Source organism: Cavia porcellus, unplaced genomic scaffold (genome assembly GCF_034190915.1).
Source record: "Cavia porcellus strain 051 isolate PalLab524CR breed Dunkin Hartley unplaced genomic scaffold, mCavPor4.1 scaffold_23, whole genome shotgun sequence".
In the NCBI taxonomy this organism is placed as follows: Eukaryota; Metazoa; Chordata; class Mammalia; order Rodentia; family Caviidae; genus Cavia; species Cavia porcellus.
In genome coordinates, this window is record NW_026947506.1 from 14789244 (window position 1) to 14861332 (window position 72089).

General features: G+C 36.1%; 1 protein-coding gene and 1 pseudogene across 1 annotated transcript; one reads left to right on the forward strand and one right to left on the reverse strand.

The window, feature by feature from the left end:
• The first annotated feature begins 3148 nt into the window (after positions 1 to 3148).
• LOC134472446 (transmembrane gamma-carboxyglutamic acid protein 4-like) lies at positions 3149 to 4234 on the forward strand (annotated as a pseudogene).
• A 7748-nt stretch (positions 4235 to 11982) lies between these two features.
• LOC100732245 (zinc finger protein 14-like) lies at positions 11983 to 57049 on the reverse strand. Its single transcript, XM_023561396.2, has 4 exons — positions 56904 to 57049; positions 19299 to 19425; positions 19039 to 19099; positions 11983 to 18410 (listed from the first exon to the last, which is right to left on the reverse strand). The coding sequence occupies exons 1-4, from the start codon at positions 56904 to 56906 to the stop codon at positions 15686 to 15688; spliced, it is 2916 nt and encodes a 971-aa protein (XP_023417164.2). The 5' UTR covers positions 56907 to 57049; the 3' UTR covers positions 11983 to 15685.
• Between the last annotated feature and the right edge of the window lie 15040 nt (positions 57050 to 72089).

Below are 72089 nucleotides of genomic sequence, written 5' to 3' on the forward strand. Positions count from 1 at the left end.
TAGCTCTATTTTCTATAGATAAAATATCAGGGTTTTAACTTGCATCTGTTTAATGATCAGACACATTCAACAATTTTTCACATTAGTTTGTATTTTTGTTTCCACAACTCTGTACTCATTGCAGATACCCATTTAGTTTGAGAGCATCTGATTTCTATCTATTCTTTATGTGTGTTATGTATTACTTCTTCAGCTGCATCTCAACTGGCTATAGATTTTTCCCACTCTGGGATGTCTTTTCACTCTGTGACTTTTTTGCTGTGTAGAAGATTTTAATTAAGGAAGATGGCAACTGTTAATTTTTGTATTTTTCATTTAGTCAGGGATATTTTTCTTGAAGCGTTTGTCTACAAATATATTTTCAATGGTTCCACCTATTTTCTCCTGCAACAGATTGGGTATTTTTGCCATAACATTTAGATCACTGCCCCATTATAACTTCGGTTCAGTCCATAGTAATCAACATGAGTTTGGTTTCCACCTTTGAATTGTGGAAAGCCAGGTTTTACTGATCTATTTATTACAGAGCATATTTTTCTTCCAGTAAATATTATTAGTTGCTTTCTCAAAGAAAAAAAGATTCCAATAGATTTAGTGTATCTGTTTTAATATTCAGATCTTTGATCCATTTAAATTTTAATTTGGTACATGGTGATAGGTATGGGTCTAGTTTTAGATTTTGGCTATCATTCTTCCTGTGAACCTGTTTGGCCCCTTTTTCAAAGATAAGGTGGTTTAACGTGTTTGTAGTTGTGATTGTATCTTCTAATCTATTCCACTGATCTTTGGCTCTGTTTTGATTCCAGGTTGCTTTGTAGTATAACTTCAAGTCAGGGATTGTGATGCCTCCTGCCTTGCCTTTGTTGCTTAGAACTGTCTTTGCTATTCTAGGACTCTTCTTGCTCCAGATGAATTTTAGGATTGATTTCTCGAGATCTATGAGGTATGTTGATGGCAATTTTATTGGGATTGCATGGAATCTCTATAAGAGTTTGGGAGAATGGCCATATTCACAATACTTTTTCTTCCTATCATTGAGTGAGGGATGTAGTATACAAAGTTATACTTAGATATTTCAAGGAAAGAGACACTATGGTAACTACTATTAAGTCGGATTATCTTGTGGTGAAACACTATGTTGCTTAAATTATTCTGTTCCGACATGTAGTGTTAGGTTGCTATGTCCTCTTTTATCTCATTCTCCCCCCTTTTAAAAAATTTATTTATTTATTTATGATTTTTTTAATTAAGGGAAAAACATTTAAAAATTAACAGGATTTATTATAGCAACTTTTTGATTTCCTATTAACTTGACTTGAAGACTGTATTGCTCTTACCATCTTGTTTTGATTGATTTTACTCTATTCTGTTCTGTTTGATAGCATCAAGTTTGAGGGTATAGGAAATTACTTTGAAGTCAATAAGATTCTCTATGACACCCATTCTGGTTTCATTAATATCTTCTTTTGAAGTTAAGTAATGTCTCCAATTGATTTTTTTCTGCACTGCTTTGTTTGGTTTTATTATGCCTGATGACATTGGCAATTCTTTTTAAGGTAGCAAGAGGCATTATGGTAACCATTGTTGATTACCTTGTATTCTGTTTTTACATCATGTATTATGTCCATTCTTTGTTTTGACTGACTGCTATGTTTTGTCACATTTGGTTTTATTCTCTTCCAAAAAGTAATAAGAATTGTGGGAGTAATAAAACACAAAATGTGTAAATTTTATCGTACAAAAAAGAGGGAAAGAAAGTGCTCTCAGTGACACAACTGCAAGTGTGCTTAGGTGTGTAAAATAGATGACCACATTACTAAGTTTTTGTTGGATCATTGAACACAACTGTTTGCAATCTCACTGTTTGAATGTTCACTTTGTATGCTTTAATTTTGTAACTTGAACAACTATTTCTAAGATGACAATATGTAATCTATTAACTCGTGATTTCTTCTGTTTTTTTTTTTTTTTTTTTTTTTTTTTTTGGAAATTCTGAATTACTTGTACCCTTTTTCTAGTTAGGCTAAAAAGAGGAAAAGCTAATCACCTTAAATTTATATGCACCAAATTTCGGAGCAGCCAGCTATACAAAACAAATATTAACAGAAATGAAAAATCAAATAAGCAAAAGCACAATTTAACAGATTTTATGATGCCATTAACACAAAGAGACAGATCAACTAGACATAAAATCAGCAAAGGAATAACAGAGCTGAATCATACCTGAAAACAAATGGACTTAATAGAGGTATAGAGAGTGTTTCACCCAATAACATCAGAATATACATTCTTCTCAGCAGCACATGGAATGTTCTCTAAAATAGACCATATACTAGCCCACAAAACATGGCTAAGTAAATGCGAAAGAAGTGAAATGATCGCATGGATATTATGGGCACAGCAACATAAAACTAGAAATTAATGTGAAAAGAAACTGCAAAAATCCCACAAGCACATGGAAACTGAGCAATGAGTGGGTCACAGAGGAAATTAAAGAAGAAATTAAACAATATTTGCATGTAAACAGAAATACAAATACATCTTATTGGAACCTGTAGGACACAATGAAAGCAGTCCTTGGAGGAAAATTTATTGTGGTGAACTCCCAAAATAGGAATACAACAAAAACCCAAATAAACAAGCTGATGCTACACCTCACATATCTAGAAAAAGAAGAGCAAGTCAAGCACAAAGACAAAAGAAGGGAGGAAATTATAAAGGTCAGAGCAGAAATCAATGCAATAGAGACTAAGAAAACAACACAAAGAATCAAAGAAACAAAAAGTTGGTTCTTTGAAAGAATAAATGACAGGTCTCTAGCCAACCTTGCTAAAAGTAGTAACTCTCTCTCTCTCTCTCTCTCTCTCTCTCTCTCTCTCTCTCTCTCTCTCTCTCTCTCCAGTCTCATTACTTATCTCACCCTCACCTTGAACTCAGTGTGTAACCCTGGCTGACCTCAAGCTCCTGACAAACCTCTTGTCTCAGCCAGTTGAGATTACAAGTGAGCACGCCTCACCGGGCCTGGAAATAGTTTTAAGCTCGGAGATACCTTGAAAAGACTTTGGAGACATCCATCGGACCAAGTGAACACCCATTTGGGAACTAATCCAAGCAATTTGTTCTCAGTTTGTCTAACAGCTGCCAGACTATGTTTACACTTCTGAATCTGCTCAGCTAACTGCCCATAGTTACCTTAGCGCTTCCTCGTTACACAAAAGCTGCAAAGGATTCCAGGCATGCCCCAGAAGAAATCTTTGCATCAAAGGAAGAAGCAAACTTTTTCATACATCGTCGCCTCCTGTACAATAGATTTGATTTGGAGCTTTTCCTTCCCAGTAAACTATAAAGAGAATGCATAGGGGGCTGGGGATTTAGCTCAGCGGCATAAGCGCCTGTCTTGCAAGCAGGCAGTCGTGAGTTTGATCCCCGGTACCGATAAAAAAAAAAAAAAAAAAAAAAAAAAAGAGAGAGAGAGAGAGAATGCATGGAAGAGTTTTGCAGTTATGAGGAAGCCAGAGAGATCTTCCTGGATGAAGATAAAACGATGCAATTTTGGAAGGAATATTCAGTTAAAGGACCAACCCCAAAGTCAGATGGCAGGAGAGAGAAAATTGATGTTATTCACATTCTGATTGGAATAATTGCTGGAGGAACACTTTGGTTACCCTTGGACTGTGTTTGTATTATGTGTGCATAACCAAGTGTAAGAGACAACCACATGCAGGGTGTTCAGTCTTCTATGTAAGACATGGCAGCTTTTCCATCAATCTCAGAAGACCTGAGGAAGGTACCGCGGCCCCATTGTAGCCATCTTTGGAGGACGCCGGATTAACTTCTTATGAACAGGCAATGGAACTGAGCAGAAAACGCAGCATTTCACCACCACCACCTTATCCTGGGCTGGCAAAAGGGTTTAGGATATTTAAAAAGTCCATGTCACTCCCATCTCACTAAGCTCACCCGGTCATCTCAATGTAAGATATTTATGTTATTCAAATGGTTTATTTCTAAACCAAAAGAGACACTGGCTATTCAGCTCTTAGGGACAAACTTCAAGGAATAAAGGAAGAATAAGCATATGAATGGTATCATAGTTTCATTTACATCTTGGACCAAACTTCATCCTTATATCTTAATAAGAAACCTTGGCTCTAGCCATACAGTGAGGGAAGAACTTACTTTTTTTGTATTGTATATTCTACTGGTTCAAGAATCTTTGCTGTCAATCACTAGAGCCAGGGAACTATTTGTATCCTTTATACAGAAAAAGGTTATAGATTTCTTGTGTTGAATATTTTAACAGTAAGAATTTCTAATCTTTCACAATATCTCAAATTTTGATATTGGGTCCACTTTTTATTGAATTTGAGGGTTTGGAAACACTTCACAGAATTTCACATTTCAATATAAATCTGGGGCCATTAAGAATCATTTGGTTTTATATTTCAAATTAGTATGTAGCATGTATTGTATTTTGCAGGTTTTAGTTCTTAACTGTTGTCAGACCTGTTTCATTATAACAAGCAGAGGGCTGGGGATTTAGCTCAAGCAGGTGATTGTGAGTACAATCCCTGGTACTGATAAAAATGAAAAAGACAAAATAAACAAACAAAAAAAGCATTATAACAAGCAAGATCAGTAGTTTTTTTTTTTCTAAAAAAATATTTACTGGGGCTGGGGATTTAGCTCAGCGGCATAAGTGCAAGTGTGTGGTTGTGAGTTCGATCCCCCGTACCAATAAAAAGCAAAAGACAAATAAAAAAAAAACATTATTTACTATGAAGTTAGTTTTTCAGATGCTACTAGGTTGAAATGGCAAGGATTTGTAAAGATTATATTACCAATAAGCAGGCCTCTCACATATGAATTACTAGAACTGATTGTTACCTATGTCTGATGAGAACATACCCCACTGAAATCACTAAATTATCTATATCTATGCCTATATCTTTTTATATCTGTATATAAGTATGGTATGTTTATGTGTTATTTTAAGGAGATAAAAAATAACGTAGTCCTAAAATATAGAATAGGAAATTCTGTTCTGCATGATTTTGCCAGGTACTATGCTTTTCCTGTTATTTAAGGTCATTTAGAAAATGTTTTGGTTTATAAGTTTTACAGGGGTATGATTGTAAACTATAATTCCTATTAAATTGTTTACAAAATATACATCACACTGAGGTGCATGTGTGAACAGATGAGTCTCCCCTCTCTTATCTCTCTTCTCTCTTGTCTCTCTTTTTCCCTTGTGTATTGGGGATTGAACCAAGGGCCTTTTACACTGAGCCATGTGCCCATCCTTTTTTGTGTGTTTTGAGAAAGAGTCTCACCAAGTTGTTGAGTTGCCCATCCTGGGCTCAAATCCTCCTACCTCAGCCTTGTAGAGTGCTGGTATTACAGGTATGTGCCTGTAATTTAGGTAAGGGGCTCTCTTTTAAGGCAGTGTGATCTTCATTAAGGCAGATAAAAGCAAAGCCTTAATCATTAAATATTGCTAAAGACTTTTAGGTTCTCAGAGTCTCTGCTGGCTTGTCAAAAATAAATCATCTAAAAACATGTAGGTTTGATTAGTAAAAGTGGGTTTTTCTTTTCATACTGGCAATGAAACTCATGACCTTGTGCTTGCCAGGCAGGTGCAGTGCCACTGAGCTATATCCCCAGCCCTAGGGAAGGTGACTTGTTTTTAAAACTACCCACATTACTTATACAAGTTGCTATTAGTTAACTCTTGACTTTCCATAAGCATTTGTTCTCTTATAACTATGCACTTTATACTTATTTTAATCCTCTTTAAAATGTTACAGTGACCTTACTCAGATTAAGGCATAACTGGAAGCTAACAAATTGGTAAGGACTGAACAAACACACCTTTCTTGTCCCTTCTCATACCTACAGAATTATACTGCTCTAATTGTAACCCAGGGATCTTGTTTCTTAATTCTAAATCCATGATGGAAATTCTCGTGTGTGTGTGTGTGTGTGTGTGTGTGTGTGTGTGTGTGTGTGTATTCCCATGCATATGTGAGAAATATTTAGGCAAACAAAAATAAAATATACATGTGTATTTTTTAGTAAATCATAACTTGAAATATTCCATGAACTCCTTCACTTCTGTTGATTCCCAGAAGTCTAACTATAAAAATGGCTTCAGAATCTGTGACAACTGCACCCAACCAAACAGCAGCCTAGTCTGTTGTGTCTGCTATCATTTAGCGCAAAACAGAAGCAATAATTTGAATGAATTTGGAATTTATCTTTGGGACTGTGAAATCATTGGTATTTATAGAGCATTTAGTGTGGAGATTGTGATACTTTAAATATAAAAAGTAAAAATGTGATAGAACCATTGTTGAAGAAGCTTATAATTTTCTAACAATATAATCCTGTACAAATTAATATCAACCCTTTCATTATCTACAAAGAGCAATACATTTTAATGCATTTTAAAAAATCTAATTGTCTTTGTATTTTAATGAGTGTCCTGTTACATATATCTTTTATACATGTAAATAAATATTATACTAAGTATATAAAATTTTTTTAAAAAAAGTAGTGAAGAAAAATCTCAAATTCATGCAACAAGTAATAAAAAGGGGGAAATCACTACAGACACTGTGGAAATACAGAAGATCATCAATACCTCTTTTGAAAACCTCTACTCTCATAGGCTTGAGAAATAGACACAGAAGAAATGGACAGATTCCTAGAAACAGGAATTACCAACGCTGACTCAAGATGATGGAAAACTGCTGAACAACCAAAATTCAATTAATAATATTGAAAATGTAATTACATTTCTAACAACAAAGAAAAGCCTAGATCTAGAGATTCTTTGTGGAATTCTACAAGAAATTCAAAGGATATTTAATGCTGACCATCATCAGACTCTTCTTTTTTTTTGTCTTTTTCATTTTTATCGGTACCGGGGATTGAACTCATGACCTCCTGCTTGCAAGGTAGGTACTTATGCCGCTGAGCTAAATCCCCAGCCCCAGACTCTTCAATGAAACTGAAAGGGAAGCAATTCTCACTAACTCATTCCTGGAACAAGATATTACTCTAATACCACAACCTGCCAAAGATCCAAGCAAACAAGAGAACTACAGGCCAATCTCCCTAATGAACATAGATGCAAAAATTCTCTATAAAATTTTAGCAAACAGAATGCAACAAATCATCAAGAAGATTATACACCATGATCAAGTGAGATTCATCCCAGAAACGCAGGGATGGTTCAAAGTATTCAAATCAATAAATGTATTCCACCATGTCATCAAACCAAAATTAATAACTACATGATGATTTCTACAGATATGGAAAAAGCTTTGGAAAAGGTCCAATACTTATTCATGATAAAAAAAACCTTATAGAAATATGGAACAGATGATCTTTACCTCAGTATGATAAAAGCTATCTACGACAACCCAACAGGCAGCATAATATTAAATGGCCATAAACTGAAGCTTTTACCCTAAAGTCAGAACCAAGACAAGGATGTAAATTAACACCACTCTAATCAATACAGTGTTGGAAATACTAAACAGAGCAACTAGACAAGAGAAAGAAATAAAAGGATTAAGAATAGGAAAAGAAGAATTTAAATTATCATTATTTGTAGATGACATGATACTCTATATAGAAGACCACCAAATTTCCATTGAAAGACTCCTAGGTATAATAAATAAATTCAGTAATGTAGCTGGATACAAAGTTAACACTTAAAAATCAATAGCATTCCTATACACTAACAAAACCACAGAGAAAGTAATAATAGAAGCTACACTCTTTACAATAGCAGTCAACGAAATGAAATACTTAGGAATTAATATAACAAAAGAAGCAAACAATCTATTCAGGAAAATTACAATACTCTGAAAAAAGAAACCAAAGTGGATCTCAGAAAGTGGAAAGACATTCCTTGTTCTTGGATAGGAAGAACAAACATTGTGAAAATATCCATTCCCCCAAAATTATACAGAATTAATGCAATTCCAATCAAAATACCACTAGCATATCTCACAGATCTAGAGAAATTACACCTAAAATTCATCTGCATGGGGAAGAGACCTAGATTAGAAAGGCAATTCTAAGCAACAAAGACAAGGCAAGTGGCATCACAATCCCTGACTTTAAGTTATACTATAAAGCTACTGTAATAAAATTAGTATGGTACTGGAATAAAAAGAAACCTGAAGATTAATGGAGTAGATTAGAAGATACAACTACATTGATAAACACACTCAGCCATCTTATCTTTGATAAAGGGGCCAAACACATCCTATGGAAGATAGTCCCTTCAATAAGTGGTGCTGGAAAATTTTGCTGTCTGTATGCTGAAAGCTAAAACTAGACCCATGCCTACCCATACCGTGTATTAAACTAATATCAAAATGTATCAAAGATCTGAATATTAAACAGAAACACTACCTTTGTTGGAAGACAAACTAGGTAAAAATCTTGAGACAGGAGTATATAGTAAATTCCTGAACAAGATCAATCTGCATGAAAAATACTTTAGAGAATCATGAACTGGGATTGGGCCCTATTAAACTGTGATTGCATGTTGAAAGAAATCTTCAGCATAGCCAAAAGAAAATCCACAAATTGGGAAAAACTTAGTGAATGGTCCCTCAGAAAAAGGAGTTCTGTCTAGAATATATAAAGATTTTAAAAAATCAGATCCCCAAAATTGAGACCCATTCCAAAAATGGGCATCTGAGACGAATACACACTTCTCAAATGAAATACATATGGCAAATAAATATATGAAAAATGTTCATCATCAGTGGTCAACAGAGAAATGGAAATTAATACAACACAAAGTTCCATCTCACTCCAGAAAGAATGGCCAGGATTATAAAAACTAGCAACAACAATTTCTGGAGAACGTGTGTGGAGAAAGGAAGTCTTCTGCACTGTTGATGGGAGTGTAGAGTGGTGCAACTACTGTCGAGGTCATCCTGGAGGTTCCTCCAAAACTGGGCTGGGAAGTCCTCTTTGATCCAGCTATCCCACTTCTTGGCATATTCCCAGAAGAACTGAAAATACCATGCCACAGTGGTATATGTGCATGCATGTTTATAGCAGCAAAATTTATAATAGCCAGATCTTGGAAACAACCTAAGTGCCCATCAACTGAGGAATGGATAAAATGTTGTGGTATTTTTATACAATGGAGTACTACTCTGCTATAAAGAATGATCTCATTGAGAGATTTACAATTAAATGTGTGCAACTAGAAACCATACTTATAACTGAAATAAATCAAACACACATGTTTAAATACCTTATAGTTTCCTTAGTGTCAAAAATGATGAGTACATAAAAATGCAATAATTATAGTGAACAGATAAGAACTTGCTTACAAGGAAAAAACAACATCTCAGGGAAAAGCAGGAAAAAGAAAAAGGAAGGGAAAAGAAAAATGTCTAAGATTATATACTCACACTTAGGATAGCTAAGATGATTTTGCTACAAATTCATAAGTTCTTGGAACAAAATATTTAACATTCATTTGATTCATATGATTGGAACAGTTGTGCATGTTATTGTATAGTGATGTGAGGAACTCGTGAAGATCATTATGTGAAATAGAAACCCCAGTTATGCCTTGTTTTTAAGGCCTGAACTGTCATCATTTTGGATGCTTTGTTATTGTTCTTTACATCTTTGATTCATATTTCTCTAGGAATTTGTTTTGTTGTGTCTTGGTTTGTTTTGTTTTTCCCTCTACTACAGAAAGGATAGGTATACCTTTATACCTATGTATCCCTAGAACTTCTAAAATGCTTGAGAAGTGATAATATAATGCATGATGAAATGAACAGCTACTTTGAAGAAAAAGAGACACTAAGGTATCCAGTGCAGGTTCCAGTGTCATAATGTGAAATCCAATGATACTATTATGCTGTTTTCAGAGATTTTAGTCTGCTTTGTTTTGTTTAATTTCAATATATATGAAAGTATGTACAGCTATTTTAAAAAGAATGAGAGACATTAGGGCAGCTATTGTTGACTTCTTTATTATCTGGTCTTGAAAAACTAAAATGCCTTCATCATCCAGTTCTGATCAGTTCTATACTATTGTGCTTTGTATGAATTCATTATATATGAAGATATGGACAACTATTTGGAAGAAAAAAAGAGACATAATGATAGACAGTGAAGATCTCCAGTTTTCTTGCTTTAAAATCTGTGTCTTTTACATTGTTATCTTACAATGTGCTTTGTTATGTTTAATTTTACCCTCTGTAAAAATATTAGAAAAACACTAGAGGAGTGACCTTATCATTAATAAAAAATACTGTCATAGAAATGTATCCAAAAATAGACAAGAACACAGTATAAATAACGATTTCAGATATTTGTATTTTTAATGAGTTGATTGATATATGTGAGGACTTTGGTCCTCATTTCAATATTCCTTCATGTCAATATTATAGCTTCCTACTTAAAAACAATTATTCCCAAAGATATTATGTCATCAAAGCATCATAGAATAGAACAAAGGCATGATTGGGGCTGTGGATTTAGCTCAGCGGCACTAGCACCTGCCTTGCATGCGCATGGTCGTGAGTTCTATCCCAGGTACCAGAAAAAAAAAGAGAACAAAGACATTATCTCATAACATTCAGAAGCAACCATAATCCAGAGAAAAGTTCCAAGATGAATTCTGCATTGAAAGTGTTGTTATGGGTCTTATACCATAATTTATATATTCTAGAAAGATTACTGTAAATAATGATTTCCTGTAAAGACAACTTATGGTCATGTGTTGTTGAAATGGGACTTAGAGCTGAATCTCCCCCAAAGTTCCTCTCTTTAACTAAATCTATGTGTTACTGCTCTGCTAGAGGCAAGATTGAAAGCTATGTACTGTGAAGAGTTTATGTCATCTTGCTCTTACAGGATTCCTAAATTCTGTCTTCTTTCAAGATGGTTATAAATTGCTGATTGTTTCCATTCCCTGGATTGCCCCCAGCCAGGTTCTAAGGAACAATCCCTGAGATCTGATATCTTGAATTCTACAACAGTGGGATCTTGGCAATGGAAAACAGAGCAATATAGTCTATGTTTGGTATCTGTGTTTAAAAAATACCAGTAAAGCAAATTAAGCCATTGCAATATAAACATAAAAAATTTTATGTGAAAAAATAAAACTTTATGGAAATGAATATATTGAAAGAAAAAGATGCAACATATGTACATGACACACTATACATCACTGTTGGTATAAAAGCAGGAATCGTATCAGGTCATATGAAAAACAAAATTTGCTAATATACAAGTTGTGTGAACAGACTTCAACTTTGTCAAAAACTCATGATGGCATGTCTTTGAAAATAGGTATCATTAGAAAATATAGCATCAAATAAAAAATGTTCCTTGCTACACAGAATACAGAAACCCCAAAACTTAAAAAAACAATGGTGTAAAATTCTAATGGTAAAAATTACAAAAATAAGATTTTTAATGGCCTATTTCTCCCAATATTAAGGATAAAATAAAAACAGCATGAAGTGTAAATGGTACTTGAAAGTAAAAAGTACATTTGGATCAACTATGTTTCATTAAGACATTACAGACTAAGCTCATACACTCAGGGAACTCAATATTTTTAAATACTGCACATAGATAATCTATATTTGTGATATATTAAGAACCACACAATGTATGTAGTTTCTCATATCTTCATCTGGGATGTTTTCTTTGGAACATTTGTGAGGAAACACTGACATAAAATGCTTTGTATTATTTCTACAGAATTTCACTAAATGAAACAACTTTATGGCATTTTCCAAATTGGCTTAGATATATAGTTTCTTCCCATGATGCTTTTTGATTTGAAATAAATATATATAGTCATGTACTTGTGTGCACAGAATCTTCTTTCACATTGTTTATGGAAATAGGGCTTCTCCTCAATTACCTTCATAATGTGTATGTAATTAAGACTTAGAAAAACCCTTTCTACATTGCTTGCATATATAGGGTTTGTTTTAATTTTTTATTTAAAAAAAGATTAAGATAAAAGAGGACATAACAAAACAGGTCAGAACAGAACAATTTAAGCAACATAGTGTTTCAATACAAGAAAACCCAACATAACAGTAGCTACCATAATGTCTCTTTCCTTGAAACCTTTGAGTATACCATCATATACTATAGTATCAAATATAAAAAGACAGTGTAAAATGATTCAAAAGAATCAAAGTATTACAGGGTATTAAGAACCAACTAACAGAAAATGAACAATGGTTTCTACATTATCTTCTTGCCTATAAAAACTTTTGTTTATACTATCACATAAAATAAAATCCAATAACATACAACATGAAAAAACTGATGGAGACAGAAGAACAAAAGCTTGGTGAGACTTCAAAACAAGATGGTATTAAATCAGCACTAGCTATTATAATGTCTTGTTTTCTTTAAAATAACTGTTCATACCATCACAGAAAATAAAATAAATAAAATGCTGAATGAAACCATTCCAATTAATGAATGAAAACATTATAAAGCTTCAAAACAATATTATGGGGAATCATGATTACCACATACTTTTATATATTCTTTTCTTACACTAGGGAAACTATTAGATATCTATAAATTTGAGTTTGATTTATTTCCCTTATGAGTATGGTCTTAAGGTATGTCCATTTTTTTATAAATATCTCAGTGTGATCATAGCGGAGAAGTAATCCATTGTATAAAAATACCACAACCTTTTTATCCATTCCTCAGTTGATGGACACTTAGGTTGTTTCCAAGATCTGGCTAGTACAAAATGTGCTACTATAAACATGGGTGCACATACATCACTGTGGTATGATGTTTTCATTTCTTCTGGGAATATGTGTAGAAGAGGAATAGCTGGAACAAAGGGGACCTCCAATTCAAGCTTTCTGAAAAATCTGCAGACTGACCTCCACAATGGTTGTACAAGTCTACACTTCAAACAACACTGCAGGAGAGTTCCTTTTTCCACACTACCTCTCCAGCATTTGTTGTTGATAGTTTTCTTGATCCTGGCCATTCTTTCAGGAGACGGAATCTCAATGTGGTTTTAATTTCATTTCTCTAATGGTGATGAACATTTTTTTCACATATTTATTTGCCATTTGTTTCTGCATCTGAGAATTGTGTATTCATCTCAGATGACCATTTTTGGATTGGATCTTCAAATTTTGGATGCCTCATTTTTTTTACTTTATTTATTAATATTAAGAAGAAAAGGTAAAACAAATTTTTACAACAAAATAATGAAAAAGTAACAATTGTTGATAAATTACACATTATCTTTAGTCACTCAAGTACAAAATATGGGCATAAAAATTACTTCAATCAATATTAGCACAACCTTTCCTGTTCAGTGAACTAAGTGACACTAATGGTATAACTAACTTGCATTTTTTTTCTTTTCCCTTCTATCCTTTCTCTTTTCCCCTATCTTAGCTTCTTCTTTTTATTGAAGTTTCCTTCCATTTCACAGTGACTATTGTATATTTTGAACCTTATGGCTTCACATATGTCACTGTGGTGTGATGTTTTTCAATCCCTCTGGGAAGATACACAGAAGGGGACTACCTGGGATGAATGGGACCTTTAATCTTAATTTTTTGAGGAATCTCCACACTGATTTCCACAGTGTTTGTACTAATCTACTCTCTAACCAACAGTTGTAAAGGGTTTCTTTTTCCCTACAGAACCAGGAGCATTTTTTTATTGGTTGATATATTTTTTTTTAAATTAAATGATTTTTTAATGAATAAGGGAGAGGATTAAAGGGGGCATAACAACATAATACAGGTTAAAGCATGACACTTTCAGCAACCTAGTGCTTCACCACCAAATAACCCGACTTAATAGTAGTTACCATAGTGTCTTTTTCTTTGAAATATCTGAATATAACTTCTTATGCTGTAGCATCAAATATATCAAGACTGTGTAACACCATTCAAGTGGATGAAAGCATTGTACAGTATTTAGAACCAGCTAACAGAAAAAAATGATCAATGGTTTCAATATTATCTCTTTGCCTGTAACAATTTTTGGTTATACTACCACATACGATAAAGTCCAGCAAGTTACAACATAATAAAATCAATGGAGACAAAAGAACCATAGTTTGGTACATCTTTAAGACAAGATGTTATTAAATCAGCACTAGCTGTTATTATGTCTTATTTTCTTCAAAGTGGCTGTTCATTGCATCACCGACCATGATATCAAACAGCCCAGAATAAATCCATTCCAAGTAATTAGTGACAATTTTATAAGGCTTCAAGACCATATAATGGGGAATCATGGTTATCACGTACATTTATATATTTGATTCATTTCCTACACTAGGGAAACTATTTGGAGTTCACAGATGCAAGCTTGATTTAGTTCACTTATGAGTATGGTTTCAAGCTGTGCCCATTTATTGATAAATAGCTCAATGTGATCCTTCTTTATAGCTGAGTAGTACTCCATTACATAGAAGTACCACAGCTTTTTTATCCATTCCTCGGTTGACGGACATTTGGGTTGTTTCCATGATCTAGCAATTACAAATTGCACTGCTATAAGCATAGGTGCACATATGTCACTTTGGTATGCCTCATTTCTTTCAATTCATTATATGTTTTAGACAGAAGCCCTCTGCCTGAAAGACAGTTCCCTAAGATTGATTCCAAGTTGGTAGGTTTTCTTTTAACTATGCTAGAGATTTCTATTGATGTGCAGAAACTTTTTCATAAAAAGAAATACCAGTTATTGACCCTGGAAAGTACTTCTCAGGCAGTTCGATTCCTGTTCATGAATTCTCTATCTACCTCTATGTCTTCAACGTTTTTACTCAATTTGTCTTCCAATAGATTTCATGTTTCTTTTTTTATATTCAGATCTTTGAAGAACTTAGATTTTAATTTAGTACATGGAGATACGCATGAATCTAGCTTTAGTTTTTGGCATACGGAGAGCAAGTTTTTCAAACACCATTTAATAAAGAGACTATCATTCTTCCAGTGAACATGTTTGACCTCTTTATCAAAGATAAGATGGTTTAGTGTGTTTACAGTTGTGGTTGTATCTTCTAATCTATTCATTCAGCTCTGTTTTGATTCCAGTACCACATTGATTTTACTACAGTTGCTTTGTAGTATAACTTTAAGTCAGGGATTGTGATGACTCCTGCCTTGCCTTTGCTGCTTAAAATTGTCTTTGCTATTCTAGCTCTCTTCGGGTTCCAGATGAATTTTAAGTGTGATTTGTCTAGATCTATGAGGTGTTTTCATGGTATTTTTACTGAGATTGGATTGAATCTGTGTAAGAGTTTTGGGAGAATGGCCACTTTCACAATACTTACTCTTCTTATCCATAAGCAAGGTGTGTATTTCCAATTCTGAGATTCTCTTCAATATCTTTTTTCAGTGTATTATAATTTTCCCTATATAAATGTTTCACTTTTTTAGTGAGAATTATTCCTAAATATTTATTTTTTGGTTGCTAATGTGAAGGGTGTGGCTTCTCTTATTTTTCTCTCTGTCATTTTGTTGTTAGTATACAGAAATGCTAGTGGTTTTGAGTATTTATTTTGTTTCCAGCTACATTGCTGAATTTAGTTATTATACATATGGTTTTTACACTGTGGATTCTTTCATGTATTTGACAATAATTATGTGTACTGAAAGCTTTATCAACTTTCACACATGTGTATAGTTTCTCCTGGATTCTGGATTCTGCTGAACCTTTCCCCATATTGCTTATATTTATAAGACTTCTCATGAGTGTGAGATCTTTCATGGAGTTCACAATAGTCCTGTGTACTAAAAGTTTTCCCACATTGCTTACATACATATGGTTTCTCACCAGTGTGAGATCTTTCATGTACTTTACAATAACTCTGTGTGCTGAAAGCTTTCCCACATTGCTTACACACATAAGGTTTCTCACCAGTGTGAGATCTTTCGTGTACTTTACAATTCGTCTTGGTACTGAAAGCTTTCCCACATTGCATACATACAAAAGGTTTTTCACCAGTGTGAGTTCTTTCATGCCTTTTACAATTCCTCTGTATACTGAAAGCTTTCCCACACTGCTTACATACATAAGGTTTCTCACCAGTGTGAGATCTTTCATGTCTTTTAGAACACACCTGTGTACTAAAAGCTTTTCCACATTGCTTACATACATAAGGTTTCTCACCAGTGTGAGATCTTTCATGTACTTTACAATAACTCTGTGTGCTGAAAGCTTTACCACATTGCTTACATACATAAGGTTTCTCACCAGTGTGAGACCTTTCATGTACTTTACAATATCTCTGTTTGATGAAAGCTTTCCCACATTGCTTGCATACATAAGTTTTCTCACCAGTGTGAGAATTTTCATGTAATTTACAATCACTCTTTGTGCTTAAATCTTTCCCACATTCCTTATATACATAAGATTTTTCACCAGTGTGAGATTTTTCATGTAGCTTACAATAACTCTTTGTACTGAAAGCTTTCCCACATTGCTTACATAAATAAGGTTTCTCAAGAGTATGAGATCTTTCATGTAGTTTACAGTAACTCTGTGTGCTGAAAGCTTTCCCACATTGTTTACATACATAAGGTTTCTCACCAGTGTGAGATTTTTCATGAAGTTTTCCATAACTTTGTGTGCTGAAAGCTTTCCCACAATGCTTACATACATAATGTTTCTTGCCAGTGTGAGACGTTTCATGTAATTTACAATTTATCTTTGTACTGAAAGCTTTCCCACATTGTTTACATACATAAGGTTTCTCACCAGTGTGAGTTCTTTCATGTACTTTACAATAACTCTGTGTACTGAAAGCTTTCCCACATTGCTTACATACATAAGGTTTCTCACCAGTGTGAATTCTTTCATGTCTTTTACAATGCTCCTGTTTACTGAAAGCTTTTCCACATTGCTTACATACATAAGGTTTTTCACCAGTGTGAGTCCTTTCATGTAGTTTGCAGTCACTCAGTGTGCTAAAAGCTTTCCCACATTGCTTACATACATAAGGTTTTTCACCAGTGTGAGATCTTTCATGTACTTTACAATAACTTTGTGAGCTGAAAGCTTTCCCACATTGCTTACATGCAAAAGGTTTCTCACCAGTGTGAGATCTTTCATGTAGTTTACCATAACTTTGTGTGCTGAAAGCTTTCCCACATTGTTTACATACATAAGGTTTCTCACCAGTGTGAGACCTTTCATGTACTTTACAATAACTCTGTGTGCTGAAAGCTTTCCCACATTGCTTACATACATAAGGTTTCTCACCAGTGTGAGTTCTTTCATGTCTTTTACAATGTTCCTGTTTACTGAAAGCTTTCCCACATTGCTTACATACATAAGGTTTCTCACCAGTGTGAGCCCTTTCATGTAGCTTACAATAACTCTGTGTGCTGAAAGCTTTCCCACATTGCTTACATACATAAGGTTTCTCACCAGTGTGAGATCTTTCATGTAGTTTACAATTCCTCTGTGTGCTGAAAGCTTTCCCACATTGCTTACATATGTAAGGTTTTTCACCAGTGTGAGATTTTTCATGTAGTTTACAAGAACTCTGTGTGCTGAAAGCTTTCCCACATCGCTTACATACATAAGGTGTCTCACCAATGTGAGATCTTTCATGTACTTTACAATAACTCTGTGTGCTGAAAGCTTTCCCACATAGTTTACATATATAAGGTTTCTCACCAGTGTGAGTTCTTTCATGTCTTTTACAGTGATCCTGTTTACTGAAAGCTTTCCCACATTGCTTACATACATAAGGTTTCTCACCAGTGTGAGCTCTTTCATGTCTTTTACAATTCCTCTGTATACTAAACGCTTTCCCACATTGCTTACAAACATACTTTTTCTCCTCCATCTGAATTGTTTCTTTTTGTTGAGAAATAGTATCTGTGCTGAAAAATTTCCCACACTGGTTACTTGCAGAGGTTATATCCCCCTTGTGGTTTGTCTGATAGATCTGAACATCCCTGGGTTTGCTGGAGACATTAAACTTTTTTGGACATACAAATATCTTGTCTCTAAGATGAGTTCTTTCACTAAGACCAGAGCAGGATTTCTCACACTGATCATGTTCACATTGTTTCTTGCCAGCCTCTGTCCTTGCATGATTCTGAAAGGATTGCAAATCATCACAGTTGTTTCTATTTTCATTACATTTAAACAGCTTCCCTTTAGGTTCAAAATACTCATCTGTTTTTACTCCACAGTGAGCTCTAATGGACATGTTTAGTGCAAAAGGCCCAATCTGAAGCTTTGTACAAGAAAGCCTTTCAATTGGTTTTAAACCACATGATTTCATATAGACATTAGCATCTTGATTACAGAGGAAGCATTCTTTATGCTGATTCCAACCTTTACACTGCTGGCATTTCTCAGTGTCTTCATTCCTGTAAAAGATAAAGATGACAATATAAAATGGCTCTCCACATCAATGATTTAATAGAGCACGTGCTTTTTTAATGCATGCTAAGAAATTTGATTATAAATTAAAAGAATACAACATGGATTCTTTGGAGAAAGCTTTTCCTTAAAAAGTGGTATTTTTCAAAAATTTTCAGTTGGTACATTTTATAATACACTAATTTTAGTTTTGTTTTCAATAACATATGTAACACATATTGATTAATTTTAATACCATTTCCTATTCACTCTTCATGTTCTACTCTTATCCCATTTTTCTTCCCCATCTCTAAAATATTAATTTCCTTTCGTATGTTCTCTTAACTACAGCTATACAAAACACCTAAAGAAAATGTCATACATATTCATGACGTTGATGATAAAGCAACATTTTTTATATTACAAATTTGATAGTGTTATTTGTATGATTTCACTTGTAATTGCATTTCTTATTTTGGAATATTTTTGTGTTTGGTTTTCAAACTGTACAATTCAGGTTGCATATAGTTTTCGAGAGTACTGATGAAATTAAATTTAAAGATAGTGTTGTTTTCTTGATTTTCATGTTTCTCCTTCTGTGTTGTGTTAAGGAGTATACATTTTTCTACAAATTACCTTATATTTCTGCAATAGTTATTGCAGTCTTCTTCCACTTTCTGGTTATCCAAGAGTCTCTCTGCATTATAGACACATAAATAAAAGTAATCACTACATTATTACATTAAAAATTAACACAAACCAATTAAATTCATGATAGAATATAAGCAGGCCAGATTAATTCTAATTGTTTTCACATTCTGTTTAATTACACTGCACTGAAGAGTACAAAACAATCTCTTCTGAATGTATCAATACGAAAGAGATTTCATTCTTACCTAGAGTCACAATGTTCTGAAAAGTTTCCTCCAACACATCTCTGTAGAGCTTCTTTTGGGATGCACTCAGCAAAGTCCACTCCTCACTGGTGAAGTTCACAGTCACATCCTCAAAGGTCACTGACCCCTAGAGGATCATACACATATTTCTTGAAGAAAAATTGAGATTAACAGCCTGGACTATGTGAACCTGTCTCATAAAAATTTTAACTGAGAATGAAGTGTGGTGGTACATGTCTGTAATCCCAGCACTCAGGAGGCTGGGGCAAGAAGATCATCATGACTTCAAGATCATTATGAGCTATAGAACAAGTTCACAATCAGCTTGATCTACATCATGAGACTCTGGCTTAAAAAATGAAGCATAATAACAAAAAAAGCTGCTTCGTGGTGGCTTATGACAAAAAGGACTGGACATAACTACAGCTTGAAAAATTATCGTAGTGTTACAATCTGCACTCCAATAAAAGTTATACAACACACCTAAATCTCTAATTCAGAAACTTATGGAGAGAAAGAAGCCACCAAGAATGCCTTTCAAAATGGTCACTGCATATTCCCAACAACAAAAATTACAACATTTTGGACACAAAAATTATAATATATGCTGAATTTAACTGTGCACTATTATAATAATATATTTTTACACACAACTGTGATCATATTATTCTGCAAAGCTGTGACAGGAGTAAAAGGACTTCAAGCTCAGCCTGGTCTATATACTGAGAATAAGTGACAAAATTCCAAATAATGACAAGTCAAGATGTAAAGGCTCAGGTTATTCTCTAGAAGAAGTTCCTGAGCTCAATTCCTACCAACAAAACAAATACCTTTTAATTTTGCCTATTTTTGTGAAAAACTATCTCCATTACAGAGATAATGTTGCTCAAGGAATTTTAAGCTAAAAAAAATTTACTATTAACTTATCATTGATTAGTTGAATGTAGTAGCAACAAGAGAATTGCATATATAATGATTTAAAGTTATAACTTTCTTTCAGCCTATATATGTGAATCACTTTCCAAGTTCCCTAGCACAGAGCTCATAGTTCAGTTCCACACTAGGCAGTTTTCAGAGGGAAATTCCTTCTTCAGGAGCTGATTTTGCCTGCCACCACCATCCACTGCTTTCCCATGTTGTATGTACTTTCATGTGCCCTTCCTAGGCAGAATACCATTCTCCATTTAACTACTGACATGTCTGCAGACCTACAATTGGCACTTTTCACCTGCTGTAATACTGCTTCTACATTTTGTCCTACCTCCTTCAGTATATCAGGTTTTTGTTTTTGAGACAGGTTATTCCCCTGTATGTAAGACTTGCCTTGAAATTATTCTGTAGCTGAGGGTGAAATTGAACACCTAAAAATCCTCCTACATCAGCCTCCTGAATACTAGGATGACACTCATGTGGCACCAGACCAAGCTAGAATTTTCATTTTTTGAAATAATATCTACAACCTACTCATGCACCATAGCAATTGTGTGAAAAACTTGTTTTTCCTACTTTTACAAGGCATACACAAGGCATATGTAGAATGCCCTACCTCAAGAGATTCAGTTTGTGTTTATTACTCAAACCCTTATGAAAGTTGTTCTTTAGACATTATTTTCATCCTTCATTTTTCCAGTGAAAATTTGTTGTCCAAATTGATGTTAGATCCCAGGGTAAAAATATGAATCTATGAGATTCAAAAAGAATTATAGATTTGTGGCAGTAAAAGTGCCAGCCTTTCCCACATCAAGTTGTCTCTTGCACCACTAATTGGGGAGCCTGTTGCCTGGTAAAAGACTGCTTTGCTTCCATAATACAAGCCATGCCTGTAAAGGTTTCCTTCCATGCACTATGCTATAACCCATGCCTACTTCCCAATCAGTACTCATAAAAGTCTTGGGCACTCTGATTCATGGTCCCTTTCCCAGTAAGAACAACTGGTAATCCCAGATCCTTGGGAACTTCCAATCTTTCTTTCTTTTGTTTTTTGTTCTTAATATCTGGGCCACATTGCTGGATAGGGGAGAGAACACTATTCACAGTTTTCATTTGGAACCTGTATCTAAACTTTTAACAAATTCAGCATACTCTAATTAGTTATCACAGTTCCTATTCTTTTACTGAGACAAAGTATAAAATACACTCAGAGGAATTTATATTGCTCTACAAGTTCAAAAACTTGTCTATTGGATCCAAAGCCCAAAGTAGTTGATAAAATGCAAAGGTGAAGGAAGGATGTTTAAGTCAAGGCAGTATGGATGGGGGCAGAGGTGGAAGGATCTGCAAACAAGAATACACTTTTCCAGGTCCTGCCCTGAGTGATATGCCTCCAAAAATTCCCTTTCTCCTAACCTCACATTCTGATACTGAAATCAACAGTGAATGAAATCACTGAAGAAGAGAGGGCTCATTGAATCCAATCAGTTTGCAAGGTTGTGTGACATTTAGAAGATATTGCAGATATAAAACAAAATAGCTATCTGATGCTGGTAGAAAAATCAGCACAAAACACAGCAGTCTCACCCTCACTGAAACCTCACACATCTGTCATGAGTCTCTCATCAAACCTCCCACTCACTGCATGGTGAGGAATGGAATTTTACATGCACATCTCATGTTTATTGTGTCCCATTTGCTTGCACTATCTGTCCCTTATAGAACTCTCACATGCATTTACAGTGTGTTTGAGACCTAAATCTTTTTTGCTCTGCAGAGACAAAGGCTAAGAGCCTGACTGGCCTGGACGTGCATCAACCAGCAAATGTTATTTTTTTAAACTAGATTACTCAAATGAATATATCAGAAACCAACTTGGCAATGAGACAAACATCCTTTTTACAGTCCAGTCTGTAGCTAACACAGCAATTTTTCTGCATTTGCCACACAATGAATAAACCTTGACACTCATTACATCAATCCTAACTTTCTGATTTTCTACCAGACACACTGGTTTTGAGACAAGGGCAGTGCTTTTGCCTCATTTCCTCATTTCTTCACTGTAGACAGAACAAAGAACCCAGAGAAAAGCTTGAGAAGCAACAATAGTACAGCAAAATGAAATAGTTTCTGTGTCCCTTGGATTACTACCTGAGTTAGAAGGAAAATCTGAATGGGCCTAATTCATGCAGCAATAATCTTCTCTCTCATATCAGACTATTGGTGCTGCATAGTTAATTATAGCCTTTTCATCAGAGAAGGCCTCATAACTCTTCTGCACTTGGCCACTTAATTCCTCCTTAACCTTCCTAATCAGAAAGTACACCACAAATGATTTATTACCAGCAATGGTTTAAGCAGGTTTTTCAAATACACATGAAAATGTGTGTCACCATGTCCACTTTACGGTCAATATTTTAGAATCTATGCCTCAGCCTGCTCACTGGTTCCAATGATAGAGATTTTTTGGTGAAGATCTCTCAGTTCAGGGGATAAGGGACATATCATATCATGGATACTTTAACTTCTATTTACCAATTGCAGGTCTTAAAAATCTCTATTTGTGTGTCTGGGGATTATCTATTAATTTCTGAATTTGGTACTGTCACTAACTTACCTCATTATTTACTCCCATGACATTCACTCTAAAATTAACGTATTTATTGGAGTCTCAGGACACCCCTTAGAAGATTTCTGTAAGGCTATGGCCTATTTCTTGTGTTGAAGTACATTTCAGCCACACATTTTTTAGAATTCCAGACACCCCTACTGTACTTCTGTGTAGACAATTCTTGGGCAAGCCATGGAGAACTCTTGTTCTCACTAGGATAGAGGCTATCTAATGTTTCCCTTGCTAGGATTATGAATGGCCCTTCCATGTGGAGAGAGAATGAGAACAGGACTGTCTTTCCTATTTGGATTTATTGAAAGATCCTTCCTAATTGTTATCATCAAGAGCTTCAGGAGGCCTAAGAAATGTTTCCTAGTGACCTGTAATACAGAGGCCCCTTAAAGAAAAAAAAAAAAAAAAAACAAAACAGCTTTTATAACAGTCATATTATTGGGGTAAAAAAAAATGTTCAGCCTAAGGAGATTGGTACAGGACTTCCATCTCATTAATGTAATGTTATAACTTATTCACCCTAATCCCAGCTTCATGCAAATGGCTCTCTGTCATAGATATTAAAGATGTCTTCTTTATATCCCTTTGGAACCAAGGACACAAAATTTATTTGTCTGTGAAAACTTCCTTACTGACTTTGGACAACAAATTTCAGCAGTCCTCCCCTGTTATCATAAGAGCTCACACCAGTTTGGGTTGAAGTACAAGAAATATCAAAGACCCAAAGTTGTTTTAAGTTCAGCAAAGGTATATTGTACTCTCGGAGGATATCTGCTGTCCTTCAGCAGTTGACTCTTCAGACAAGGGCCAAAATAAAGACACAGGAAAACACAAGGACAACTAAAGAGTGAGGAAATCTGATACAAAGTGTGAAATATTTCTTTTCATTGCAATTCAACCTTAATTCCAAAATGTGGCAGAGACACAATTTTCAGCTGCATGTAAACTCACCTAAGTCCAGAAGAACAATGGCCAGTGTCATCAAGATGCTATAACTGAAAGAATGGGTCTTAGTAACAGTTGTTAGCCATATCTAAAGCTGGCTTCATTCAACAACTCCTAACTATGAGCAGATTGGTAGAAATTGCTTGGAATGAATCCTGCCCCTGTACACAATTGGCACCAAGCAATTGGTAGACAATTCACAATATCCACAATTTAAAAGGTATTAATGTGTTTGCTCCAAATTTTGTAGAATTTTCATTTGAGAGGATCTGGGAAGATTGATTAACAGTAAGCAGCAGAGTAAACACCCTCTCTGAGAGAAACAGAACATATGTCTGAATATAGCATTATTGGGGAAGACAAGAAAGAAGGAATTGGATCTCCATGACCCTAGATGACTGTAAAGTTAAAATTGAAGCCCACAGCTGGCAGCAAACTCACCTGGAGCTAGAATCACCATGTTAGAAAAGCTGCTGAAACCAGGGGATACACAGTCACAGTGAATGTGATGGCTGGCAAGTCCAAATGCCTCTACAGGGAGATGTGACTGCAGAGGGGAACAGCAGCCTGAAGAACTCCACAGGCTGGCTTTTAGTGTGGGGGCCTCAGTTCTCTGGCAGGAGTGGACAATTTGCCAGGGACCATTTTGGAGTTGGGCAGGGAAAGCCTGGAGCCAGAACTGCAGCTGGCTTCATTTGGCCACTCCCAGCTCTGAGCAGACTGGTAGAAATTTCTTGGAAAGAGTCCTGCTCCTGTACACATTCCAACAGCCATCACCGAGATTTCCCTAAAGCTATCCCCAACCAGCTTCTGCCCCCTATGTGTACTATTTGTAGTGAGTGCTTCCAGCTTGTTAACCAGCCTTGGAGGGAGGCAGGAGGCTGCCCCACCTTGTTTTCACTCCAGCAGTCACAGGTGAGCCACAGCATTCTGGAAAAAGCAGCAAACAGTTGTATAACAGCACCATGTTATGTTCACCATCAAATATCCCTAGCAAGCATGGGCTCCAAAAGGCAAATTTTCTTGTTTCAGAGAAATGGTAGCCAACATAGGAAGAGCTGGGGACATGAGGATCCACAGGTCTGGAAGAAACCAAGTACATGAGAAAAGGAAGAAGCAAAAGGCAGTCCCTGGCCTCCAACCCAAGCAGTACTGGTCAAGGAGATGTAAACACAGAAGAGACAGGGAGTCACACACCTGGAATTTCTGAAGTAAGAGTAACTGATGTGGGAGCTGGGGATTTAGCTCAGCGGCATAAGCGCCTGCCTTGTAGGCAGGCAGTCATGAGTTCGATCCCTGGTACCAGTAAAAATACAAAAAAAAAAAAAAAAAAAAAAAAAAAAGAGTAACTGATGTAAAGAATCAACTTCAATCACAGCTAGAAAAGAAATTAGAACAGAAATACTATCTCAGGTAAAAGAAGAAATGAGAAACATAATGAAAGAAATGCTAAGCATCCCTAAAAAAGAGACAGATGAAAGAGTAAAGGAGCACAGGAAAATGAGGACAATTTTCAATGACAAATATAAATAACACTTAGATTACATGAAACAGATCTGAAGAGATTAGCAGGAAATTAAAAGCTGGCAAAACTGCTTCAAAGAAACAAAAACAGACTATTATACCTTGAAGACAGGTTTGCAGCTTGCAATAATGAAAAGAAATATTTCTTAAATATCACAAAGAACCAAGAAATGACAATACAAAGGCTACTAGATGACAGGAAGATATATGATTTAAGAATAAAAATATGAGGGCAAAACCAGGAATAAATAGAAATGAAATTCAAAGCCTATTTACAGAAATAACTAAAGAAATCTTCCCAAACACAGGAAAAGGAAATGATATTCAGATAAGTGAGACATACAAAACTCCAGCCAGCTATGACCAAATTAATCTTCACCCAGATAGTAATAATCAAGATCCCAGAAACTGACTATAAAAACAAAATACTAAAAGTTGTCAGAGAAAATAAACAGATCATCTATAAAGGAAAACCCATCAAAATCATGAGACTTCTCGACACAAACCATCAAATCAAGAAGACCTGGTTCTTAAAAAAAAAAAATAGCCTCCACCCAGATTGACACACCCTGAAAAACAATCTTTTAAAATTAATGGAAAAACAAGATACTCCCATGACAAAGAACAGCTGATGGAATTCATGACCACATAACCAACCCTACAAAAAACACTGAAGGACATTCATTCTAGAAAGAGAAAACAAAGACAGGGATTCAGGAACAGGGAAGGGGATGTTCACTGAATGGGGCAGACTGTGGAATGAATGGGAAAATAGACAAACAATGGCATAAAAATAGCATGGAAGAGATGAGGCAGAGGAGGTTGGTCATAATTACTAATACAGTTGGCCTCTCTTCACCAATAAAAAGAAACACAGGCAGAGTGGATGAGGAGACAGGGTCATCAGTATGCTTTACATAAGAAATACATTGAAGTCAGAAATGTAGTTTATAGACTGAAAGTCAAAGATGAACAAACAATCCTCTATGTGATTGGCACCAGAAAAAAAGTGGTTTTCCCATCAGCTTCAGAATGGCTAGAAAACCATGACACTTCTATACAATAGAAAACTACTCAGCTATAAAGAAAGATAACCTTCAGACTCTTGTAGGTAAATGGATAGAACCTGAGATAATGCTCAGTGGTAAAAACATTTGTAGTCACTTAGTTCAATAGTAGCTTTCCTCTCTAATATCAAAACTAAAGGAGTTGGTGGGATCCAAATTGTTTAATACATCCTGTGAAAGTGGAAGGGGAGAAATTGTCTAAAAAGGGGGGCAGTGGCCATAGTTAATCTATTATCATGATTTTCAACACATTATTTTTCTTGCTCAGTTTAGTTTGGTTCTATTGTTTCCATTTGTCTACTTGTATTAGATTTGATGGCATGGACAGCTGTTCCAAACAGACTGAATATATTATGATTACAATTTTTGATTTCCTATTAGCTTCATTTGAAAACCTGATTGCTTTTATTGTTTTGCTTTGACTGATCTTATTCTATTCTGCTTTGTTTGATAGTACCAAGTCTGATGGTATAGGCAACTACTTCAAAGACAATGAAATGCACTGTGATACTCATTTTTGCTTGACTCTTATCTTCTGTTGAAGTCCTATAGTGTTTCCATTGTTTTGTTTTCATTGGTTTTGTTCTGTATTTTTTTTGTTTGATTTATTATGTCTGATGATACAGGCAATTCTTTTGAAGATAAGAGACATTACAGTAGCCATTACAGATCACCTTGTATTTTGTTTTTAAATCATGTACCATGTTCATTCCTTTGTTTTAATTGACTCTGATTTGTTTTGTCTCATTCGGTTTTATTCTCTGCAAAATGAAAATGAAGACTTTTCAGTCCATACCTTGCTGAATCCAAGGCAGGATGGCTTGGTAGAAGGGAATGGAAAACAGGATACTTATGCATGGCATGGCACAGGGAAGCAGAAAACATCATAGGAGGTGGAGAGATACACAAAAATTCATATGGATCGTATCCAGAGTGACTCACCTCTTTCACCAGGTGTTACCTCCTAACATCATACACAACTATGGCATAATCAAACATCATGTATCCATGATATCCAAGATTTGGTCTTTCACAGAATCCCCATTTGTCAGTACATGATGCTTCCATGGAACAACTATATCCCAATATAAAGCCACAATACACTTATGATTGCAAGGGCTAGGGAACAAATTTTAACACAGGAAATGAAAGTAAGCACAGTGGACTGACTCCATAACCATGGACAAGGGTTGATTGTATGAAAATGTGGAGATCATTTAATGGGTTTATGGCATATGGGTGATACAGTTTTAAGGGCATAGCAGGTTGAAAGTGTTTCATTATGACACTGAACATAATTTCAGATGTACAGAATCTATACACTAGGCATATAATATGTGTAGCATATATTTACCCCACAGCAATGCCCTCATTAGCAGTGTGAAGATGAACTCCAGCAAGTGTAGCACAAGGAGCGCTGGCTGGAGCTGCCACAGGAAACATAAAAAGCCAAAGAAAATCAACTGAGATTGGGTACAGTATTTCTAATGTAGCTGGGATCTAAAATGGAATAAAGATGCACAAGTGAGAACTCAGGCTGGTGGGACAGCTCAAATGGAAGCCTAGCTGTATGTAACTGCACAAGGTGCTACAACTGCAGTGCCTTTCAAACCATCTATTTATAAATAAATTTCTTAACATTTGCCATGGAAATAGAGGATCTAAAAGCTAAAGCCAATATTTAGTATCTAGTTGCTTTTTATTAATACAGACCGTAGGGCAGTGCAATTTTGGAGTCATTGCCAATAGAAATGAATGAACAGAGATGATAAAATTCACAGTGCAAATATTCTAGAGTGTTTTTTTTTTTATTATTGGTACCATGGATCGAGCTCAAGACTACATGCTTACAAGGCAGGCAGTTATACCACTGTGCTAAATCTGCAGCCATGGTGCACATACTCTAGGAATGATATTTGAAAACATTTATAAAATGTATTGTATAAGAGTCTGTCTTATCTCAGGAATTTAGAAATCATTGATTTACATTTTTAATATCTGAATTTTTGTTACTCATTCAAAACTTGAAACTTCCTATTGTGTAGGAAATGTGAACATCTTGGAAAGATACAACACATTTGCAAATGCTGGTCATCAAATATAAGCATGTCTCAGCAACAGCAACCTATCTTAACATTAATTATAAAAAACAACAAAAAAAACCCTCACCTGATTATTTGAATCTTAGTATGAATATTATTTTCTATAAATTAGTTTCTATTCATTATTTCTCAAAGCTTTCTACAGAAGAGAAAGTTAAGTGAAATTTCCTAACCAGATACAGTACAGGGATCACATAACAAGCACATGAGCTACTGAATGCAGACAGTGTCTAGTTACACTTTTAAAATCAGAAATGTATGTTTTTACTCTCTCCAATGTTGTATCACATTAGACCAAAAGTAATATGACCACTTGCAAAGAAATAAATAGAAGTTAATGATATGACTACTGAGGGGAAGAGACAAAATCACTTACCTCTAAACAATGAAAAGAGGAAGGACTGGATTTTGCATTTACCATATGAGACTAATTAAGGGCACACTCATAAGAAATACAACCTGAGAAGAAACTATGGATGTTGAGGGGGAAAATGAATGGAGCAAAATAGAATTCAAATAGGTATTACACAACTTTACAAAAATAATCACATAGTTATTTTAATAATGCAAATGTGGTGGAGATAACCACAGAGAAAGATATAGAAGGCAAATCATTTCTGTATAATCGTATCTGCAAAGATATAAACATCAAAAGACAGTACAAAAGGGAGTGAAAACCATTAATTCTTGCTAATGATATTCAATGAACCAAGACCTTAGGAAGCTCTTCATGTGACTGCCTCATTCCTTAGAACAATCTCACAGGACAGCACCGCAGCTGCCTGCCTGGAGGAGTAAGCTGGGCCAAGCCACCGGACACCGCTCTGGCCTTGCTGACTGCACTCTCTCACCTGGAGGGCACACTGCAACTGCCCGCCTGGAAGAGGAAGCTGGGCCAAGACACAGTACCCTGCTCTGGCCTTGCTGATGGCCTTCCTTCACCAGGAGGGCACACGGCAGCTGCCCTGCCTGAAGGAGGGAACAGGGCCAAGCTGTCAGACCCTGCCCCAGCCTTGTCTGTGACCTTCTTTCAGCCTGGAGAGCACCAGCACTACTGCCACTGTCTGGAAGAGGGAGCAGTCCTGCTGAGGAGGTTTGAGGCCTACCTAGGCCATAGGGGGAGCATCTATCAGCCTGGGGAGCTTTGCAATCCAAGGAGCTGGATAGTTACACAACATCCAATCCCTGGGAGAGTATCAGATCCTTGCTCTAAGGGCTTGGGGGCCCGCTGGGCTAGTGACCACATGACATTTGGCTTAGCAGGATTTGGGATTGCCTGGACTATATCAGGTGGCCTTCTTTCCCTTAGGGGAGTTTTGCTACCAGAGGGAGGAGCTGTGTAGCTTGAGGAGGTTTTAGGTCTGAGAGGATCCAGGTAAACTTCTTTTAATCTGGGAGCCTCACTGCCGAAGGAGGGAGCTACACTACAAGAGGAGTCCTAGGAGCCCAGGACATAGGAGACAATTTCCAACATGCCCAGGGAAAGTTTTGGAACAATACTTGAAACACAGAAATATAGGAAAATGACAAAATGAAAGACAAAAATGCAATCTCAAACACCCAGGCCATCCCAAGAAAGCCTAGGAGCCATGTAGATAGAAGAAATTACATGCCATATGCCTGATGTAATAGGAACCAAAATAAAGATGAAACTAAGGGAAGCTTTAAAGAAATTCAAACTAGAAATAATCTCTCAGGTAAAAGAAGAAATGATAAAAGAAATGAAGTAGATGCAGAGTATATCTAAAGAAGACACAATCCCTGGATTAACAATATAACAAACAAACAGAATAAATAAAGCAGATGCAAAGAGATATATAGGAAATCAAAACTTCCATTGAAAGCTGGAAAAACTGCATCAATGAATAGGAAGATAGAATTTCTGACCTCGAAGACAAGACTGCAGCCAGTGAACAGGAAAGGAAAAATCTTTTAAAAATAACAAGAAAACAGGAAATAACAATTCAACACCAGCAAGACAAGGCAAAGAAAAACAACATAAGGTTGATAGGGATAAATGAAAAAGAAGGGGACAACACAAAGGATGTCAAGAGGATATTTAGAGAAGTAATAGGTGAAAATTTCCAAAACATGAGATTAGAAACTGAAATCATGATCAATGGAAGCATACGTAACTCCAAAGAGCCATAACCAAAATAAAACTACACCCAGACATATAATCACCATCCCAGACACTGACCAAAAGAATAGAAAATTAAAAGCTTTCAGACAGAAAACACAGATCACCTTCAAAGAAAAAACTATCAGAATCACAGCAGACTTCTCAACACAAACAATAAATTCAACAAGAGCATGGTGTGAAGTATTTCAGAGCCTAAAGAAAATGATTTCCAACCTAGACTGATTTACCCTTCGAAACTGTCCTTCAAAATGGATGGATAAATAAGATACTTCCATGATGAAGAATAGCTGAAGAACTTCACGATCAACAAGCCAACCCTGCAAGAATACTGAAAGACAGTTTAGACACACTTAGGAAAAAGCCACTAAACAATTCAGACAATTATACAGAACAGAAATATAAAGATGCAACAGCAGAAAATAACATGTGAACAATAAACCAACATATAACAGTTATAACCACTAATGTGAATGGTTTCAAAGCACCAATTAAAAGAAAAAGACTGGCAGAATATATCAAGAAACAACATCCAACCATATACTGTCTACAAGAAACCCATCTAACCCAAAACGATACTCACAGACTGAAAGTTAAAGGATGAAAATCAATACTTCATGCACCTCGAAACCAAAAAAAAAAAAAAAAAAAAAAAAAAGTGGAGGTAGCTATTCGGTTTGCAAACACTGTGAACTTCAAACCAATAATGATCGGAAGAGATAAACAAGGTCACCACATACTGGTTAGGGGAAATTTTCAAGAGGAAGATATAACTATCTTAAATATATATGCACCAAATTGCAGAGCACCCAGTTATATAAAACTATTAACAGAAATGAAAAACTAAATTAGCAGTAATACAACTATAACAGGAGATATGAACACACTATTGACATCAATGGACAGATCAACCAGACAGAAAATGAGCAAAGAAATAACAGGAATAAATCACACCTGTGAACAAATGGACTTGATAGACATATACAGAGTATTCGACCCAACAACAACAGAATACACATTCTTCTCAGCAGCACATGGGTCATTCTCTAAAATAGACCATATGCTAACTCAGAGAACATATTTTAAAAAATGCAAGAGTTGAAATTATCTTTTGCATGTTATCAAATTGTAGCACTACGAAATTAGAAATTAGTGAGAAAACATACTGTAAAAATCCCACAAACACATGGAAACTAAATAACACACTCTTGAGTAATCAGTGGATCACATTAGAAATTAAAGAAGAAATTAAACAATAACTGCATATAAATGAAAGCACAAATACAACTTACCAGAATCTACGGGATGCAATGAAAGCTGTCCTCAGAGGAAAATTGATTGCACTGAGTTCCCACATCAGGAAAATAGAATGAATACAAATAAATAACCTGATGTGAAACCTCAAACATTTAGAAAACAAAGAACAAGTCAAGCCCAAATGCAAAAGAAGAGAGGAAATCATAAAAATTGGAGGAGCAATCAATGCAATAGAGACTAAGAAAATAATACAAAAATCAATGAATCAAAGAGTTGATTCTTTGAAAGAATAAATAAAATCGATAAGCCCCTAGCACACCTTATATTAAAAAAGGGAAGAAATAGCTCAAATTCATGTAATAAGGAATGAAAAAGGTGAAATCACTACCCACCCTACAGAAATACAGAAGATCATCAGCACTTATTGTGAAAACCTCTACTCTCAAAGGTTTGATAACACAGAAGAAATAGACAGATTCCTTTAAGTATATGAAGTATGAAAGCTAGGTCAAGAAGATTTAAAACTGCTGAGTAACCAAATTTCTATTAATGCAATTGGAAATGTAATTAAGTCCTTACCTATAAAGAAGAGCCCAGGCCCAGACAGATTCACTGCAGAATTCTACAAGAAATACAAAGAAGACCTAATGCTGACACTCCTCAAACTCTTCAATGAAATTGAAAGTGAAGGAATCTTTCCTAAGTCATTCTGGAGGCAAAGGTTACACTAGTACCAAAACTTGAGAAGGACCCAACTGAAAAAGAGAACTATAGATCAATCTCCCTATTGAACACAGCAAAAATTCTCAAAAAAATACTGGCAAATAGGATGCAGCAAATCATCAAGAAATTATACACCATGCCCAAGTTGGATTCATCCCAGGAATGCAGGGTTGGTTCAACATATGTAAATCAATGAATGTACTCCACCACATCAATAAAACTGAAAGTAAGAATAACATGATTATTTCTATATATGCAGAAAAAACTGTTGATAAAGTCCAACATAAATTTATGATAAGAACCTTGCAGAAAATTAGAAAAGATCGTCTTTACCTCAATATAATAAAGGCCATCTATGAAAAACCAACAGCCAGTATCATACAAAATGACCAAAAATTGAAGGCCTTTATTTTAAAATCAGGCACAATACAAGGATGTCTCTTATCAGTGCTCCTATTTAATATACTACTGGAAATACTAACCAGAGCAATTAGACCAGAGAGAGAAATAAAAAGGGGTAAAGATAGGAAAAGAGGAAGTTAAATTATCATTGTTTGCAGATGACATGATACTCTATATATAGAAGACCCCCAAAACCCCATTGAAACACTCCTAGATATAATAAATAATTCAGCATTGTAGCTGGATAAAAAATCAATACACAAAAATCAATAGCATTCCTCCACACTAACTACAAAATCACAGAGAAATAAGAAAAGCCACACCCTTAACTATAGCAACCAAAAAAAAAAAAAAAAAAAAAAAAGAAATATTAGGAATTACTCTCATGAAAGAAGTGATGAACTATACAGGGAAAATTGTAATACAAGGAAAATGAAATTGCAGATGATCTCGGAAAATGGAAAGACATCCTTTGCTCATGGATGGGAAGAATAAATACTGTGAAAAGGGCCATTCTCCCAAAACTCTTATACAAACTGAATGCAATTCTGATAAAAAATACCATCAGCATACCTCATAGATCTCAAGAAATAACTCCTAAAATTCATCTGGAGTGAGAAGAGACCTAGAATAGCAAAGACCATTCTAAGCAACAAAGGCAAGGCAGGAGGCATCACAATCCCTTACGTGAAGTTATACTAAAAAGAAACTGCAGTAAAATCAACATGGTACTTGAACCAAATCAGAGCTGACAGTGGAAAAGATGAGAAGATTCAACCACAACTACAAACACACTCAAACACCTTATCTTTGATAGCGAGCCAAACAGGTTCACTGGAAGAATGACAATCTCTTTAATAAATGGTGTTTGAAAAACTGGCTCTCCATATGCCGAAAATGAAAACTAGACCCATGCCTTTCATCATGGGCTAAAATAAAATCTAAATGGATCAAAGATCTGAATATTAAAACAGAAACACTAAATCTATTGGAAGACAAATTGGGTAACAACCTTGAAGACATATGAGTAGGTAGAGAATTCATGAACAGGACTCAAACCGCATGGGAAATACTTCCCAGAATCAATACCTGGGACCACCTCTTATAAAAAGGTTTCTGCATGTGAAAAGAAATCTCCAGCATAGTGAAAAAAAAAAAAAAAAAAAAAAAAAACTCAAACTGGGAAAAAACAGTGAAAATTCAAAAATCCAATCCAAAAATGGGCATCTGAGATGAATACACAATTCTCAGATGAAGAAATACAAACGGCAAATAAATACATGAAAAAATGTTCATCATTATTTCTCAATAGAGAAATGCAAATTAATACCACACTGAGATTTCACCTCACTCCTGAAAGAATGGTCAAGACCAAGCAAACCACCAACAACAAATGCTGGAGAGGCTGTGGGAAAAAAGGAACTCTCCTGCCCTGTTGGTGGGAGTGTAGACTGGTGCAACCATTGTGGAGGTTAGTCTGGAGATTTCTCAGAAAGCTGGAATTGGAAGTCCCATTTGACCAAGGTATTCGACTTCTAGGCATATTTCCAGAAGAACTGAAAGCATCATATCACACTGATATATTTGCACTCATGTTTATAGCAGCACAAATTATAATAACCAGATCTTGGAAACAACCTAAGTGTCCCTCAACTGAGGAATGGATAAAAAAGCTGTGGTTTTTTATATAATGGAGTACTATTCAGCTATGAAGGAGGATCACATTGAGATACTTATATATAAATGGATGCAGCTTGGGACCATATTCATAAGTGAAATTAATCTAACTCACATGCATACATACTAAATAGTTTCCCTAATGTAAGAAATGATAAGAATACATAAAAGTATGTGTTAATCATGATTCCCCATTATATTGGTTTGAACCCATATGATGTTTTCACTCATTAATTTGCATGGATTTAATTTGGGTTGTTTGATTTTATTTTCTGTGATAGTACAAATAGTGATTTTTAAGAAAACAAGATATCATAATAGCTAGTGCTGATGTAGTATCTTGTTTTGAAGTCCCATCAAGCTGTTCTTTGTCTATTTCCATTGGTTTTAACATGTTGTATCTTATTATATTTTATTATATGTGATAGTATAAAAATATTTATAGGCCAAGAGATAATATAGAAACCATTGTTCATTTTCTGTTAGCTGGTTCTAAATACCCTGTAATATTTTCATTCTCTTGTATGGTTTCACACTGTCATGATAGGTTTGATGCTATAGTATACAAAGTTATACTCAAATATTTCAAGTAAAGAGACATTATCGTAACTACTATTATGTCAGATTACTATTATGTCAGATCTGGTGGTGAAACGCTATTATGCTTAAATTGTTCTGTTTTGACTTGTTTCATTTTGTTGTCATGTCCTCCTTTATCTAAATCTCCCCATTCTTTTTCCTTTTTTTAAATTAATTTATTTTTTAATGAAGGGAAAATAAATTAAATTAAAAAGTAGAGGGATATACTATGGTAACTTTTTTGTTTTCCTATTAACTGGATTTGAACCCCTGTATTGATCTCCCCATCTTGTTTTGATTGATTTTCTCTATCCTGTTTTATTTGATAGTATCAAGTTTAAGGGTAAATGCAACCATTTTGAAGGCAATAAGATTCACTATGATGCCCATTATGGTTTGACTATTACATTCTTTTGAAATCCTGTAAAGTCTCCAATGTTTAGGATTTATTGGTTTTTTTCTGTACTGAATTGTTCAATTCTATTATACCTGATGATATGGGCAACTCTTTTTAAGATAGCGAGAGCCATAATGGTAACTATTGTAGATCACTTGGTATTCTGTTTTACATCATGTACGATGTCCATCCTTTTGCTCTAACTGACTCTGTTTTGCTTTGTCACATATGGTTTTATTCTATTCAAAAAAAGTAATAAGAACTGTGGGAGTAATAAAACCCCAAATGTGTAAATGTTATTGTAAAAAAGAGAGGAAAAGAAAGTGATCTAAAGGATATAACTACAGGGATATTTAAGTGTGTAAGATAGAAAACCATGTTACTGAGTTTTTGTTGGATCATTGAACAGAACTGTTTGCAGGCTCACTGTTTGAATGTTCACTTTATATGCTTTCATTTTGTAATTTGAACAACTATTTCTAAGATGACAATATGTAATCTATTAACTAGTGATTTCTTACTGCATATTTTTTCTTGAAATTTTGTGTTACTTGTACCCTTTTACTGTTTTGTTTCTTTTCTCTTTAAATTAAAAAAAAAAGACAGTACAGAAGCTAGCTAAGTGCAGAGAAAAATAGAAAAATCAATCTTTTGGCACAGATTCTATTGTGTAACAAGGAAACTATGTTCAAACTGATGCTTACTACTACTGAATTGCAACTTGGATGACATAAGCTGTGCATAAGATAGAAATCACTTGTGAATCTGCTAAGGTACAAACTATGTCTGAAACAATATGACCTTTGAAACAGGCTTGACATTACTGGTAAATAGATACGGCTAACACTCTTATGAAAGAGCTAAGATACTAAGCATATTGTGACTTCAAAAATACTCAAATAACATAATCATGTCTATTTCCTTGTGGATACTTACATTTACTTGAAGGAGAACATCAGTTACCACTTAATATGCAGTTCCTTTTGGAAAGCTGCCATATGCAATATTATTTCATTTCTTTCTTCCTAACCTAGTAATTTTTCTCCCAAATGTCTTGGCAATCTAAAAATTGTAATGGAAAATTTCCTTTACTTTTACTTCTTTGCTGATTTCACAGTGAAATTTTATAAGCTTAGAAAGTGCTCAAAAGCTGAGTCTTATTACCACTGATATCCCTTTTTTTCAAGTTTCCTCAGATGTTATCAACACCACAGAGGAATTTTAAAGTGTATGAAAGGTCCCCTCAGTTGTGTCTTGATGATCTGGCTGTTGCATCAGGGCTTACTAAAGACTGATTGAGCTGCACTGTCCTAAAGTAGTGAATTTGGTACCCATGGTTGCCCAATGATTGAACTGGGCAATCTGCACAGAGAAGTTTTGTGTGTGTAAAATACAGTACAAACCAGTTTTGCAAGTGCATAAAGAGAAGTGCAAAATAGCTCACTAGAAGTTGCTGATTGAGATTGCCAAAAAGATGGCTGAGTCGCAAACAACAGAGACAGTAGCTCTGAGAGTTTCTGTCCAGACCTGGGAGCACAGCAATACAAGAAAGGGAAGAAGAGAGACTTGTGCCTCCTCCACCCAGGAAGGATGTGAAATGAAAAATGGAGCCCACAGATAGAGTGAAAAGAGAAACTTAAACAAAGGAAGTAGCCAACAAAACCATCTCCATGAATTGGGATTCAGCACATGGGAGTGGTTCAGGTCTGGATTTACATGGTAACTACTTGGAGTGTCACAAGCCTCCATGGAGAGATGCAACGGTGGAGAGGAGCAGTGATCTGGAGGAGTGCACTGTGTGGGAATGAGTGATGATGCGCAGTCATTTTGTACAAGAGAGCAGCTGACCAGGAGCTATTTTGCAGAGGGCCCAAGGGACTTCAGAAGTCAGAACAATTGCCTGGTGCATCTAAGGGGCTACCAGCTAAGCCTCAGACCAGAGAAGGGTCACTAACTACTCCAGTATGAAGAGTTCTGGTCCTGGTGCCTTCCTCCAGAATGCAACCTAAACTCCAAGGGAAATAAAGTTGTAGGCTTGCTGAGATTGTCTAATACTCAGCCATAAAGTTACTGCTGGATTGCTGGAATAAATCAACACAGATCTTGACTCTGTCTCCACATATTACCTAATAGTGACAACACAGACAAACGTGGAAATGGATTTTTACTTGTTCCACTCTATGGTTTGATTTTATTTTCATGTGAGTGTGAAAATAGTTTTTAGTCTTTCTGTGGTTCTTGTTCTGTTTGCCTTTTCATTCCTTTCATTTCTCTTCCCTTTTTGTCTTCTGCACCAGTTTCCCAAATTTAGCAAGATATTCCTTAGTGCTCTACTTCTAATCTCTTCTTCATATTCTACATCTCTGTTTCTCTAACTACTATTAAACTATAATTCCTTAGTAAAAAATGGCATTTTAAGGATGCATGCATTGCATAAAATTTTATAGTTTGTTTTAGATTTTATTATATAACAGCACATCATTTTCATGGAGTTAAAGGTGCTAGAGTGGTGATTACTTCAGTTTGTCAATTTCTAGGATGTGTTTGATGGTAATGTTGTAGTTGGCAGTTCTCTTTAGCCTGGGGTGGCATAGCTGTGTTAATTGGCTATTTTTCCTAGTTTTCTAAGACTCAGACTTCCTAGGATTCTTGAAAGGCTCTGTGGAACAGTGCCAAAGAAATGTGGCACAAGATGAACAGGTAGCAACTTCTCATTATTCCAAAATTGAAGAGGGAGAATGTTGCCATGGACTTAAAACCTCTAAACCAGCTACACATGGAAGACATATTCTCTTCATACAAGTGGTTGTAATACTAGCAATAAAATAACTCCCTATAGGCAATTCACAAGTATCAACTCAGGACATAAACTTTAAAAAAGAAAAACAAAAATGAGATGAAATCATAGGCATTGAACTCACCAAAGGCACATTCATGGATCAACAACCTGAAACAACCTGAATGCTACCCATCTTGCCTCTCTGAAGTGGTAACCACACAGCAATTGAAAGAGGCTTAAAAAATCAGAAATAATTTCTCACATACCTGAAGAAATGGTAGGGACAATGAAAACCATGTTTAATGATTCTGGGGAAGAGACAGACAAAAATAATAAATAGAGTAACTTAAAATAATGATGCAACTTATGAGTGCCCAAGACAGGAAAGAAGATGAATTCATAAGACAGATTCAGGTACAAGACAAGGATCTCCACTGTCTCCACTCTTAATTCAACATAGTTCTGGAAACCTTAGCCAGAAATTAGGCAAGAGTAGCAAATGAGAAGAATAATGTTAGGAAATGCAGAAGGTAAAATATCACTATTTGTGGATCCCAAGATCTTTTATACAGAAGACCCAAAAATGCCACTAAAGGACAGTTCCATTTAATCAGAAAATTTAGCAGTGTAGCGGGATATAAAATCAACACTGAAAAGTCAATAGCCATCCTGTACATGAATAAAAAATGCACTGAGAGAGAATTTAGGAATATAATAGTTTTCATTATATTACTTAAATAAATGAAACATCTGGAAATCAATCAAATGAGTTCACAAGGTTGTAAAAGATCTCTACATTGAAAACTATTGTACTTTGAAAAGGAAGTTGAAAAGGATATCAGAACGTGGAAAGATATCCCTTGACCTTAGATAGGAAGATCCAATATAGTGAAAGTGGCCAGAGTTCCAAAACTGTTTAAACAGATGTGATGCAATTTTGATCAATATGTCAACGACATGCATTAAAGAATTAGACAAAAGTGTTTTTAAACTTAATTGGAGCCAAAGTAGACCTAAAAAAGCAAGTGCCTTGCTCAGTAGCAAAGGCAAGGCAGTGGGCATCAATTTGTTGTTTTTTTTTTAAATTTTATTTAAAAGGAAAAAGAGAAAAAAACAAAACAAAACAAAGCAGTGTAAAGGTACAAGTAATACAGAACTACAAAAAAAAAAAAAAAAAAAAAAAGTAAGAAATCACCGGTTAATAGATTACATATTATCATCTTAGAGATAGTTGCTCAAATCACAGTATCAAGGCATACAAAGTGGACACTCAAACAGTGAGACTACAAACAGTTGTGTTCAATGATCCAACCAAAAACATTAATATGGTCAGCTATTTAACACCCCTAAACACTCTTGCTGTTGTATCATTTAGAACTCTTTTTTTTCCCTCTCTTCTTTACAACAAAATTTACACATTTTGGGTTTTATTACTCCTTAGTTCTTATTACTTTTTTGGGGGGGAATAAAGTCAAATATGGCAAAACAAAGCTGTCAGTCAAACCAAGGATAGACATAGCACATGGTGTAAAACAGAGTACAAGGTTATCAACAATGGTTATCAACAATGTCTCTTGTTTCCTTAAAAAGAATTGTCTATCTCATTATATATTATAAAGTTGAACAAAACAGTAGAGAACAAGACCAATAAAACTTAAGCATTGTAAACATTACAGGACTTCCAAAGGAGACAATAGTCAAACCAGAATGGGCATCTTAGTGAATCTTATTGCCTTCAAAGTAGTTGCCTATACCCTCAAACTTGATACTATCATACAGAATGGAACAGAGTCTAATCAGTCAAAACAAGATAGTGGGAGTATTATAGGACTTCAAAACAAGTTAATAGGAAATCAAAAACTTACTATTATATACCCTGCTAATTTTTTAATTTTTCCCCTTAATTAAAAAAACATAAAAAATAACTAATTTTTTTAATGAACAAGGCAGAGATTGAGATAAAACAGGACATAACAATATAACAATACAAGTCAAAGCATGACTGTTTCAGCAACCTAGTGCTTCACCACCAAATAACCCGACTTAATAGTAGTTACCATACTGTCTGTCTTTTTCCTTGAAATATTTGAATAAATAATGTTCTTTTTCAATGATGGGAATCTGTTTGAAGGTATATTTTGAGTTTTTTCTTTCAGCTTAGAGACCTACAGATTCAGCCCATTGCATATTTCTTGGTGAGCCATCAGCAGAACATAAAAAGGACACATTATTTGAAGTTCAAAGGGGAGTTCTTCAAGGTGTGAAGTGCATCTTTCTGGAGCATGGATGGCTTGGGGACTGTCCTTCAAGCATAAAATTTAGGATGAGTTGTGGATAATTGGGACCATTTTAAGGGCAAGGATTTAAGGATCAGAAATGGAGGACTGTTCTTTGTAGTTCACAGAGGGAAAAGTATGAGTTAGAAGGTGGAAAGATATGGGATCTGAATGGCAACATGACTTTAGTGCACTATTACAGCTTAATCTGTTTTGTAAGATGAAGGAAGAGTGGACGAAAATACCATTTGTTCAACTTTTTGTGGTACTATGTGAAGACACGGTATTACATGGATCTTGCACAATAAGTTGTATCCACATACCAATGGTGTCACATAGAACAACCAGACTCTAATGGATTTTTGAGTCACTTTCAGGCTTTGGTAATAACATGTGTTCTAGCTTGAAAAGATCTTCATGTACCATTTTCTAATTGCTGCAGCATTAAAAAGATGGTCCATCCATGAAGCACAGCACATACTATGATCTCCAAATTGCTGGGTGAAGTAGTAGCAGGGACATGGGTAAAGTTGCAGTACCTGATAGTAACTCTGACTGACAATGTCTGAATAGAGATGATGGCCAAATAAAAACAGGGAAATTATTATTCATTTAATTGATGCAAGCAGAAGGCATATGAGTAGGTTAGTCAGTAATGAAAATATAAGAGAAATTGCCCAGGACAAATAAGAAATTCATCCTTTCATTCTGGGGTGCTTAACTGCGGCCCTCCACTGATAAACAAATATGAAGCTCCACTCACAGCTGAAACATGACTTATTCAGAACAAATTACATTGGCCAGTATGCCTCAGATATTCACAACCAACTTCAAGGTTTGGTCACCTCTCAGGGTCCTCAATCAGCAATACTCTATACTTTAAGGCCATTTACCAGCCAGCTCTTCTGTCAACATGGGTGGCAGTGGTTTATTTTAAAGGACTCCAAGGAATTTCAGATCCCATAGGCATTAGAAATGGCTTTGCCGATAAAACCACCAAGGAGGCAGCTAACCTCTCCTACCACAAGACAAAGTCAAACACTTGGCCATTCCCTGCTTCATTCTAGCCTACTCACCTTCTGTCATCAATAATACCAAAACAACACACACAGGACAGGTGGTTCCTAGCTCAAGGAAGACCCTGCTTCCCTGCCTTCAGCTCTCTGTGATAATTTTCATTATCACAAAAAACAGTTCACAGTTCATTATCACAAAAAACAAACCTAGAGTCTGTCTACTCGATCTACTTATTTACGTCCCCTCCTGGAAGACCCCCTTTCTGACTATTACAGCTCAATGCTTTGTCTGCTTGGTAACTCTGCTCAAAGTTCCTGAGGTCCCTCCTTTTCCCACACATCAGTCCAAGGTTTCTCACTAAGGACTGACATCCACATGTCCCACGGCAAAATTTGAGATAACTTTTGCTCTGCTTTGACATATTCACTGGGTGTGTAGAGGGATTTCTATGAATTCAAAAAAGTTTCAGAACTGACTGATTATCTCCTAACTGATATACTTGCCTGACTTGCTCTCCTCACCTTTATTCAATCAGATACTGGTCTTGCTCGCATTAGTCAGGTTACACAGAAATAGTCCAGGTCACTTGGTATACAAAAGAAACCTCACACTTGACATCTGCCCCAAATATCTGGAAAGTTACAAAGAACTTACAACCTCCTTAAGGCTTCACAAGGACTGGTCCCCTCTCCCCCAACAGCCATCCTTGGAATTCAAGACACTCCTACAAGACCTACTGGGTGCAACCCATTTGAGTTTACATACTTTGCACCTTTCTGATTGGGCCAGATCTGATCTTAGAAGTCTAGGGTTTTGGAGATTATCGCCCAGGTTTACAATAGGTCCAAAATGAAATGCATACTGTTAACTTCCTGTCTTCTAACACTTGTCTTAACATGATAACCTGGCAAATGCACTGATTTTTTATCAAACTCCTGATCCCTAGAGGCAAACTGGAAGGGACCTTCCAGAGTCCTCTATAGCACTCCAATGGTGATCCATGTGCAATACTCCTTGTTGTTGATTCACAATTCCACAATAAACTGTGTTCAGCTGGAAATTCACCTGAACTCTCCCCTTCAAAGAACTTGCAAGCAATCCCCTCAATATCATTCAGGCTGACCAAAATTCCAGAAAGCACCTAAGTACACTATCTTGGTACATCATGCCATTCTATTTTTATTTTATCAGCTTATGCAAATTTGATCTTGTTTCTCCATCAATCTCCTCCTCTCCAGTCTTGGTACACCTAAACAGTTTCTTGTTTTTTCCAGGTTACAATGTGTGACTTTTCCTCACAGGAAGTCGTATCATTTTTCTCTTTTCTTTCCCTTCCCCTGTTTGATACTCTATGTGGAGGGCCATGACAAATTAGACAGAGCTAAGGCACTCTCTGCTCTTACTAGCCCTGTTACTGAGGGTTCTCCTTCCCATTCTATTAGTACTGTAACTCAGTTGCTTGTTGCCTCCAGGATGCAATCACTTCCTATGTACACAATCACATTCAACAGTATAATACCCTTTTTCCCCACAGATGGTCTCAGGTCTGCCTCCCTGCTGATGTCCCACTGTTTGTACACAACAGAACAGTTTACTCACCCCTTACACAACTCTTCTAATCAGATTCTCACTAAGGAAAGTTGGCTCTGGGTCTTCACATGTGCAATCACTTGTGGGACCACATCTATTTTGAACCACGTATGAGCTAGCAGAAATTTCACGATCACCACATACAAGTAGAGTCTGCATTTACACATACCAACCTTTGGGAAATGTGGGTCTCTTTTTGTCCTTGTGATTTTCACTTACTGATCCTGTTCAAAGACATAATGCAATAGACTGGAAAGTCTAGTTTTGTACATACCTGTCATGTTTCACTCCGTAAAGGACTCAAATAACACTACAGATACCTCAAGAACCAACCATGCTGATCTAACTTTTTAAGCCCCCCTTTTTATTCAGTACAGTGTCTTCCAGTCCTTTTTCAGACACCTTCCCTCCACCAGTGTAATTTTATGCTAATCTTATTAGTCTCCACCAGACATGTTAATCATTGAACAACTTCAAAACACTCATTCAGTCAATTCCCTTGCTTCTCAGCCCCTACCAAGATGGTCATTGCTTCACTGCTTAACAAACACTCTGCTTTAGACAATGGCTGTCATTGTCCACATGCAGATATACACAAGGAAGTTCTGCATACAAACTCCTACCAATTCCCACTGTCTTCTTGTGCTGACTTTCAGTCATTACTCTGAATAGCTGGTAAGAATCAAGAGAAATTTTCCTTCCACTGGAAAAATTAAACCACAGCTGCTACTCAGGTATCTCTATCCAGAACTGGATTTGAAGCCCTGTATTGCTCTCACCATCTTTTTTGACTGATATACTCTATTCTGTTCTGTTTGATAGTACCAAGTTTGAGGGCATAGGCAACTATTTTGAAACCAACAAGATTCAGTATGATGCCCATTCTGGTTTGACTATTATCTTCTTTGGAACTCCTGTAAAGTCTCCAATGTTTAGGTTTTATTGGTTTTATTCTGTACTGTTTTATTCAATTTGATTATAGCTGATGATACAGGAAATTCTTTTTAAGGTAGCAGGAAGCATTATGGTAACCATTGTTGATTACCTTGTATTCTGTATTTAATCATGTACTATGTCTATCCATTGTTTTGACTGACTGCTTTGTTTTGTCACATTTGGTTTTATTCTCTTCCAAAAAAAAGTAGTAAGAACTGTGGTAATAATAAAACCCAAAATGATATTGTAAAAAAGAGAGGAAAAGAAGGAGCTCTAAAGGATACAACTGCAAGTGTATTTAGGTGTGTAAGACAGATGACCATATTACTAAGTTTTTGTTGGATCATTAAACACAACTGTTTGCAGGCTCACTGTTTGAATGGCCACTTAATATGCTTCAATTTTGTAACTTGAGCAACTATTTCTAGGATAACAATATGTAATCTATTAACTAGTGATTTCTTACTGTTTATTTTCTTGAAATTCTATATTACTTGTACCCTTTTACTGCTTGTTTTTTTTTTCTTTTCTTTAAATAAAATTTTAAAAGAAAGGAATTTTTAACAATGTACAGGTGCTGTACTATCAGGCAAATTAACCCATTTGAATAAATAATAAAGGAGATGTAAATATATTTCTGGAATTCATAATCAACTTTGTCCACACAGTCAAGGCATCGCCCACTGTAGGACCTCCACCTCTCTGTGCGTTCTCACCAATTGCACTTGGATATATAAATCACATATAGGCATAGGCCTGGGAAACCAGAACTTGCGTGTTAAACTGAAAGCCAAAATTCAACAGTGCAATGTGACTTAATTAATCTCTTTTTTTCATGACCTGAAAATAACTTCTGCAATGGGAACAAGAATAGTTGGAGTGGTAACTGTCTCTTAAGTATCATTCCTTATGTGAAGATCTATCTCAGAAACTTAAAGAGAGACCCCAAACCACTGTGAATCTACAGTCATAAATTGCTTCATTAGAATCAGTGTGTATCCAAAACCAAAAAAGCTTAGACCTCTTAATGATGGAAAAGGTGGCTTATGTATCATTCAAGAAAAGGATGTTTTTTTTTTACACAAACCAATTAGGCATAGTAAAAGATGCAACCCAAAGGCTTAGTGGAAAGGTCTCAGAAATTAGACAATATGAGCCTGCCTCCTGCACTAATGTCTGGGGATGAACCTCATGGCTCCTTCCTCAGCAGGACTATTGATCTGTATAATCCTCCTCTTCTTTAACGGCTGTGTTTCTAAAGACCGGTCAAAATTCATACAATATCACAACAGACAATCACTAGCCAGCAGCTGTTTCTCTTCCCCTCCATCCAATATGAAATGATTCTCCCAGGCTCTCCATGCCAGTGAGATGCGCACTCAGTCCATGTGCCCTCAGGAAGTGGCCAGGAGAATCATCATCCACCTCTCCTTTACCTCTTTTTCCTTTTTGTTTATAATAAACAAAAGGCAGGAATATAGGCCTCCACTTGGAAGTGACTGTCTTAGTAGTCAACCTATCTCCCAGCAGAGGCACGGTTCTCATCTCAGAACCTGCATTATTGGGAAACACAGGATGATGAAAACCATGAAATGGAATGCAAACATCTTGATATCTGAATACACACAAGCACTCATACAAGATAAATCAAGGACTTTTTCCACTGAGGGATGAAACATGCAAAAAGTTGGCCTACTGACATTTATTAAGCTCTTTCCACCTAGTGGCTCTTGCCTTCTTTCAACACTCATAACAAAGATCCATTTATCTTTGTTCCCTGCAGTTGACATTTTTACCCTTTGTCTGCCTGTGCCCAAGTGTCAAACCATAAGCTTCCTTTCTTTAACCCACCTTGTTGAATGGTCACTGCTTAGTGCTGATTCATATACTTTGAATATTACCTGGTAAGAAAAATGGGTTTAAATGCCTGAGTTCCAAATGTTCATTTTAAATACATTAAGTCACTTGTGGTAGATGACATCAAACTCACCCATGATGGTTTCATGGAATTAGGGAACAGTATTCTCTTTTCTCTAATAAAAGCTTTCCTATGATTCTCCTTTGTTTTGTGACCTAAACCCACATAATGAAAACAGTCTCTGTTTTTTATTACTGTAGGACACAAATCATTACAGTGACAATGTTTTGGGTTGCTGACGATGGAAGGCAGGAGGACTTAATTGCTCACTTAGAAGAAGGACCCCACTGAAGTCAGATCACCTGTGATGCTAAAATGTTATTTGAACACTAATATCCCTTTTATATGAATGATATGAGGAAATATTGAAACTTAAGAATTCAACATGAGTGTAAAAAGACAGAGGTCTGACGTGAGTTGTGGATGGGAGACCCTGCACTGCAGACATTTATGAATGTTAGAACCTCCAGGCCTGCTGCTGCTGAAAGGAAGCTGACAAGGATATGACTCAAGATCGGCTGCTGAAAGGAAGGCCAGGGATAAAATACAACACAGATACACCAAGCTCCTCCCAATACCTTAGTTAGAGTCAGTACAGCCACTCTCGCTACACTGGTATACAAATAAATGGCTGTGCCTGGTATGAACCAAGACAGCATAGTTGGTTGGTAGTGACACTGCTTGGGACAGGATGGAGGAAACTATGAGCTAACACTGCCTCAGAAATGCAGATAGTGCACAGAAGCACAAAAGAAGGGGAGAACCTCAGAGTCTGAACCTAGGGAGGGAGGCTGTACTTCCCTGTGGCTACTTCTGGGTGCTTCCTATCAGACCTCATCTCAATTCCATATAATCCTCTGCTTCTGTCACACAACATCACCTCTGCATAACCATGGTGTCATAGAGTCCTCTCCAAGCAGGCAACAGTCAGCAGAAGTCACAGGAAGCTGTCAGTGGGGATGCAGGTTGACTCTCAGCAATGTGCTAAAGATGTGATCTTTTACGCCAAGATAGCAGGAAGAAACTTCCTACTTTGGTCCACATGATTGGACAGTTAATGCAGCCTGACTGTTGCTGATTAATGTTTGCTTCATTGGTCACCCTCAGAGAGAAGGGACAAGAAATGTAACCCCTACCTGAAAGACTGAGGCCCAAATACATGATGGTAGCCAAAAGATTTCTGAACCAAGTTCTTTTCCATGATGTACACCTTGCCTATCCTGGAAGGTATCTATGGGCTTTGATCCTGACTTTTTAGATCTGCCTGTGTTTTCTTAATGGACTCCCTGGGTTCTTTGTGCAAATGAGTTGCACAAAGCTCAGAAAATTCCAAGGTCAAAGTCCTAGAAAATATTCAATCTTCTAATGTTAGAAACCATGCTGATTCCAGGCCAGACCAGAACACAATGTAATACAGGGAGGGCAGGCTGTTTGAAAAGTTAATAATGGGAATTCAGCATGTTCCACCACCAAGATTTTTGCACTATCTCAAACTCTTCATTTTAAACCAGGAAGATAAATTCTTGCCATCCAAAGAAACACAACTATTTCATAAAGAATAATTTAAAGTATAGTAGTATTCTGCCAGTAAAAAGGAAAGAAAGCCACACATTGCAACTCACTTAAGACAAATTTCTTACATCAATCAGAGTCATAAAAAGTGTTGAAATTGGAAGCTAAACCTATAGTCAGACATGGAGAAAGACTAGATGCTACAATGGAACCCCAAGCTTCATCAAATTGGTCACTATCAAGTGATACTACAGAGACACATAAGAACTTGAGACTGTAATTTCTGAATGCTAGTAGTTTCCTCCTCACAGGCTGACTTTCTCTGCTACGCAGCACAAATATTTCTGAAGGAAAAAATAATGTGGAGTTGTATGATACTCTCAACTAAATTTGATTGGGTCAAAAAATGTAGAGGATATTTGTTAAGCCCACTTCTAAATGGCTGGTAGAGTCATGCTAGTGTGACCTTAAAAGCCAAATCTGTCTCCTTCCTTTGAAGCTCCTGCTCTACACTCTCCAATTCCTGCTTCTCATAATGCAAATATTCTTTTCCTTGTATTTACCATGTTTCTACATTAGAAAAAAATATATGTCAATGCTTTTTCAGAAAAGAACGCTCCAACATCCCTGAATGCTGTAACATGATACAACACCATAACAGGTTTGTCTGCATGTACATAAAATTCATACGCAGAATTTTCTATCTGGAAAACATTTTTCTATTTCACTTCTTCATCTGCATCATAAGCACACACTTCAGTTATCATTTAAACAGTGCCACTTCCCGACACATAAAACATTACTGAAAATCTAAAGACTCGGCTTAATTTTTCACACCTTACTGAAACCTGTTGTCTTCAATCTAAGAGAAATTCTCAGGCTGAGCTCTGAGAAACTGAAGGCAGAAAAGAGATTTGTTCTTAGTTATTGCTCTCTCCAGGCAGGTACAAATATTTCCATATCAAAAATGCAAAAACTGATAACAAAAAAACCTGATGAAATAAGAAAAGGGAAAGTTGCTCTGGAACATGAAAAAAAGCAGCTAGAAATTAATCAGTACAAAAAAAGGGTGGCATTTTTTCAGAAGTGCTTGAGAAACACAAAGAAAGCCCCCAGGCAATGTAAAATGCAACATTAATGGCAGAGAAATCAGTATGAAACAAAGCAATGTGGGGATCCTGGACACAGAGAGAACCAAGCATTAAATACTGTCTGAATGTTGATCATGATGGGGCAGAAAATCTCTGAGAAATTTAATCCATTTTTGCCTATAGGAGCCTTGTAAAAGATTCCAGCACCATTTAGAGGTTGATGGCAGATTCTAGATGGAATAAGTGGTGATTTTATTTCAAGTCTTGTAAATTTCAGATACTTGTATACTTCTCTGTTAGTGAATTTTTGGTGAAACAAACATTGTCTCATGTATATATCCTCACAGAAGCAAAAACCTGTCAAAGACTCAAGAGTGAGTTGCAAACTTTGGTTAATAAAAAGCAAGACTGCCTCTATGAGCTCACACTTTCTTGATAATCCAGGGGCAGAGGCCAGACTGCAAAAGCATCAGTGTTTTAGGCTCTGGTATGGATTTTGGTGGTATTAGGCCATATCATTGTGGCTCCAGTAAAACTAAGTCTTTTCCCTCTATGAAAACCAGAGTATAATGATTTATTATAGATGGAGAATTTCATCAATCTTGTAAATCAACTTCTTTTTGCTTTTCATAGGCTTCACTATGTGAAAAGTAAGTCATAGCATTAGGCTGCAGAAAAAACTTGATGAGGTCTCAAGAGAGACACAACATTTCTTTTCCCAACAAAGTATAAGTTTGGTTCTTTGAAAACATTGATCCAAAAAAGACCTAATATCATCTTATATCTAACAGTAGTTATTTGGCCAACCTCACACAGCTGTATATAAACCTGAAGCTCATTAACAGGAATTGATTAGACACAGAGACAATACAGTTCTCACATTCTACTGGACAGCACCTCTGACTGGAAAGATCTATGTGACCTTTTTTTTCATCTGCATGCCACAATGTCCTCATCTACAGGCATTAACATCAATCAGGAGACACTTCTGTGCATTTGGATAGCCACATATATGCTATGCATCTCTTTTGACATGGGAAAATATTCAGAACATGAACACATCAAGGAGGGTTACATACAGGCCAAAGTATCTGTCAAGAGAAACCATTTTTCTCTCCATGACTGTGCTAATTTGGAAACAACAATTAAACATTTATTTTACAATGTTTACTGTGATACTACCTCAGAAAGCTTTCATGGGTTACAGAAACAAGCTAGAAAGTTTTCTTATTTTTAACATTTCAGTGGAAAGACACAAGGATATAGTCAAAGGCACCATATAATGACTGTCAAAATAAAGGTATGAACAGACTGTAAATATAATAAAATCAAAATAGACATACAATTCAATCATAATTATAGGACATAAAGTGAAAACAATGATCTCAATTAATATATAAATTTTAAAAATGTAATTAATAACATGTTTTATCAAAAGAAGTCAAAGAAGAATTAAGAAAATAAATCAATGTATTGGAAAAGATAAAGACAGTAGCAACCTGAAAGAGGTATCAGGAAAACATATTAAAAAAGAGGAATAGTCATGAAAGTATAGATATATTAATATCAGAGAAATAGGCTTACTATGTGATACAAGCTGGCCAGTAGTATTTGATCCCAAGAACCCAGTGAAACAGGTCAGTGGCACAGTGCCTACTAGCAAGTCCAGGGTACTGAGTTCCATTCCAGATACAAAAACAAAAACAGGAAAAAAATAATTGATTGTCTTGGATCAGCTACCTGAATGGTGGATTACAGATTTCTAACACAGTGCCTGGATCATCAAGGATCTTTTAAAGGTAATAAGAATTGTAACAGAATTATCATCTCATAATTTTAGAAAGTAGACAAATACAAATATGCAAAATTAAAAATATGAAAATAGAATAGGCAGATGGGGTAAAATATAAACCATCAAATAATGCATTTGGCAGTCAAAATTTTTTTCTTATAAATTGATTTCTCAGTAACTTTTGTAAATGACTCACTGAAACTTTTGCGACAGTCATAAAGATGCAATCTGTGCATGTACTGATTCCCCAGGATGAACATTTATTATGTGTAGCAAAAATATACAAATAAAATATTGCAATGAAAAATTAGACTCATCTGGCCATAATCTGAAATACAGTCTTAGTAATACAAAATTGGGTAAGAAATCTCTGCACTTTATACCCCCAGGTTGATGCAATCTTTACCTAAATCCAGACAACATGTTTATAACCACAATCATGTATATGGGCATAGAGTTTCACAGCCAGGATAAAACATTACTTAGCAAAAGCTCATCTTTGCATGTACCTGACTGGTAGCATGATTCTCTAGCCTGAAATCGCTGAGCTCTACCTAAGTACCACACACAACAAAAATGTGATGATATTATAATTAAGATGTTTATTCATGTTTTTAATTTATTAAAACACACTTTTTTCAGTTTTCCAATTTATCAAAGCATAGATAATACCATTTTTGTATTCTAATATAAAAGAAAAATGCATATCATTAAAAACCAAGACAAACAAAAAGAGAAAAGAGAATGAAAATGAAAGTGATAAAATTTCAGTGCACAAATGATAAACAAAGATAGAAAAAGTGAAAAAAAAGACAAGGACACATATGTTGCCAAAGACAACATTAACTGGAAAATAGGGTTTCTCATAGTTTTTTTGCGCATTAAAGAAAGCTACACTATATCAAACAAAAATAGAAACTGTAAATAGCTCTCAAGGTCAGCACACACAAGATGTACAGGGAAAACTGAATATGTACTATAAAATAATTTGCAGAGGAAATGGCAAAATGAATGTCTAAAACTGGAAACATAGAGAAAAACTATAAGAAGGAATTAAGTTTCATTAGGAATCCATGAAACTCATCAAATTAAAAATGATCCAGTGTGGACTGTTTGAAGAAATAGAAACTAAACACCACTGGCTGTAGTAGTATGAATAGTGTATAGTAAGATTTTAAAAAATACAATCTCTATGCATCAGCAAGGAGTCTTCTGAGCATTCATGAATTTTCTCAAATCTTGCCTCCAGGGAAGCAGGTCAGAAAATGTTCTTTAGGTACCTCTAACAATGACAGCAGTGGAGAAGTCTGCTCTGCCTAACTGTGCAAAGGCAAGTAAAATGCTATGGAGACAAACACTGGAATCTCTGTGATAAATTAAACCTAGACACAACAGTGAAAAAGTGTAAAAAATAATATTGAAACAATTGCAATACAGGATGAACAATCTAAACCACTCCCATTTGAGCAGTAAAATATATACATGAGATTAGAGCGTAGCTCACTCTAATCTATGGGATTGGCATTTGACACACCTGAGATACAGCTCCTGCTTCAGTTCAAGGCAGAGTTTTTGCATTGGCTGTAGGCCATAGATATGAACCTCCTGCTTCAGTTCAATGCAGAGTTTTTGCACTGGCTGTAGGCCATGGATATGAATAAGCCCTCTACATGTGGAGGGCTTATTCATATCCATGGCCTAGAGCCTGTGCAAAAATGTACATGAAGCCTTGCGGTATACTCTAATCATGATGGTAAGTTGTACAACATGGAAAGGAAAGTCTTCTGCAGCAGGTTCCTCAAGCACAGCACTAGTGATATTCATGCACAAGATTTCTTTCTACAAAGGTCTATTCCATTTCTTCTGTGACATTGTTCAACATCTTTGACTGCCAGTTCTAAGATACATCTAAATCTTCTTCATGACCTGTGTCATAATTACAAGTAAAAAGTTGAGACATATAGCTTTTCTCACGTGCAGAATTAGCACTGACAAAAATGTCTGACAGCAGATGCAGTGGACACAGCTCCTGAAGGGCCAGGTACAAAAATGAGCAAAGACCCAAGAGCTTCCTCTTTCTACCTCTGGGCCTCAAACATAGGCTCAAAGAGTTTGTACAAAGTACTCTCTGCTTGTTCTTGCACACCCACCTTATGTCTTTATCACCTGCACTACATTTCAGATGTCACTAGTGTGAAAATCTACAACAGCCTCCACTGTTGAATTCATTATGATAACACCCACAGGAAGATTGAGACAGACTAAACTTTGCATTGAACTGAAGCAGGAGCTGTATCTCAGCTGTGTCACATGCCATTCCCATAGCCACCTGCAGCAAACACACAAAGAGTGTAAAGGCCCAAAGAACTCAGGGGAATCCAGAGACTGCAGTCTCTTGACTTATGGAACATGTAACTGGGATTCATGTTCATCTCTTGTCCCAGAGCCATATATGTCACTGCTCAGGTGAAAGAGCCTTGGATGTCAGGGGACTGGACAGACATGCCTTCAGCCCATTAATATAGAAATGAAAGTGGGCTTACATGAGCAAGCAAACTGGCATGGCAAGACAGGTTACCCAAAGTTAAAACAATTACAAAGTTCCCCAAACCAGCATGAATTAGAACTACAAATGGAAGTGCTTTATCTTCAACCAGGTGCATGGTTGGTGGTTTGTGTTCAAACTGCTCAGGTTCATGTCTCAGCAATGAAAATCTCTGCTCTATTGCATTGTTAGGGTCATGCAAGCCACACAGTGTGAACAGAGTGGGGCATCTCATAAGGATCATCAACATGAAAACAACTCAAAACAAAGCAAAGAACTCAAAATTCACAGTGTTCCTTTTTCCAAACACTACTCATGTTATTCTTCTCATTCAGTTGTTTTTGGAGAGTCCAATTAATATAGTACTCAAAACAAGAAACCATAAGTAACATATTCTATAGAGAACATGAAAAGGTATGAATCTAGTGACAAAACTAGAGTTAAATATATGATGATCAAACAAAAAAAAGAGAAAGAAATAGGACGATCAACACAAATAATGTTAAAAATGAAATGTGTTGAATGTGAAAGAATATACCCAGTTGAGCAAACATTACTTCTATACATTGGATCCTAAGTTTGCACAACACATTTGCTTAATCTGTGTTTGGGGATATACAGATAACATGATCCAAACTTCATAACAAAATACTAAAATCTCATGGATATCACTGAATATAGCCCATTGCAATCATTAGTTGTTCAGCATCAGTGTCCTGTTGCTGAAGAGCAGTGATTCATCAATGCTGTCATCCATCATGAGCAAGCATTATACTATAAACCACTAGTGCACAAAAATAATAAAATTGAAACATAAAGTAAAATTTCCATTAAATAATTTTCCTGTATTTATCAGAAAGGTTTTTTACTGGGCCTAGAGAATGTTGAACAAGTTACTATGTATTGGTGATAAATCCCAGAATTCATATTTTGTATTGAAAGAGAGTCACACTGACTTCTTCATGCCAGTTGTTGTAACACTTGTCATAGTCCCCAAGTGGCTAAGAGTAAAGGTGTGAACTATCATACATCACTGATGTTTACTTTATCCAAGCATTCAAACCTTGGTATATCATGGTTTATAAAAACATCCTAACCTTAAATTGATACAGTGAATGTATGTATTATAATATACACATTAAATGTGTTACAAGCACCATAAAAAATTCACACTACTTTGGGCAACTTAGAAAGATCAGTTCAAAAAAATTTTTAGAAAATTTAAAAACTTAGCTCAGACTAAACTTCCAGAGTTCAGTCCCTACAATAACAAACAAGCAAACAAACAAGCATGCTGAGCAGGGTGGTGTATACCTGTAGTCCCAGCTCTAATGAGGCTGGGGCAACAAGTTTTAATGAATTTGAAGCCAGCCTGCGCTATAAAGTGAGATTCTGTCTCAAAAAACAAATTACTAAATTAATCATCAAGATGATCTGGAAATATTTGACACACTGGAGATACTCCCACCATTCTACTTCTGCTATGGTGTCCACAATAACTTTAAAGCAAAACAAGACCAAGCAATTGCCTCGTTTCAGATTTTGCCTCAGAAAAGATTCCATGAACTGATCAGTAGCAGCAGAAGGCACAGTTACTTATTATTAAATTCCCTTCCTTTCTTCAAGCCTTTGACCTTTGCCCACCTCACAGAACAAGCAAGCACACAAGTCTGACTCCCTAAACATGGATACACTGCACTACTTTGATTTCAGGCTTCTCCCTTACTCCAGTACTAATTTTAAAGTCTATCACAAGCAGCATTTTTAATTTTAAAAATGTAACAATTAGACCAAGAACTATAGCCCTTAATACAGAAATTATGCCCTGGTTCCTTTCCACTACTACACATATCACACATATATGTCCATGGAAATGCTACAATTCAAGGTGTCTCTAAATGTGGGTTTAATAGGCACTGCTTCTGAAAGTTGTCTCTGGCAGGTACACCTTTCTCCTTTCTTTCCTAAGAATTTGATCTCCACTAATATTTCCTCAGTATTCTAACTCTGTGGTGGAACTCACTTAAACTAATTGTGAATGGAATTGTCAGCTAAATAATTAAAATTTTAAATTTCTTTAGCATTGCTCTATATAGAGCAATTCACCAGGTTTAAGGTAGGTGCTCCTCCACTGGAGCACATCACCACATGTTTTTGAATTCTCAAGCCATTTCTTAGTATATAATATGAGTTTAGAAATCAAGGGTGGTAGTCGAAATTTACAAGATCACTACAAGTGTTGAAAAGCAAACATCAGAGATATTCATAACCTGAAAATCCTCCAGCAGTGTTGCTAACTGGCAAGAAACCAGATATCTAGCTCACCATCACTGCATCCAACTCCAATTTTCATTTTAGCCTGGATCTCCCCAAGACTCCTTCTCTTCCCATAATGGTGCAGACACAAAGGTAGCAATGGTTTTTTCAAGAGGGCATTCAGACTGGCAGTGTAACTTTGGGCAAAAGGTCCTGAGAACTCCAAACTGGTCTTGTTCTAGCAATGTCATAATCAGTTGAATTAAATAGTAATATTATAGGGAGTCAGAGAGGACTAGGCCCTCAATGGAGCCAGTGCAGAAGACCCAATATAGTGCAACTTATGAAAGTAACAAACACTTTTTCCCCTGTGGGCCAGATCTCAAAATAAAAGACAAAACAGACAGAACCTCACAGTAGTATAAACACCAGGGATTGATATACTCAATAGGGATCTATCACCTTGAGGTAGACAGAAGCCACTAATGCAACTCCCTACAGCAAAGGCCCTTGTCCCCCTTACAACCTTCCCTATTGGATCTCAATTTCCTCAATTTTACCAGAGCAATTAACTCATAATCTTATTGACTGACTGTAATTCTCTCTAGCCCATCTCAGGCTTCTCTGCATTGCGAGTTCCCATCCCCCTCCACAGCCTCACCTTGTGGTTCTGCTGTTCTAAAATTCCTACAAAAATCGCACTTCTCAGATGGGCATGGTGGTGGCTCATGCCCTTGATTCCAGCTCTCAGGAAGTTGAGGCAGGAGGATCTTTGCGAGTTTGAGACCACCCTGGGCTACAAAGTAAATCCAAGCCCAGCTTGAAATGCATAGAGACCCCGTCTCAAAAGAAAAAAAAGAAGACCAGAAAATGTCGTTGTTGTTGGAATAGGGACATCTAGTAAGTCCTGAGTTTCTTTCCCTTCTATCAGCAATGGGGGAAAGGAGCAAAAACGGACTCAACACCCATCTCACATTACATCAGGATCTGGAGCTTGAAAAGATTTTGCTCTGAATGGGATGCTGCAGTGGTGGGAGGCTGAGAGGAGGAAACAAGGGGCTCTCTCTTGAGGTCATCTTCCTGGTCACTAGGCAATTTACCTGTGGTGCGAAATGAATTCCAATAGGCTACTTGTGCATCAGTAAGGCCCCTTAGGCACCACCCAAACCTAACCTATGTGTATGCCCCTACAAACGTGCCTGGCAGAGAGAAAAGCCAGACCTCAGTGGTCGTGGGGTTCTCTCTCACCGATCTTCAAATAAAGGCCACTTTTATTTCATATTTCTATCTTTTTAGCCACGCTGAAAATTCTTTCAGAGCTAACATGGGGGAAGCCAGGCACCACAGTTAGGGATTTTTTTCCTTTGGTACCAGAGTTCGAACTCAGGATGTCGCACTTATCAGGAAGGCACTGTGCCACTGAACTGTATACATCACAGGCTCTAAGCCTACAGTTAGTTTGGTCAATTCTGACTGGACCTCTTCCAGATTCCACCCCACCTCGGTCTTTCCGTCCCAAAACGTTACCATTGCGCAGCTTGAGGGTCTCCTAGGGTATTTCCTATACAGGCTGTAGCTTGTAGAGTTCACACAAAGCAGCGTATCCAGCGAGGGTACACTCTGCAATGTAGGACGGTAAAGTTCTTTGGCGCCATGACACCGGAAGAGCCCGCCTCCTTTGCCACCTCTGATTGGACAGCTTATACAGTTTTCTCCTTTTTCACTGACTGACTTACGTTCTATTACCCGCCCTCTGAGCCAAGCGGGAAAAAGGAAATAAATATTAACCTGAAAGAGTGGGGCTCAAGTCCAAGTCTTTAATGCTGAGACTTCTGAACCAGGTTCTCCTATAAAATGTTAAACTCATCTTGCCTACCTAATAACATTTGTATTTAAAGACTTTACTCTGAAGTCTCAGATTTGACTCTATTTTCTTATAGGAATCCGTGGAGACTCTTCTTGAGTCTTGTAGTACTCTCCTCACAAGTTAAAAGTCACAATTGTGTTCATAAGGTTCTAAACTTCTGTATGTCAAGTATGAGTTTGTGTTAGCTAAAATTAAGGTTAGGAACTAGAGAGGTTAATAGTGGGTTATATTCATTGAGAGAAAGAAAGATTCTGTCTGCAAGACAGAGAAGGGATCTTGAGTGGATTGCTAAACACTCTCTCGTTTTAGGGCCTTATATACAGTAAAATCATGAGGTTAAATGTGTCCAAGGTGCGGGAATTGGGAACTAGTAAGACTCAGGTACAATTGATTAAGTTTGGAACAAATGGAGTGACCCTCCTAGTAAGTGGGCACACTAAGCAGCACTGGCTGTTCTTGTAGGGGTTGGGATACTGACTCCTAACTTCCTCAGGGTGACAGAAAACTATTTGGACTGTAGATGCTTAGGAAATGGTTGTATTTGCTGTGCCTTTTGTCTTGAGATCTGGACCGTAGCTAGAGGAGCTTGTCTCTTGCAAGGCTTCAAGATGTCTGAATTTCTGCTCTGCCTCCTTTGAGGGCTCAGCCCTATCTGACTGTCTATAGTATTTTAACTAACTCAGCTGCCTTTAACAGTTCAAGGGCCAATAGTCTAGTAAAGAAGCAATCTCCCTATGTCAGAAAACAACCTGAATCTAGGCCACCCCGAGACACAGTACAACAGAGGGACAACTGGCTCTTTGAAAGATCTGTATTTGGAAATGACATAACTGGCTTCATTCTGGAGATTTTTGCACTATCTCTTTCCATCTGTTAATTTTCAGGTGAAAAAAATGAATATTTAAGCCATAAAAGGAAAACCAAACATTAGGATTAAATCAGAGCAATATTCTGTATGAGAGAAAAAAAAACCAAAAAACAAAAACAAAAGCAAACATTGCATCTCTTCCACACAAGATTGCTGCTCATCCAGGGTCAAAGCCCACCTCATTCATTTCTGAAAACAAAAATATTGGACACTAGAGGGTCAGAGGTGCAGCGCCACTGCTCATCCACTGAACCATTTGCTTTTCATGAGCAGAACATCATAAGAACATCAGACTATAATTTTCTCATGCCCTGTAGTACTCTCCTCACAAGTTAAAATTTGCCTCTTTCAAGAAATTAATATTCTTAGAAGGAACATATTGCCTGGAGTCATGTGATACTTTTGTTAACTCATTTAGCTTAGGATATGCATTGGATATTAAAAGAGCATGTGTCTAAATGTGTCGTGTGAGTTAATCATGAGTTTGATATGATCCACTAAATCTTATCCCTGCATCCTTTCTCTTTGGCTCATTCTATACTTAGGCTTCTGAGGATCACAAAGTAAGTTACCGATTTTTTTTATTTCTATTTGCCAAGGTGTTTCTATATTGGAAACAGCATAAAGCAAACTGCATCATGAGACAAGGAGAAAAAATGAACCTATTTTTCTTAAATTCTGTGTCTCAAGTAATTCATCCCTGTAAGTAACAAGTATATAAATACATACATAAAAAAAAACAAATAAAATTCAGTTAGGTGTCTCTCCTATATAATATTCCAAATGCATCAATTAGTTTCATCATTTAGTGAAGTGACTGATGCCTTGTAACATATCATCAATATGAAAAGGAGGTCATGGGAGGTATGCACTAGTACTGTGGGTAACATTTATAACTCTGTGCTTGTCACTGCTTCAAATTTGTCATGAGATGACCAGCTTGCTCCTAGCACACCATTCTGTAATTTCAATTTTAGGTAACTCAATTGTAACTCAGGTAAAAAAATTTTTAAATTATTTTAATTTTTTCTTACTTCTTTTTCTGTTTTTGGAACATGGACTCAGACACCATTAGGTTTTCCTGTATCCTACTTGGTAGATTCTTCTACACAATATGCAGAAAAAGAAGAAAACTGCAAAACTTTGAAATGTACAATAATACAACAAATACTATTGTAGATGATCTAAATGCAGGATGAATAATTACCCTTGCGTGTGATAATACATGAAATAATATGAATTCTTCAATTTAGATCTTCAGTATGCATAGCTCTTTTGAAGAAGACAAGACATTACAGGAGCCATTGTTCATTTTCCTAATGTCTGGTTTTGAAGGCTTGTAATGCTTTCAGTCTTCTGGTTTGATCACATTTATACTATTTTGTTTTGTATGAATTCATTGTGTGTGAAAATATAGACAACTATTTAAAGTAAAGAAGAGACATGATGGTAGCCACTGTTGAGCACCTGTTGTTTGGTTTGAAATTCTCAGTCATTTGCATTGTTTTCTTTTTATTAGTTTTATTATGTTTTAGTATGTTTTGTTTTACCCACTTTACAAAATTTTATCAATATAATTTTATTTCTAATAACAGTAAATCCATTGAAAATTGAACAAAAATTCTTCTAAGAGGCTAATACTATGTTACAGAAATTTTGAATAAAAGAAGGAAAGAGAGGAGACATTCCCTGGTCCAATTAAGAATTAGTTATTTAGATTGTAACCTGGAGCAACAGGCACATACATTAAACTTACAAGAAGAATTCAGAAATATTTCTGCTGTTTTTAAAACAAAAAACGTGACAAGACTGCCAGTACAAATGCAAAGAAAGAGGCTATTAATTATGTCATTATGGGTAAAAAGAACTACTGATTTTTAATCCAAGTACATTTGAATGCTACTGAACATACAAGGATATAGTCAATGCAGGCAAATTCAGGACAATATATGAAACACAAATCTGCTAACTGTATAAAATGCATCAGGGAAAAAACTTTCTAATTTACAGTTGATCAAATTGTCAAATATAATGTTGCAAATCTACAAAACATAAAATTATTTTAAATATATATACATATAGGCTTTACACACAACAAACACTATAATATTTGAAATTCACTTCAATTGGAAAAATGTCCTGGAGTAAGGATGAAATATGTAGATCAGGTCAAAAATCAGTTTTATCAAAAAATATAAATTTTTATCCCAAAAATGAACAGATGATATGAGGAACTTTTTTAGGATTTTTTTTGTCTTTTTGAGACAGGGTCTCTATGCAGTTCAGGCAGGCCGTGAGCTCATGTTGTAGCTCAGAGCGGTCTCAAACTCACAACAATCCTCTGGCCTCAGCCTCCTGATGCTGTGATTACAGCCATGAACAACAATGCCCAGCTTATGTTTTAGGATGCTGATGCATGAAAATAACAGGCACACAATTAAGGAAGATAAGCAAATGAAAATGAGCAATGAAATTTCACTTTCTGTTTAGAGAATTCATCATATTACAAAATGGCCAGGATATATTGCCTAGAAGTAGATATTATCCCTCACTACTCGAAGAGGAAAGAAAGTGTGAATTAAATATACCATGGTGGGTATTTTTACCAGCAACTGCAATGTGAGCTGTTTATAAATCTGGGGCATGAGGATTACATGTTCCAGTTGAGTGTCAGTCATGTAGTGACACCTTGTTTTGAAAAAAAAAAATACACGTATATTTTCAAGTCTTTAATTGCATACAGACTTCATAGGCCTGTAAAAATAATCCAAAATGTCTGTGAAATGTTCACAAATTATCTAGGTTGTGACAAACAAGATGTCTGCAGAACTTATTTGAGTGGGAGACCTGGAAAAGGCTGCTTTCTCATTGCTGGAGAAAATGCATATAAGATGTTGTGAAGACAACAAGTAGTGACCCTGGCCAGAGTAAGGTTTACATACAGTAAGCAAATAAAGAGGAAAATAAGATGAATTGAGAAAAGGCTTCACTACTTCAATTTTGGCAGACTAAAAATTAGAAACTGCATTTCTCACTAAAACTCATGTATATTGCTCTGAATTTTCTAGGTTCAGTAGGCAACATGATAAAATTGTACATGAAGCAACATCCTATAATCTGATAATGATGAGGAAGGGTTGATAGCAGAATAAAGACTCACATGCAAAAATATTCCTAATGACATGGGGGCCAATATTTTCTTAGGATACAGGTATCTCATCTGTTGTGCAATAATGAACATCATACATAACCCCACCACCACCCGAAAATGCTATGGGGAACCAGACCAAGTGTCCCTATTGTCAATATCTGAAATGAAGCAAAGAGTCTGAATTTTCAGTCTCAAAAATGTGGTGAGGAAATGAAAATAAAATACAGAGAAAAGCCTACCATTCCAACAATGACTGGGAAGTCAATATCTCTGGATCCACCTTCCTCAGTCCCAAAGAAGCCTCACATTATTTGGTGTATCCAGTCATAGGTGGGGCTCATTAATGATCACAATTCACCCTAAAAGTCAGACTCAAGAATGTGTAGATAATCTTATGCTCAGAAACATCTTGACCATAAGTTTGAACCTGAGATGACTCATGAAGGTTTAGATGATCTTTTGCTGAAAAGAGTCAAAGGGAAATCTAAGACAGGTGGTACCAATAACCCTAATTTTTCTGTTTATCCCATAGCAAAATAGGTAACAATTGCCATTCTGAATTTGTGATCCCCAACAAGATGCTGTTGGGGACCATCCTGATCTGAGCAGGATTTGAATTTTACTGATTGGCTTTCTAAGTTTATCTGTCATTCTGTCCTAGGCCTAGACCCCTAACCTGGTGACAGGAGCTGATCCATAGTAAGTGAACCTCTAGGAATCACTGGTCCTGTTTGAGGTCTGTAGTGGCCCGTGAGGCCAGAGATACCTTAAAAGGCAAGAGAAGGCCACAGCTACAGACACTTGGCACCAACCCCAATTAACAAAGTAGAGAGTGCAGCTGCAAAAGTACTCCTACAGTCGCACTTCTACCATGTCTTCATGATAAGACAGTGCTACTAAATTGACTTGATTCATGACATGGAGATTTCCTTGAAATGACTCCCAAGTCCTGCTCATTGCCTGTGCTTTCCTCAGTCTCTCTGCCCTTTGTCCTTGGTCCTAATATAAGTGGACTGATACAGAGACTCTTTTGTCTTAACCCTCAGAATCTTGAGTTTAATTAAGGAGTTTTGACCCTCCTGTAATCCTAAAAATCATATAAATCTCTCTCTCTCTCTCTCTCTCTCTCTCTCTCTCTCTCTCTCTCTCTCTGTGTGTGTGTGTGTGTGTGTGTGTGTCACTCCCTTTCTCATTTGACCTCTGCCATACACTCATTTGGGAGATCAGGGATAAATATGAGGAATTGCTAAGATGCCAGTAACATTCACTTCTAATTTTACATGAGAACAAAAAAATTGAGACAATTAACATGTTTTGTAAGACTATGACTAGACCCTTGTTGTTGGGGTTGTGCAGAGAATAATTAGAATCAGGGCATGGAGCTTATAATATTGTTTTATGGTAGTCACCGACAGTTAACACAATACAATGCTGGAAATCTATCCACATCACCAAAAACATAGAATATTTAGCAAAGGGCCTGAATCCCACAGCAGTGTCCCACATGAGCCCAGATGAAAACCCAGAGCTCATGACAGTGCATCCCATGAGTCCAACTGGAGGTCTATATCCAACAAGAAGGACTTATGCCAGTCTCTTTTATGGATCTATACTGGGAAGGCCCAAAAGTCAGTGGTGGAAGCTAAAAAGTCTATGTCAGGGGAGGGAGGAGCTGTGCTGGTAGGTTGAGGTAACTCAGAGTTGGTGGAGATTTCAGTCCAGAATCAGTTGGCTTTAATGCAGGATGGATTGGCACAGGGAAACAGCTCAAGTTGCCAGAAGTCAGCAAAAAAAAAAAAAAAAAAAAAAAAACAAGAGCAAAATGTTGGATGGGGGATTGAAACTTCATTTCTTTCCTTATATGGTAAGCAGGCCAGCCCTTCCTATGGTGAGTGTAGCATGCACACGCTGTCCGTGCCTTCCTGTTGTACAGGATGAGGATACTTATATACTAACAACCCCAGCTCCCAACTGAATGGCTTAGGTAATCTTCTAAACTTCTCAAGTCGACAAAATGTATCAACAATTACAATTCTCCAGCAGAAAATTTAGGCAAGAATTTTAATTCACACAAATAAATTATACAGTGCTAACAAATTCCGAGTCCAGTCCTAGTACTGCAGTACTACACTACTGCAGGTGCAGATGACTGAATCCCAGGCTGTGGTCTTTCATCATGAGTCACCATTGTAAAGTTCTCAAAATGTGGTGCACCAAATCACCCAATTATCAATAATAAATGTGCCGCCTCCAATAGCTGATGGAGAGAAGTAATGGTCTTTCCTGCTGCTGAGGAAATTAAGATCATCTGAGATAATGTTCAAAACCCAAGGGGAAAAAAGTACATTTCAAAAACTGTAACCTACAAATAACTAATCTCAAATTTATAAATACTTAGCTAATGGAGAAGAATACAAGGATGTCTTTCAGGCTTGCCATCATGCATTCTCCAAAGATACAAATTTTAAAATTTCTTGACATGTAAAAAATACTGACATTGAATTTGTGAACTTTGCATATACGAGTGAGTATAAAATCCACACCCTATCTTGGCTTGGTGATCCACAACTTTGGTCTCATCACTCTGACAGGCTGAGGCAAGAGGCTGTAAATTTCCATGAGACCCAGTGTTAACATTTAAAATAACAAAAGTGAATGTCACTGTTCCTGTCCCCAATACAAGTAATACACAGGATTTCAAAATAGGAGAAGAGGAAATCAATAGTGGCTACCACATTTTCTCATATTTTCTTTGAAACAGTTTTTCATATCTTCACACACAGTGAATTCAAATAAACTAAATAGTATAAAACAGATCAAAACAGAACAATGAAAGCATTAGAGACCTTCAAACCAGACAATAGAAAAAATCAGTAATGGCTACTGTAATGGCTCTCGTGGTCTTCAAAATAGCTGTCCATATTCTGATGTACATTAAAATGAAATAGTAAAAAATGTACTAAAACAAATCACAAATAAGAATAAAAGCATTATAGGACTTCAAAACAACATGATAAGAAATCAGTAATGGCTACCATAAGGTCTCACTTTCTTCAAAATGGCTATTCATACCATCACAAAGAATAAAATCAGTTCTTTTAAACCCTTGAAAAATTCTAGGCATTCATAAACCTATACATGTACATCTATCCTTTCTGTGTTAGACAGAAAAACCAAACAAAACAAACTGTACAAGGGAAAACATGCCATAAAAGAGATAAATGAATAACAATAGCAAGGAACCCAAAGTAGTAGCATTATAGGCTTTCCATACAAAGTTGTAGGACCTTAACAGAAGCTGTTATTTTGCATAGTTATTTTGAAATTTGTTATTACATTAGGAGATATAGACAAGAAAATTTGACCTACTCATCTGAAAGTTATATTTTATTCCAAGAATTAATAGAACTACTCAGTCATCTAAGCCATTTTAAGTGTATATATTCAAAATTATCTTTTATCTTTCTCTTTCATTTTTTTCTTCTTTTGTCTGAGTTATTTTCCCTCTTTGAGTATTTTCTTACCATTTCAGACTATTTACTGGAGATTTATTTATTTAGAGAAAAAAAAGCAAAGCAGAAAAAGAGTAGAAATAATACAGTTTCCCAAACACACACAAAGTAAAACAGTAATAAAACACTAGTTGATGAATTAAATATTGTTATCTTAGAAGTAGTTGTTTAAGTTGGGAAATCAAAGCATTAAAAAAGACAAACAATCAATGACTGTTCAAGCTATTCTGTTTGATGAACAAACAAAAATTTGGTAGTATGGTTATCTATCTTGTACCCTTAAACAAGCATACATGCATACATGAATACAGTTATATCCTTTAGAACACTTTCCTCCTTTATATTAATACAGTGTCTATTATATAGTTTTTATTAGTATTTATATACTAGAGAGATAATACATTTACAAGTGTGAGTCTTATTTCACTTATGAGAGTAGTCTCATGTTGCCTCCATTTACCTATAAAAGTCTCAAGACCATCTTTTTTATACTGGAGTAATATTCCATTGTATAAAAATAATACATTTTGTCTTCCATTTGGTGGTTGAAGGATATTTGGTTTGTTTCCATGATTTAGGTCTTTTTTTTTTTTTGTCCTTTTCCTTTTCATCAGTACCAGGGATCAAACTCATGACTGCCCACTTGCAAGGCAGGCGCTTATGCCTCTGAGCTAAATCCCCAGCTTCCATGATTTAGGTCTTACATATTGCTATAAACATGGGTGCACATATATTTCTGTGACATAACATCTTCAAATTTTCTGGGAATAGTTCGATTGAATGGAACTTCCAATCCTGATTTTTGAGGAATCTCTATAATATTTTCCACAGTGCCTACACCAGCCTGCCTTCCCACCAACAGTGAAGACTCGTTCCTTTTTCCCCACAGTCTTATCAACATTATTTATCAGTTGATTTCTTGATGGCAGCTATTCTTTCTGCAGTGAGATGAAATCTCAGTAATGTTTTCATTTGCATTTCATTACTGCTGATTGATGCCAGTTCCATTGCTCTCCCTCAGAGACAAGAGTAAAAAGAGAAATAAATCTCTAACTGCAAGAGTGAAGCACAAAAAAAGATTTTGTGCTTCACTTTGAAGCACAAAGCAAAAGACATCTGGGCCAGGGTCTCCTCCATGATGTTGACCTCGCTTCCCTGGGAGGCATTTATGGACTTTGATTCAAGCTTTTCAGATCCGCCCCTGTTTTCTTAAAGGATTGAGCAGGCACTTTCTGGCAGTGTGTTGCAAATGTATTGAGAAGGTTCCAGGAGCAGAGTCCTAGCAAACAATCAAACTTCTAATGTTAGAAAACATCCTGAGCTCAGGCCACGCCAGGAAACCAAGGAGTAGAGAGAGTGACCTGCAGTGTGAAAAGGTAGTATATGGGAATGAGCTAAGCTTCTTTATAGAGATTTTCACACTGAGTCAAACACTTCATTTTAAGTCATGAAGATGAATTTGTGCCCCTCTAAGACAAACAGAATTATTTCATAAAGAATAAGTTAAATATAGTAAATAAATAAATAAATAAATATAGACAGTTACAAGAGCTCTTCATGATATGCACATGTAATATTTCTTCCTTGCAGCATGATGGCCTCTGAAACTGATCTATATGAATTTTTTTCCTCTTACTTTCTGTCAGCTATTTTCTACTTCAATGAAAATCTCACTAACAGAGCCATAACAGGGGATTTATGTTGTTTCCACAAAATGCTTATCAAAATTAGTTCTTCAGGGAAAATGGAAGTAAGGTATCTATTCTAGATTCTGAATTTATTCCAATATAGTTACAAAATCTTTCTTTATTTCTATTTTATCTCAAAACTTTTGGGGTAATGAGATTACTATAATGCTAGGCAAGTCCTCTCATTAGCTTTTGTGCCTTCAGCTCATCTTCTTGCATGTATTCCTATTAATATTAAAAAGATGACACTTTCTAAATTGAGGCATTTGCTGACAAATGTCGATGTATTACTATATTTCTTTTCATTAACACAAGTGTTCAGATGCAGGAAATGATAAAGAAAATCTATTATCTTGGCTCAGAGAATTATGGCAGCCAACATCACTGGGGTTCTCTATTGTTTCACACTGGAATCTCCCTCACATACTTTAAAAGACACTATTCACAGTGCAGATTCAGGGCAACCATGCTCACCAAAATTTAATCTTTTTTATATTCATGACTTCCAATGGTTCAGAAAATATGACCTTTTTCAATCTGTCACCTGCAGAAAACTATATTTCTTTCCACTCATTTTACATAGCATAACAGATTATGTTGCTCATTTTTCTCTTTCATAATAACTAAAATAGGAATAAAAGACAAAAAAGTAAATGTCACACCTTACAAATGATTATTCTTGAAAATGGAACATAGTTTAACATTTTCCTCTGTATGAACTGCTTCAACCATTTGTATTAAAAGCAAACTTGTTGCTAGGCATATGGAAAACATATTTATATCAAAATACAATGCCACTAAGTAGATTCTAATCAGAAATTACACAATAACAAATGCTAGTGAAGATATGAAGAAAACTCCCAAGTGGTTATTGAGGGTTTCAAGTGGGCAGTCATATTGGAACACAACCTGATAGTTCCTGAAATTATGAGAGTGTACCCATACTTTCTCATTCCTTTTCTTAGTGTTTTGAAAGGAAATTATTGGCACTAACTAAACAGTGAAGAATGTTTATTTTATCTTACTGTTTTGAGCAAAGTTGGGACATTTAAATCTATCTGATAATTGTCTTCTACCACAGAAAACTAAAGTCCTACAGCATCACACAGGCAGTCTTAAAAATTCAGGTATGTCCCTCCTCTCAGATTCTATCTCCATCTCTCACCTACTCTTTTCTAATATTGAATAATGACACGAAATCTAAAAACTTTTTTACTTTAATTTTGGTCTCTATTGCAAATGTTACACAAAGGACAGCCCCAGAGAGGGTTCTGAATTACATTTTTACAAAATTGCCTTAAAGAAAACAAAAGTTTTTACTGTACACAGCATATTAGCAATTCATAGGTCTTGAGTAGAGTTTCTTTAGAATATAAAAAAAATGTGCTAAATGGACTAGGTTGTTCAATGCGTATATTTTTAACTGAAAGAATAAAATGGTAAGTGAGTATATTTTAGCAAAACTTGGAGAAAAGCCAACACCCAGCTGATGATAAATGCTCTAATGATTTAGAGAGATATTCTGAGTTCAGTTAACAGTAAAGAATGAAAGGGAAGCAGCAGAGAGGAAGGACAGCTGTGAGAAAGAGGAAAATAGTGAAAAAACTAAACCTTTAGTATGCATTAAAGCTGTCAATATAATGAAGCTGCATTATGCTCAACTGACATAGAAACTGTAAATATGTCTCAGGCATTTTAAATTCAATGTCAGCACACACAAAATATACAGAAAATGCTAAGTATCTATTAAAGAGTAATTTGCAAGGGAAACACAAAAACGAATGCCTAAAACTGGAGGCATAAGATAGAGAAAAACCAAAAAGAAGTAATTAAATTTCATTATGAATCCATGAAACTTGTCAAATTAGAAAAGGTTTAGTGTTGACTGTGATAAGAAAAAGAAACTAGAGCCCATTGGTGGTGGAACTTTGGATAGTGCATAGTAATATTTTAAACAGTACATTCTATGCACCAGTGCAGAAGCTCCTGAGAATTCATGACATGTTCTCAAATCTTGCTTCCAGAGAAACAAGTAGCAGCACATTCATTGCAGCACCTATAAGAGTGATAGCAGTAGGAAAGCCTGTTCTCCCATAACTGTTCAAAGGCAAGTAAAATGCTATGGTGACAGACAATGGAGTGCCTGTCAGAAATTACACCTACATGCAGCAGTGCAAAAATTCTCAAAAATAATATTGAAAGAATCAAAATACTGGATGCACAATCTAAAATATTCTCATTTAAGCTCCAAAATATCCATATATGAGGTTGAAGTGCAGCTCAGAGGCAGAGCATATGCAGAGTGCTTACTCATATCTACAGTCTACAGCCAGAAAACAACATTTACCTGAAGCCATAGGGTATAATCTAATCATGCTGATAAGTGGTGCAATTTATAAAGAAAATTCTTCTGTCACAGGATTCTCAAGCACAAAATTGCTGACATTTAGGTCAAAATTTCCTTCTAAAAGGTCTGCCCATTTGTTGTGTGACTGCTCAACATCCTTGACCTCCACTCCCAAGATGCTTCTAAATGTTTCTCATGATCTATGCCAGGATTACAAGAAAAAAGGTGAGACACATTCATAGGTTTTCTCATTCGGAGAATGAGCATTGATGGAAATGACTGACAGCAGATGCAGTGGATACAGCTCCTGAATGACTATGTACAAGAATGGACACAGACTTCCAAGAGCTGCCAAAATTCTCCTCTGCATCTCAAACACAGGCTCAATGAGTCTGTCCAAAGTGTTCTCTTCTTGTCCTTGCACACTCTCTCCTTGTCCTTACCAGCTGTGATACTTTTAGATTCATTAGTGTGAAAAGTGAGAACAAGCTCCACTGTTTCATGCTATTTAATGACACCCACAGGAAGCTACAGACAGACTAAAATGTGCCTTGAACTGAAGCTGATGCTGAATCTCAGTTGTGCCAAAGGCTATTCCCATGGCCACCTGCAGTATTCTCACATAGAATGGGAAGACCAAGAGAACTCAGGAGAACTGCAGGCATTACAGTCTCCTTTGACTTATGGAAAATGTGGGTTTCTGGTCATCTCTTTTCTCAGAGAGATATATGTCACTGTCAAAGGGAAAGAGCTTTGGAAGTCAAAGAACTGGACAGCTATGCCTTCAGCCAATCAGTGTTATAATGTGGGTTTACATGAGCAGGTAAACTGGCATGGCAAGGCAGTTTACTCAAAGTTGAAATGGTTGAAAAGGTTTCCAAAACCATTATGAATTAGAAATACAAATGGGAGTGCTTTATCTTCAGTCAGGTTCAAGGTTGGTTGTTTGCATTCAAACTGCTCCTGATCATGTCTGATCATTGAAAATCTCTGCCCTACCCCCTTGTTGCAATCATGCAAGACATACAGTGTGAACAGAGTGGGGCATCTCACAGGGATCACCATCATGGAAACAACTCAAAGCAAAAAAAAAAAAAAAAAGCCAAAATTCAGTGTTCATTTTACAAAAGACTGCTCATGTTATTCTCCTGATTCAGGAGTTTTGGAGAAACTGATTAATACCACACTTAAAACAGGAATCCATACAATAAATATCATCTTCAATAGAGACTTTAAGAGCATTTGAAGGTTTGAATCAAGCTCACTACTGGTGTTAGACAAAAGATCATGATCAACCTAGAAGAAGATTGAAATAAAATGTGTTCAAAGGGCATAGAATATACCTAATGAAGCATATATTACTTGTATACTTTGGATTCCTTATACACACTCAACAATTTGTTTAATTTTTATTTTGGGGAATATATGTAATATAATCTAAATTTCATAGTAACATACTAAAATCTCATGGATTTCATTGAACATACCCACTGTAATAACTAGTTGTTCAGCATCAGTGTCCTCCTGTGAATGAGCAGTGATTCATGACTGGTGTGCTCCATCATGAGCAAGCACTGTACCAAATATTTCCAGTGCATAAAAGCACTACAATAGAAAAGTAAGATTTCCATTACAACATCTTAAGGAGGCTATCTTTTACAGTTATTTCTGTATTTTTCAGAAAATATTTTTACAGGGCCTAAAGGATGTTAAACAACTTACTGTCAATTTGAGATAAAACCCAGAACTCATATTTAGGGTTTTTTTGTTTTGTTTGTTTTTGTCTTTTTCATTTTTGTCAAAAACAGAGATTGAACTCACAACCATCTGCTTGCAAGGCAGGTGTTTATGCTGCTGAGCTAAATCCCCAGCCCCTCATATTTAGTTTTGAAAGAGGTTCTTAATCACTTTTTTCAAGATAGTTGTTGTAATATTTCCTGTCACACTTCTCCAAGTGTAAGGGAGTAAAAATGTGAACTACCATACCATAGTGATGTTTAATGTACCGAACTTTTGATATATTGGTAAAGCACAGTGTACAAAACATCCCAATTTTGACTGGCATAGTGACATGTGTGTATTAACTTCGCATCAAATGAATCACAAACCTTATCAAAAATTCACACCACCAAGGAAACCTACTAAGACCTGATCTTAAAAGTTTTTGGAAAACTAAAACTTAGCTCAGAGCAAAATTGCAGATTTTAGTCTCTACACACACACACACACACACACACACACATACAACAAGCATGCTGAATGTGGTGGTGCACACCTGTGGTGCCAGGACTCAGGAGGTGGAAGCAAGAGGTTTGCTATTAGTTCAAGACCAGCCTGCACTACAAAGTGGAACCCTGTCTCAAAAATTAATAAATAAATTAAAAATTAACAAGAACATCTGGAAATCTTTGATAAACTGTAAATACCCCCATCATTCTAATATGGCTATGGTATCCACACAAATTTTAAACTTAAAACAAAGCCAGATAGTTTCCTAATTTAAGATTTTATCTTAAAAATTATTGGATGAACTGAGTCATAGCAAAAGGCATAGTTAACTGTTATTTAGTTCCCATCTTTTCTTCAACCCTGTGACATTTTCCCACTTCACAGAGCAAACAAGTATGAAGTCTTCCTTCATGCTTAACCTAAGAACAATCTGATTTTCAACAATCTTCTATAGTTTAGACACTACTATTGTCTTAAAAACCCCTTACTCCTTTTCTTTTTTCTTTTTTTTTTTTTTTTTGTCTTTTTCATTTTTATTGGTACCAGGGATCGAACTCACAACTGCCTGCTTGCAACGCAGGCACTTATGCCGCTGAGCTAAATCCCCAGCCCCTAAAAAACCCCTTACTCCTAACCATTAATATGCTGCACAATTTCTAATTTAGGCTTCTTCTGCACTCCAGTACTCCTTTGAAAATCTAATTCAAGCAGCTGTTTGTCCAGCAGCTGCAGATAGGTTGGAAAGCCATGATGCTTATGTGCAGTGCAGAAATACACAGCTGGAAGAAAGGCAAACCTTTCTGGCTTTAGTAAGTAAAGAGTACAGCTCAAGATTAAGTGTAGGGGTAAAAAGGTTCAGCAACACTCAGATAGATAATAGGTTGACCTGCTAGTCTAAAAACTATAGGAGCTAGTGTGACCCAAAATATACAATACATCCTGATAAGGGGAAACGTGAGGAATTACTTTTTTTAAAAAGGCAGAGGATATTGTTATAAGTGTATCAAAATTTAAAAGCCACAGTAATCTTATCACTTTGTTTAGTTTGATT

What these genes read in the sequence shown, in the direction of transcription:
- LOC100732245 (XM_023561396.2), bottom strand. An exon ending in TCAGAACATTGTGACTCTAG is followed by an intron (nt 19,100 to 19,298) that starts GTAAGAATGAAA and finishes TCTATAATGCAG; the next exon opens with AGAGACTCTTGGATAACCAG. An exon ending in AACTATTGCAGAAATATAAG is followed by an intron (nt 18,411 to 19,038) that starts GTAATTTGTAGA and finishes TATCTTTTACAG; the next exon opens with GAATGAAGACACTGAGAAAT.